This window comes from Suncus etruscus, chromosome 6, assembly GCF_024139225.1.
Source record: "Suncus etruscus isolate mSunEtr1 chromosome 6, mSunEtr1.pri.cur, whole genome shotgun sequence".
NCBI lineage: Eukaryota > Metazoa > Chordata > Mammalia > Eulipotyphla > Soricidae > Suncus > Suncus etruscus.
Window position 1 is genome coordinate 126,995,907 of NC_064853.1, and position 72,089 is coordinate 127,067,995.

Genomic DNA, 72,089 nt, shown 5'->3' on the forward strand with positions numbered 1-72,089 from the left:
GGCCTGGAAAGGAAAGACAGGATGAATGCACTGGCCTTGATCCCTGACACCACTGCAATTGAACACTGGCAAAGTGACTCTGAGTATGAAATTGTGTGTCCCAGCTCTCCCCAAGACAATATTTACCATCAATCTTAAAACTTCAATTCTAAAAAATCTTCATCAGCAAGACAATTTGTAAGTAGCAGGATACAAAGAAAGCTCTTTCTACTGAAGCCAGAAAAGGGGTCCAAAGCTCCCCCAAAGGACTGTGTAACCTCATACTTGACCAGTTTCACCACATTATTTTACTAAACTGATAAAGTAAGACAGATCACACTTTTTGCATGCCTGGTAGAGACATGGCAAATGAAGAGAATGAGATAGAAAATAATGGGTGAGTGGTCTGTGAGATGAGAGTGGATTGAAGGTTGTACTAAGTATCCAATTTTTTTTACTATTATCTGAGAAAATGTAGATGTAGCTACTGGGAGAAATCTTTTTGTTTCATTAGTGTCAATTTTTATTTTTTTTGAGGTAGGACCTGGCTTTTGTTTTGGAATGATGTACTCAGATACTCTTCTAAGTGAATGAATCTCAGAATTTTTTGACGTAACATTATCACAGGTAGTACTTGCCTTGCAAATACTCTACCCAAGTTTGGTCCCCACCACCAATTTGGTTCCCTGAGCACTGCCAGGAGTAATTCCTGAGTGCTGAGTCAGGAGCATTGCTTAAGAACAAAGCCTGAGCATCACCATCACTGGGTGTGACCCAAGAACTAAAATGAAAAAAAGAGAAAAATTGGAATGAAAGGTCCCAGTGACCTCAATTTTCTTGGTGGCTAAAAGAATGAATGAATATGTACTTCAGTAAAAATGGAAATTGGCTGACAGTGCTGCTTCTTTGTTTTGAAAGATTCGTGTTAGTTTTATCTATAGAATCAGGAGGAAAAGGCACAAATGAGTTTATCAGTGTATGCACATACAGAAAGATTCTGTTATAGTCTGCTCAGAATGTCTGACTCGTCAGTGTCAAGAAATTCAGCAATAGTGTGAAGAAATACTTTATTAAAGAAAAACAGGAAAATAAAATTCTAGGGACAGAAATCTTTTCAGAAAAATTAATATAAAGCCCAAAGGAGTTTATTTACTCCCCGCTAATGTCTGAATTAAGTTGTAAAGTTTATTTAACTGTTTAACCATAAGACAAAGCCCTTTCAACAATAGTGATTCATATATAAAAGCCATTTCAAAAGTTAACTCCAATTCTTCCATTAAAAGGATTTCCTCCTTGTCTTTGTATTCAAAGGCTTTTTTTTTTTTTTTTGCTTGCAGACAAAAAGCTGTTGGCCATTCATTTTGCCCCCAACCTGTTAGTTCAACCTTTTGTCCCAACTATGACTATAGACCTTAAATTAATTAAACACAATCTATCAATTCAATCGCAAAACTCTCAAGCATCAGAAATCACAAAGCCTCCTTTGTTTTCCTAAATGAAAGAAAAGAAGAAATTATTGACTTCACTTACTAATTTACTCAAAAAGAATAAGTTGTCTAGATTTTAATTACAAGTTAGTGTGTTACTTAACTATGGAAGATACTGATCTACCAGATTTTGAAAATACACCCATAAGGAATTTTTTAATGAGTAAAAAGCTAATGAGTAAATTTATGAGTGAAAAGTTAATGTAGTTAACTCTGAACTATTAACCAGCAGAGGCTATTTTGTCCTGAAAATGCTTGTTTACCTTTGCTTAATTCTATTATTTGATTTTTTTTATTTTCTTCTCCTGTAACCATTTTACAAGAGTTGCAATTAGCAATGACTTTGAAAATTTTAAATCTATTTTTTTTAAATCCACCCCTTCTCATTTCAGCTGACTTTAAAGATGAACTGCAATTGCTGTTAATTTTTCCTTATTTTCAGGATATTTTCTCAGGCATATATGAAGGTCCATTTTGTCTGATTCTCAGAAGAGACAATTGAGTAGTTCTAGTCCAGTCACTCAGAAGCAACTTTTGTAAAACATAGATGGTCCTGAAGTATTAGGAAAACAGATTGAAAATATATTAAATGAGTTAAATGGTGATGATTTAAAGTATTCTAGAGAGAGATGACCTTGAATTGGAATTGTATTAACATGAAACCTTTTCTAGCTTCAGGAACTTCCTCATAGTATAATTGTGAACACTACATAAAAGGCACTTTGCAAAGAATTGAGCATGAAGTGAACATGAAATAAATGACACAGATTCTTATCATTGTAGTTCTGGGTTCCATGTGGCTCAGAATTATACAGAGGCATTTCATTTCTCAGCAGGTATTTGCAGAAATTTTCATAATCATCTCTTTTTTATAATTTATTTTCTCCTCTTACATACTAACAGAAATCACATAGAAAATGAGATTTTTCTCTTTTTTAAAAATAAGAAAACTGAGGCTCGGAAAGATTTATTTATTTTTTTATTTTAAGTGTCCAAACAAGAAATCCTGAACTAAAATTGCAATTGTATTTCTCATAAGGTACTCAACTTAATAAATCATGTTATGTTAATGTCAATGTCAAAAGAATAAAAAAAATGAAGTCATACCTTCTTCTCTAATTGTTAATTTGTGTTCAAGGTTCAGAAGAAAACAATTTTTAGGATTTTATATTTTTAATAAATAGAAATACTACTAAAATCTTACTAAGTAACTAAAGTGTTATTTTAAAAAGGTGATACAGAAGAAGTATAGGGCACAAGTTTAAGCTTTGGTTTTAGATGTATAATACATTTTAATGTGTTTCCCAACTATCATTTTTCTCCACTTTTTCATCATTACAGGAAACAACTGAGTGGAAAAACTTAGCCCTGAACCTTACTCCACAAGCTTTGCCATCTCCCACTCACTAAAGGAAGAGGTAAAGTCAATAAAACTGTGGCTAGAAGTCACAGCAAGGGGCCAGAAAGATAGCATAGAGGTAGGGCCTTTGCCTTGCATGCAGAAGGATGATGTTCTAATCCAGCATCCCATATGGTTTCGTGAGCCTGCCAGGAGTGATTTCTGAGCATAAAGCCAGGAGTAATCCCGGAGTGCTGCTGGGTGTGACCCAAATACCAAAACCAAAACCAAAATAAAACGAACAAACAAAAAGAAATCACAGCAAACTACACTCTACTCTGCTACTCTGCTCTGTCTTCAACTTTTTTGAATGCTATTCTTAACTCTGGTGTTACTAAACTAATAACAATATTATTATTTGAAAAATGTAGGTAATTCCTGCAAAGGGAGGATGAATGCAGAGAATTTAATTTTACAAATGTCGACAATTTGTTTACCACAGTGATGAGGAGTCTCTTGTGTAGCAAAAGTTCTTTATTATTAGATTTATCATTTTTTATATTTAATCTAGAACATGTCCATTTAACCTGTTAACTTGTGACCGGTTGCCTTCTACCTTAAAAAATATTTTTTCTCTTCTTGAATACTGAGAATCATAAGTATTACTTTCATTTTATCAAAAAATATTTAATTTATCAAACCACAATGTCCATTAATCAAAACTAAATATTGCATTGAAATCTAAAATTTTATAAAAATAAAAATTGGGAAAATGCATATAAAATCCAGTTCAGACAATTTCATTTGATTTACAAGGAGCCTCTTTTATTAATGCTTAAATATAGCCATTGACCTAAAAGGCATTTGCCAGACTGAAAGAATTTCCAGGTAATCAAAATGTCACAGAGTTAGTGTTTTTAATTTTTATTTCATCCTCAGTAAGCATGAACTCTGATTGTAATTATGGCTTCAACAGCTCTTAAAAGATTTTATCAGGCAAATCTAGACCACACTGATAAAAAATAAGGAAGCTGCTGAATATACTAAAGACAACAAGAATGCCCCCTTTTGGGATGTAGAAAACAACTGGATTTTATAAATTGCAGAACATGCATCATGATATCTTAATTTATAGGTCAAGACTTAATTTTCAACTTTCACCTCTGTACTATAGTTACAAATCTGTTCTGGCCAAAGTACTTAATTAGTGGAAAAGAAAGAAGGAAAGAAATAATGAAAGAAGAGAGAAAGAGAGATTGGAGGGAGGAAAGGAAAGAGGGAAGGAGGAATACTTGCTGAAGATACCTAATTCAATAAGACTGATTGATTCAGGCAATTATTATTTAACAAGATAAAGGAACCGTAGACACAACCTTCCCCATTTTTTTTTTCTACTATGATTTTTGCCAATTAGACGAAAACATGTCACCCTTCCCCTACATGCATTTTGATCAGAAGACTTAAGGAAGAATGTTTAAGTTTTATTCTACTACAGCTAGAGCTGGGCCTTTCTAAAAAGACTTACAAGAGAATATGGTTTTATTCAATATTTAACAGGCTGAGCTACATGATGTTTAACAAGCCTCCAGAAAGCATACTTGAATTGGTCCTCTATTAAAAAGTAAAACCTGTTATTATATATAACAAAGCTGTGAAATTTATCTTTTTAAGTAAGTTGAAGTGTCATGAAAATAAGTAGAGTAATTCTAGAATGTTTTAAATAATAGCTCACCTGTATATTGGGTTTTTTTTTTTTTTATAAACTTGATAGGAAGGACAAACAGAAGATGTACAAGTCTAAAAAACAATGAATTGAAGATCTAGGCCTGTGTATGTGGATGGGCATTGTAGAGTCCATGCTGGAATTTCTTTTCTTTCTTTTATTTTTTTTTGCCTATTAGCATATTTCTGCATTTATTTTTTTTAATTTTGTTGCATTTATTTTTTTATATTTTATTTAAACACCTTGATTACACACATGATTGTGTTTGGGTTTCAGTCATGTAAAGAACACCACCCATCACCAGTGCAACGTTCCTATCACCAATGTCCCAAATATCCCTCCTCCCCACCCGACCCCCGCCTGTACTCTAGACAGGCTCTCCATTTCCCTCATATCCTCATTATTAGGACAGTTCAAAATGTAGTTATTTCTCTAACTAAACTCATCACTCTTTGTGGTGAGCTTCCTGAGGTGAGCTGTAACTTCGAGCTCTTTTCTCTTTTGTGTCTGAAAATTATTATTACAAGAATGTCTTTCATTTTTCTTAAAACCCATAGATGAGTGAGACCATTCTGCGTTTTTCTCTCTCTCTCTCTGACTTATTTCACTCAGCATAATAGATTCCGTGTACATCAATGTATGGCAAAATTTCATGACTTCACCTCTCCTGACAGCTGCATAATATTCCATTGTGTATATGTACCACATTTTCTTTAACCATTCGTCTGTTGAAGGGCATCTTGGTTGTTTCCAGAGTCTTGCTATGGTAAATAGTGCTGCAATGAATATAGGTGTAAGGAATGGGTTTTTGTATTGTATTTTTGTGTTTCTAGGGTATAACCCTAGAAGTGGTATAGCTGGATCATATGGGAGCTCGATTTCCAGTTTTTGGAGGAATCTCCGTATCGCATTCCATAAAGGTTGAACTAGACAGCATTCCCACCAGCAGTGGATAAGAGTTCCTTTCTCTCCACATCCCCGCCAACACTGTTTATTTTCATTCTTTGTGATGTGTACCATTCTCTGTGGTGTGAGGTGGTACCACATAGTCTTTTTGATTTGCATCTCCCTGATGATTAGTGATGTGGAGCATTTTTTCATGTGTCTTTTGGCCATTTGTATTTCTTCTTTGTCAAAGTGTCTGTCCATTTCTTCTCCCTATTTTTTGATGGGATTAGATGTTTTTTTCTTGTAAATTTCTGTCAGTGCCATGTATATTTTGGAGATTATCCCCTTATCTGATGGGTATTGGGTGAATAGTTTCTCCCACTCAATGGGTGGCTCTTGTATCCTGGGTGCTATTTCCTTTGAGGTGCAGAGACTTTTCAGCTTAATATATTCCCATATGTTAATCTTTGCTTTCACTTGCTTGGAGAGTGCAGTTTCCTCCTTGAAGATGCCTGTAGTCTCAATGTCCTGGAGTGTTTTTCCTATGTGTTGTTCTATATATCTTATGGTTTTCGGTCTCATATCAAGGTCTTTAATCCATTTGGATTTTACCTTCATACATGATGTTAGCTGGGGGTCTAAGTTCAATTTTTTGCAAGTGGTTATCCAGTTGTGCCACCACCACTTGTTGAAGAGGCTTTCTTTGCTCCATTTAGGATTTCTTGCTCCTTTATCAAAAATTAGGTGATTGTATGTCTGGGAAACATTTTCTGAGTATTCAAGCCTATTCCACTGATCTGAGGGCCTGTCCTTATTCCAATACCATGCTGTTTTGATAACTATTGCTTTGTAGTAAAGTTTAAAGTTGGGGAAAGTAATTCCTCCCATATTCTTTTTCCCAATGAGTGCTTTAGCTATTCTAGGGTGTTTATTGTTCCAAACAAATTTCAAAAGTGCCTGATCCACTTCTTTGAAGAATGTCATGGGTATCTTTAGAGGAATCGCATTAAATCTATATAATGCCTTGGGGAGTATTGCCATTTTGATGATGTTATTCCTGCCAATCCATGAGCAGGGTATGTGTTTCCATTTCTGCGTGCCTCTCTTATTTCTTGCAGCAGATTTTTATAGTTTTCTTTGTATAGGTCCTTCACATTTTTAGTCAAGTTGATTCCCAGATATTAAAGTGTGTGTGGCACTATTGTGAATGGGGTTGTTTTCCTAATGTCCATTTCTTCCTTTTTATTATTGGTGTATAGAAAGGCCATTGATTTTTGTGTGTTAATTTTGTAGCCTACCACCTTGCTATATGATTCTATTGTTTCTAGAAGCTTTTTGGTAGAGTCTTTAGGGTTTTCTAAGTAGAGTATCATGTCATCTGCAAACAGTGAGAGCTTGACCTCTTCCTTTGCTTTCTGGATTACCTTGATATCTTTTTCTTGTGTAATCACTATAGCGAGTACTTCCAGTGCTATTGTTGAATAGGAGTGGTGAGAGAGGACACCCTTGTCTTGTGCCAGAATTTAGAGGAATGGCTCTTAATTTTTCTCCATTGAGGATAATATTTGCCAGTGACTTGTGGTAGATGGCCTTAACTATATTGAGAAAGGTTCCTTCCATTCCCATCTTGCTGGGAGTTTTGATCAAGAATGGGTGTTGGACCTTATCAAATGCTTTCTCTGCATCTATTGATATGATCATGTGATTTTTATTTTTCTTGTTGTTGATGTTGTGTATGATGTTGATAGATTTACGAATGTTAAATCATCCTTGTATTCCTGGGATGAAACCTACTTGATCGTAGTGGATAATCTTCTTAATGAGGCATTGAATCCTATTTGCCAGGATTTTATTGAGAATCTTTGCATCTGCATTCATCAGCAATATTGGTCTGTAATTTTCTTTTTTTATAGCATCTCTGTCGGGTTTAGGTATCAAGGTGATGTTGGCTTCATAAAAGCTATTTGGAAGTGTTTCCGTTTGTTCAATTTCATGAAAAAGTCTTGCCAGGATTGGTAGTAGTTCCTCTTGGAAAGTTTGAATGAATTCATTAGTGAATCCATCTGGGCTTGGGCTTTTGTTTTTGGGCAGACATTTGATTACCATTTTAATTTCATCAATAGTGATGGGGGTGTTTAGATATGCTACATCCTCTTCATTCAACCGTGGAAGATTATAAGATTCCAAGAATTTATCCATTTCTTCCAGGTTCTCATTTTTAGTGGCGTAGAGTTTCTCAACTCTACCTGATTACCCTTTGAATCTCTGCCATATCAGTATTGATCTCTCCTTTTTCATTCCTAATATGAGTTATCAAGTTTCTCTCTCTTTCTTTGTTAGTTTTGCCAGTGGTCTATGAATCTTGTTTATATTTTCAAAGAACCAACTTCTTCTTCCGTCAAACAGGAAAGTGAGTTTTGCTGGGTACAGTATTCTAGGTGAAGCATTCCTTTTATTCAGTCTTGTCACAATATCCCACCACTACTTTCTGGCATTGAGTGTTTCTGGTGACATGTCTGCTGTAAACCTCAAGAATGCTCCCTTGAATGTAATTTTCTTTTTTGATCTTGCTGTTTTCAGAATTCTGTCTCTATCTGTGGGATTCATCATTGTGACTAGGATGTGCCTTGGGGTATTTTTTCTGGGGTCTCTTTTGGTTGGTACTCTTCGAGCATGCAGGATTTGATCACATATATTCTTTAGTTCTGGAAGTTTCTCTTTAATGATGTTCTTGACCGTTGATTCTTCCTGGAAATTCTCTTCCTGGGTCTCTGGGACACCAGTGATTCTTAAGTTGTTTCTGTTGATCTTATAATAGACTTCTATTTTCATCTGTTCCCATTCTTTGACTAATTTTTCTATTGTTTGTTCGTTTGATTTAAGTTTTTTTCCAATATCTCCCGCTGTATGGAATTGTTATTTACCTCATCTTCCACAGCACCTTGTCTATTCTCAGCTTCTGATACCCTGTCCTAGAGCTTATCCATTTTGTCATTCACTTCGTTTACTGAGTTTTTTAGGCCTGTTAGTTGACATGTTATTTCCGTTTGGAGTTTTGAGATTTCTGTCTTCATATTTTCTTGGTTCTTATTAGTGTTCTGTTCAACTCGATCAATGGTTTCTTTGAGTTCATTGAGCATCTTCCATATTGCTAGTCTAAAGTCCTTATCTGAGAGGTTGATTAGTTGGTTGGTCATTTGGTCATTATCTGGTCATCAGAATTTTCATCTTCATTCTCTATGTCTGATGCTGGCTTGCGTTGTTTGCCCATTGTCACACTTGTATTGTGGATTTTTCTATGTGTTGTGGTGGTATTCATTGGCTAAATGATGCAGTCAGAACACTCCTCTGGCTACGCCCTTTCTGGATGGGTTGACTTGCCTCCAAGGGAGGGGAGTTCTCCATGGATGAAGCCTCACACGGGATCAAATCTTAGGCCCGAGCATGCAGCAGAGAAGACAGTACGAAGAAAAATGCTGGGCTTCAGTGATCCAGCACAGTTCTTAGTGTGATTTTTTTTCTTCTTGTTGTGATGGTGTTCTTTTCTTAGAAAGAGCGCAGGGCTGCATAGTGAAGCTGAGCGGTTGTGCTTTCTGGAGCCTCTTTTCAGCCCACTCCCAAGAGGTTCACGCAACAGGACAGTAGACAGACACACACAGGCAGCACTCAGAATCGTTCACAGTCGGGCCCCACTAGGATTTTCCCAGGCTGACGTCACAAACAGGGGGCCAATGCTAGAATTTCAATGTTGCTGAAATTTCTAACATTTCCCCACTTGAAAACATCTTCTGTGGAAAATGGAGGCTCAAGAAGTAAAGAAAAGTCAAAGTTAAGAAATTTCCACAGAGTTTTCCAAAGGAATTTATTCAGGCAACATTTCCACCCAGGAAACAAAGACATTTATTCAAAAGGACTTGTGCACACTGTTATTTATCACAACACTTAACGTACTTACTAGGATATAGATTCAACCTAGATATCCAACCATCAGTGGGTGAGTAATGATATGATATGATAATATGATAGATATACAAAATGGAATACTATGTATCTGAAAAGAAAGAAGAAATCATGCAATTTGCTGCAACTTTTATGGAACTAAATAATGCCATGCCAAAGTGGAGTAAGTCAGAAGAACAAAAATTGCCTGGTGATTACACTTATTTGTGGTATAAAGAAGAATAACAAGAAGAGGGAATAATGCTATAAACATTATTCTTGAGCTTGGAGCATAAAAATATGGAAGTTACAAAAACTCAGGGAGGTAATAAGAAAACATGATGGGAGGTAATCAAGGTAACACAGGGGAAGCGAATTCTGGCATATAGATTCTGGTATAGATTTGTGGTATATCTACATCTCTAAACCACTGAGCCAAAAATACTGTATGCAAGAGATTCAAACTACAACCACCAACGTGAAAAGTATGCATATCAAGGAAGCAAGTCTGGGGTCTGTAAAGAAACTGGGGACAGGGGGAGGGAAATAGACCCTGGTTGAGAATTAATGCTGAAATATTGTATGTCTGAAACTCACCTATGTGCAATGATATAAAAGAAGGTGCCTTATTTTAATAAAATAACATTGATATAATTTTAAAAATTAAATGTTTTAAAATGAATTAGCAGCACTCATACAAAATTAACTTTAAGAAGCAAATTTTACAAAGACGGTAAAAGCTAATTCTCACCAACTGATGAAAAACACAATTTATACCACCATCTCTAGAGTCTAAGCTCACTGTCCTTTTTTATGTAAATATATATTATATTGTTTTGTTTTCAATTCGCAAATGCCACAGAGGACCAAGTCTATTTTTGGTGTCATTTGTGTATCCCATAAGAGCATATTTTCAAAGAAGCTTAGGGAAGGGGCTGCTCTCCATCACCTGAATTCAAATAATTAATTCATACATTTTCACTCTCCTCGGTCAATGATGATTCCCTATTGCTACCTCTAGGGAAAGAGGGGTGATATTTTACAGCTAATGGCATCAGCATTGGAAATAAAAATATTGTCTCTTTATGCACGTATACGCATGTTGAAAATTTTGAACTGTGGCATTCAAACCAATCAAAAACTGTTCATGGTCCTCAGAGTTAAATCCCAGGTGTCACTCCAGGCTCCAAGGCCTATACCACAAAAACCTACAGGTGTAGACATAAACATTGTACCTAATACAATGTACCTGGTACAATATGTAAACATTGTACCTGATATAATGACCATCCCTCCCTCCAGAGTTTATTTGTCTAGAACCTTTTCCACTTCCAAAAATGATTATGACCTCATCCTTTGCATTCTTTCTTCAAGTCTTTCTTTAAATGTCTGTGCATTGGAAATATGCTGTTCATCACCCTATCAAAATCTGAAAAATCTTTTCCCCAATTTCATCCCCTTATGCTACTTTGATTGACATTTATTTTATGTTTTAATGTCTGTTTCCCTCTATCTTCATGTAAACTCTTTCAAAGCAGACCTTCACTTTATTCTATGTTTTATTTATTCTCAGCACCTAGAACTGAGTCTGGCACATAAAAGAAAAAAACACATTCTTAGAAAAATAATTTAAAAATTTTAAGAATATATTTTAAGCTATAAATTTTCCTCTCAGTACTGCTTTTGCTGTGTCCCATAAGTTCTGATAGTTTGTGTCTTTATTGTCATTTGTTTCCAGGAACCTTTTTATTTCCTCCTTGATTTCATCTCGGACCCACTGGTTATTGAGCATGAGGCTGTTTAACTTCCAGGTGTTAAAGTGTTTCTTCTGAGTCCCTTTGGAGTTCACAAATAATTTCAGAGCCTTGTGGTCAGCGAAGGTAGTCTGCAAAATTTCTATCCTCTTGATCTTATGGAGGTATGTTTTATGTGCCAGCATGTAGTCTATCCAGGACATTGAGACTACAGGCATATTCAAGGAGGAAACTGCACTCTCCAAGCAAGTGAAAGCAGAGATTAACAGAAGCTGAGAAGCTTCTGTACCTCAAAGGAAATAGTGCCCAGGATACAAGAGCCACCCACTGAGTGGGAGAAACTATTCACCCAATACCCATCAGATAAGGGGCTAATCTCCAAAATATACAAGGCACTGACAGAACTTTACAAGAAAAAAACATCTAACCCCATCAAAAAATGGGGAGAAGAAATGAACAGACACTTTGACAAAGAAGAAATACGCATGGCCAAAAGACACATGAAAAAATGTTCCACATCACTAATCATCAGGGAGATGCAAATCAAAACAACGATGAGATACCACCTCACACCCCAGAGAATGGCACACATCACAAAGAATGAGAATAAACAGTGTTGGCGGGGATGTGGAGAGAAAGGAACTCTTATCCACTGCTGGTGGGAATGCTGTCTAGTTCAACCTTTATGGAAAGCGATATGGAGATTCCTCCAAAAACTGGAAATCGAGCTCCCATACGATCCAGCTATACCACTCCTAGGAATATACCCTAGGAACACAAAAATACAATACAAAAACCCATTCCTTACACCTATATTCATTGCAGCTCTATTTACCATAGCAAGACTCTGGAAACAACCAAGATGCCCTTCAACAGACGAATGGCTAAAGAAACTGTGGTACATATACACAATGGAATATTATGCAGCTGTCAGGAGAGATGAAGTCATGAAATTTTCCTATACATGGATGTACATGGAATCTATTATGCTGAGTGAAATAAGTCAGAGAGAGAGAGAAAAATGCAGAATGGTCTCACTCATCTATGGGTTTTAAGAAAAATGAAAGACACCCTTGTAATAATAATTTTCAGACACAAAAGAGAAAAGAGCTGGAAGTTCCAGCTCACCTCAGGAAGCTCACCACAAAGAGTGATGAGTTTAGTTAGAGAAATAACTACATTTTGAACTGTCCTAATATTGAGAATGTATGAGGGAAATGTAGAGCCTGTTTAGGGTACAGGCGGGGGTTGGGTGGGGAGGAGGGAGATTTGGGACTTGGGTGATGGGAATGTTGCACTGGTGATGGGTGGTGTTCCTTCTATGACTGAAACCCAAACACAATCATGTATGTAATCAAGGTGTTTAAATAAAAAAAAATTATGCATTAAAAAAAAAAGAATATATTTTAACAACCTTAGTTTGCTTTCATGAACTCATCTAGGAAACTTACTATTAGAATGGATCAGTTAACTGCCAGATCTTTTTAAGGGAATGAATTCACATCCCTAAGTATCTCATTCATTTTGTGCTGTACAATTATTTACCTGTGTTATTTGGAAACCTTAATCATCAACATGGCATTATTCACCGATATTGCCTATTTGTGGAACATCTCAATGCAGTGAGAAATATTCAATCAATTAAAGATGTTTCAAAATGACCAGATGTTTGCTGATTTGTGAAAAACTATCCAAGATTGACTAAATGAATAGCATTATAGCTGGCATCTTATGCATATGTAATGGGCCTCTATTTTTGTGATTTATGGATTTGAAACATTTCCTTATGACACGGAGTGGTTGGCAGGGATCCCAAAGTAAGGTTCTGCTGACAAGGGTGGTGATGAAGAATCAGCAATTTATATAGCAGTGTTACATGATGGAAAAAAAAAGAGGAGTAAGAAGGTGAAAGGAAAAGATGCCTTAAGAAGTCAAAAACACATTTCTTTATTTGAGTATAGGCTGAGAATAAGGAGAATTGGCAAACAGAAAAACTCCAAAGACATTAATAACAACAACAAAAAAACATATTCAAGATGTGGAAAATAGAATAGACCAATAAACAGAGAGGAAATTGAAAAAAGAACGCTTTGCAAAATAGCCTTAGGTCTAGATAGTTTTATAGCCTAGTTGTTGAGAGCTTTCAAAACACAAATAATGTCAGTCCTCCAGAACACATAAACAAAATCAAAATACTTCCCAGAGTGTTTTATATGCTGAGCTTAATGCTGGGAAAAAAATCAGAGAGAACAAAAATGAAGACCTTGAACCAGTAATAGTTAATAATATGCAAATAAAGGGCAGACCCTGAGCTGGTTCCCTTCCCATCTGTTAGAGAAGCATGACAATAGTCCACATTCATTCAGATGAGGACTAAGAAGACATGCCAGTCAACTCAGAAACAATTTCTCTGGAGTAGGGGTAAGAGAACCCAAAGGCCTGGAAAAAATCCACAGCAAAACTGATAAGAATGTACTAACTCTACACAATGCCCCTGAGTTGAAATTTATTTTGTTCCTTATCAACGTTAGAACAGAATGATGTTGAATATTGAACTAACTGGCCTTATTTAAGAACCCACTGCAGTAGAACAACTTTCCCATTTCAATCACATTAAGTGTTAAGCACAGATACTTGTTCTTCTATTATTTTGTAATTTCCCCTTTTCATAACTATAAACATATTTCCATATGTCCATAACCACAAAGTTCTACCATGCGGTTTAAAATGACTGAATTAGGAATGCAAATTATTATCAGTGCAACAAAAACATGCTATGGCCAATGGAATTCATACTCCACTCTTTTCCTTTTCAACTTCAACAAGTGGCTTTGATGTTTATATTCTTATTTCAGCAAGTACCTCAGCAACTTGCATCACCTCCAAAGAATATGTAGGTGAACAGAGATTATTGTGTACTTAAGCGATCCAAAAATTTAAATGTTGTGCTCTTCAGGAATTCAGTGCATCCTGCATTTTAATTTGTGTGTGTGTGTTATAAGTCCAAAGGGAAAACATTTTTCTTTTGTCAGGAGAGTCAGTTAATTTTGAAAGAAAAGTTTAATTAAGACTAAACAAACTTAGATTGTTTGTTAGCCTCCAGGCATACAGCTCTAAAAGCAAATTAGTTGTAGGATAATTGCTGTTGTGATAAATAATTCCAAATAAACCATCCCACTACTATATATTTTAAATTTCCGATACTTCCATGTTTACACAGGATAGATAACAAAGTACAAAGCTTCCAAATATTTATTAGTCATGGTGACCATTTTCTAATGGAAAAACTCATAAGATTTAGACAATTAATTAAAAGTGAACACTAACTAGTAGCAAGTAGAAGTAAAAGTATCAATATAGGGATGAGTGGTAGGCACACAGGTCTTAAGTTGTAAATAACAACATGAAAATGATGTAAGAAACTAAAGCTGGACCAGAGAGATAATAACTGAAGTAGGGAACTTGTCTTGCATATAACCAACCCAGGTTTGATCCTCAGCATATGGTCAGCACACTGCAACAACTGATTCCTAAATGCAGAGCCAAGAGTAACTCTTGTTACTTTATGTACACTTTATTTTTAACTAGTGTGTAACTGTAATTATACCAATTAGTAAGATATTACTAGCAAAAACATGTAAAGGAAACCTTGTAAATAAAAAACTAAAAGAATATTTTAGGACAAAGCCCCTTTAGAACAAAGCATGCTAACTTTTTCTTTTCATCTTTTAAGAAATTTATTTTCTATATCAACTTTGTTAATTGACCTGGAAAGCAACAAATTGTACCTAAGCATCTTACTGTTATATGAATAAAATACAGTTTAGAGACTGACCAACATGTCCTCTTGAAGTTACCTATAATAGTATCTTAAATATCTTTTATCTTAAATATTTAGTATAATGAATACCTTCACCAATTCACTTTACTCCCACTCACTCCACCTTCCTTTTATATATTTTTCATTAAATAATTTATTTATTTAAATACCGTCATTACAAACATAATTGTAGTTGGGTAAGAACACCCCCATTCACCAGTGCAACCTTCCCATCACCAATGCCCCATTTTAACCAAAACAAAATGCCCTGTGTTTTTCCTGTAGATACAACAGTATATTAAATTGTGAAAATATCAATATATTGATGGTTTTCTTTTTTTAATTTTTAATTTTAATTATGATATCAAGTTGCAAAGAAAGAGGACAAAGTAAAGTTACAGTGGAAGGACAATAACCCTTTCTGATACCTTAATTTTGAACTTTGAGCCAAAGAACATTAAGAAAAATAAACAGAACCCATGTACAATTACTTTGTCCTTCAAGTCCCCAGGTTGTAGTACATTATATTTCTTAGCAGTACACAAAGCAATCTAAAGCCAGAAAACTTATGTAACTCCTTAAACATTGAAGGCATAGTATTATTTTACATTTCCATGCACATGAATATTAGTTTAAGTTAACTGCAAAAGTTTAAGTGTGTATTTTTTTTTTAAGGATTAGAGTCAAAGTAGCACAGTAGAAACGGTGTTAGAGTGGCAATTATTGTTTGCATAGACCCACCAAAATATGAGGGACATGGAAAGGAAAAGCCTTGGCCTAAATACAAGCAGACCCTACCCCTAAAGTTTCCTGGAATAAGACCAACTCTAGGCTCCAGGCAAACTAGTTTGTCCAATCCAGGTCATTGTCTGTAGTGCCAATACAGTTTTATTTTTCACACAGTCTCTGTTGTTGGTATTATGTTTCTGTATTAAAGATCCTGGAATCTGCTTATTCTATATTGCTGTCAGGATGGTGCAGAGCGTCCTCTTGTTTCACTTCACAATTAAAGGGCAATGCAGAGAACCGTGTCCTGTAAGCAGGTCGTTGTTGTTGTCAAGTCTTCTTAGTGTTAAGAGAAGTCTCTTTTGAGCAGGTCGATGTCAGGGGCGTGGTAGGGTCTTCCCTGGTAGAGGTGTTGTTATAAAAAACATTGGATGTTTCGTAGATAGCTTTCCTGGTTCAGGGGTGAATGGAGGATGCCCATTCTTCTGAGGCCTGTGCCAGGTCAATGTTCAGGGTGTAAGGCCCCATTGCCCTACGAGATTTGTGTGTTCCAATCTCTATTAGATAAGAACTTATTTGTATGTATAGTATTTTCCCATTTTAATGTGCCTATACAAACAAGGAACAATGCCACGTGGTGTTATCGGCGCATATGGGGGCCTCAAGAACAAGTCCAACAATCCTCATGTCATGGTTCAAACATAAGCATTAAACTGAGGGACTCTTTAACCAAATTTTTTTTATTGAACAGCTCACAAAGTGAAGAAAGGACAAAAAGTGCGGAAAACAGTCACTGTGTAAGAGAATATTTAGTAAGAGTTATAGCTGTCAAAGAAAATACACATAAAATATTCAAAAGACATACGTGTCCATTTTATGTCTTTTGAAATAGTTGTGGGTTGTTAAATTCAGTGCATCATTTTGGTCTGTGATTAGGACTGCACTACTGAAGTTAAAAAGGGTAAATGTGGGGTACTGATGGTTGGGGGTAAGAGATTTAAGGATTAAAAATGAGTTTTTGTAGCGGTTTGTGAAAGGGCAGAACACAAAATGGACATTCTGCATACACAAAACATAACTTAATGATAGGGAATACTATGTATGTATATGTTTTGAACATGTAGACTGGTAAGAAATTGTCAGTGGTAGTCAACCAGTTGCTTAGTGCAACCAAGCAAATCTCAGCATGCCCCAAGTTTCTGGACGCCTGGGCTGGCACCCAGGGAAGACCTGGAGGCCAGGGGCAGAAGAGGGGACGGCTGGGGGCCTATCAAGGCTCCCAGCACCCCCAAGCTAGGGAAAGGGCCTTCGACATGGGGTCTCCCCAAATTCCATGCTGGCTAGAGCTAGCCTCCAGATCAAGAAAGGATTCTGTAGAGAACCAGAGCCAGGATCTGCCCGCCCTCATCCCTGTGCCCTTCTCAGCCTAGTGCTGGGAGAAGGGTGGGAAAGCCCCTCCAGGAAGGACCACCCGACACCCACCTTTTCTGGCTGTCTGGGCTGGCATCCAGGGAAGGCCTGGAAGCCGGAGGAAGAAGAGGGAATGGCTGGGGGCCTTTCAAGGCCTATCAAGCTAGGGAGAAGGCCTTCGACATGGAGTCTCCCCAAACCCCAAAGCATGCTAACTTTAATATATCGTAGCCCAACTGACAGGGGATACAGACTCCTTTATTAAAAAATCTCAAGAGATGTTGATCTAACACTGAATCTGCTCTCAGTAACTAAATATTTTGAGCCTTGTTTTCTCTTACATCAGTAAAATCATTTACATTTATAATTGAGTACAACTTTCAGATATGGTTTCAGCCTGAACAAGCTATTCATACATTTTCTTATATCTTATAATAACCTATTTAGAAAAACTCATTCTAGTAAATTGTATTCCTGCAAAGGATCAAAAAGAGGTTAAATTATACTTGTTGATAATCTAATCATTGATAAAATAATAAAGGACAAAAGTAGATATTAGCAATGAACACAATTGTAAATAATTTGTGGTACCTATAATTTCTGAAAATAAAGAGAAATTAATGGAAATAACATGTCCCCATCTCAAGGACATAAAGCCCGTTTATACAGGACCTTTTGTTTCCCTTGGCTGATCTTTATAATGTCTATAATATTTAAGGATATGTCATAGCAATATTTTCTAGAATATTGGAAGACATTCTGAGACATCTCAAATTTATATATGTACATATGCATATAATTTTATGGGGATGTCAATAATTTTACAATGTAATTCTGAGAACAAAATAGCCAAGTTTTCCTTCTTCTGTTTCTAGTCATTTCTCCTGGGAAGCCAGTGTAAAAGTTAATATATTTATTGAATGGGAATCTATCATTTCCCCAATTATAAAATGTCTTACCCAGGCAATATAGTATTAGCAGAGCCAGATAAGGCAGCTCTCAGTCATATCAAAGATTTTAATGTACTGAGGTATAATAGAAGCTCACTTTAAAAAAATTAACAACTGATATCAATATTAAACTCTATTTTCCATCTTAGATTTACTTTGACAGATTAAGATCTAGGGCAGAAAATATAGCCAAGAAAGCTGAAAGCAAAAATAGAAATCTTTGGGTTAGAATTCAGGTTAGTTATGCTCTGGTTTCTTTTCACCCTTAGGGAAAAGTTAATAGGAATCTTGACATCACCTGGAATTGCATAAATGCCAATAGTTCCAAGTAGCAACCCTGAAGAGGCCAGAATATGAATATATTAAAGTACATTAGAGCTACCCTCAGCAGCTTGCAATGATTCACATTTAAGAACATACCATAAGTTTCCACTCCAAACAAATGATTAATAATAATGTGTGAGACCCCAATGATTTTCAAACTTGGTTGGATTCACATTTTTTAAGCTGAGAAACTTTTTTTTATATATTTTTGTTTATTCGTTTGTATGTTTTATTTTTGTGGCCACAATCAATGATCTGCAAGAGTTACTCCTGGTTCTGCACTCAGTGATTACTACTGGTAGTGCTTGGAGGACCAAATGGGATGCTGGAGATCAAACCTAAATTGACTTTTTGTGAGGCAAGGGCCTAACTGCTGAAATATCTCCCTGACCCCTAAACTGAAAAATTCTTTACTGGAAGAGGAACATCAATGTTTTTATTTTTCTTTTTTTAATATATCACAGATTTTTTTATTATCTTAGAAAGTTATAAAACAAGGACTGGATCGATAGTACAGTGTACTATCATGGGGAAATTGTCATACATGTGGCAAAGCTGACTTTTATGATCTCCAGGATCCTCTAGGGTCCTGATGAGCCAGCCAAGTGTGATTCCTTGAATACAGAGCCAGAAGTAACTCAGGAAAACTGCAAGGTGTGGTCCACAAACAAAACAACAGAAAGTTATAAAGCATCTAAGAAAAGCAATGTATTTCTTTTGCATAGAAATTTAAAATGTTTCCAGTATGTTTCCAAGCCCAGTGGTGGACCATGTTACGAAAGGCAAGAAAAAGTGAAGAGAATTTCAAGCCATTAACTTCAGTGAAATTTTAAGAATTTTAGAACCTGTTATCCTTTATTACAAATACGAATTTATTTTTAGCTTTAATTGATTTTTATTTTAAAAATATCATATTTTAAAATCCACTTTATATATTTATTTATTTTTTATGAGGCCACACCTGTTGATGCTCAAATGCCTTACCTCTAGCACCACCTCTCCGGCTCCTATAAAATCAACTTTTCTAAAAAAAAAAAAAAGGCTGTGATTATCTTTTAGATTTTTATTTGTGTACAAAGACTCAATTTGACGTAAGTTTTATATAATTTCTATAAATCCAGGGTATATAAAATTATAATTTGATTTCTGTCCTAAACTGTAAAGGGAATTTTAGCTAACTTATTTCAATAAATATCTCAAATATCTTACTTAGGATTTATTTAAAGTCGTGAACTGCAATTACATGAAAGCATGCAGTATTCAAATTTTTAGTTAAGATTGTAATATTGAATACAACAAAGATGATTAACCAATTATACTCATTGATATTTTCTTCTACTTGTTATATTTTTTAAATATATATTTATGTTTGGGCCAGAGTGGTGGCACAGGAGGTAGGGGGTTTGCCTTGCACGTGCTAATGATCCCCCAGAGTCCCATATGGTTCCCTAAGCCAGGAACGATTTCTGAACAATTTCTGTATATATATTCAGAAATTTATTTTTTGTTTTTGTTTTATGAGGCCACACCTGTTGATGCTCAGATGCTTTACCTCTAGTGCCATGTCTCCGGCTCCTATAAAATCAACTTTTCTAAAAAAAAATAAAGCCTGTGATTATCTTTTAGATTTTTATTTGTGTACAAAGACTCAATTTGACATAAGTTTTATATAATTTCTATAAATCTATATAATATTTATTATATATAAGATATAATATAATGATATAGTATATATTAATTATAAATATAAATGTTTATTAATATATTGTTAAGATAATATATAATTAATATAAATATTGTGTATATATACATACATACATGGTGTGTCCTGTATTCCAGGGAAGTTTTAAGCAAATTTTTTTTGTTTTTTTGTTTTTGTTTTTGTTTTTGGGTTACACTCTGCAGTGCTCAGGGGTTACTCCTGACTCTAGGCTCAGAAATCGCACCTGACAGGCACAGGGGACCATATGAGATGCCGCATTCGAACCACCGACCTTCTGCATGAAAGGCAAACGCTTTACCTCCATGCTATCTCTCCGGCCCCAAGCAAAGTTTTATAAACAACTTTTATATACTTCTGTGCACCTTAAATTTATAATCTGATTATTATATTTTTAGAATAACCTTATAATAAAAACTTGGGGATAATGAAACAAAATCATATAAGAGCATTAAATTTTCTGAGACAAAAGGCAAGAATAACCCAGAATATTGCCTTGACATAATATTTTGTTTTTCTTTAAAAAATCTATTCAAGATTTTAAGACTATTTTATTTCATGAGTTGAACAGATGATTTAAGAATACATTGAAATTATTTTGAGATAATACCTCATCTTTAAATTAACCAGTGTCAACACACTATTGAAATTATTTTAGAAAGTTGCCTGAACTTATTTGCATCTAAAATTCAGATTTCCAAGGAAGAAACATATATTATCTATTCACAATTCTCATATGTAACATTTTTTGGAAAGAATTCAAAACTTAAAATTATTCTTATTGTTCATGGGCCCAGAGGAATAGCACAGTGGTAGGGCATTTGCCTTACATGCGACTGACTCAGGAAGAAACTCGGTTTTATTTCTGAAGTCCCCTATGGTCCCCCAAGCCAGGAGTGATTTCTGAGCTCATATCCAGGAATAACCCCTGAGCATCAATGAGTGTGGCCCAAAAACAAACAAATAAAAAATTATCATTGTTCAAATCATGTAACTCAGAAGTTATCATCTCCAAAGAAGTGACATCACTATTGGGTTGCCAGTTCTAATAGTATATTTTGTTTCCACATACTTATATCTAAAGTTAGTTTCTGATAAGAACTGCATTCATAAGTGCAATGCAGGCAAGCAAACCCTATTGAAATCATTTTCTTGATCCTTTAAACCTTAGATTGGATCTAGTAAAACTGATCTAGTTGGACCCTTCTAAAAATATGGAACTAGGTTATGTTTCCTAAGGTTCAATACTCTAGTTGGGACACCTTTAAGACCTTAGTGATAGCACAGTGGGTAGGGCATTTGTCTTGCACGAGACTAACCCAGTTTTGATTCCCGGCATCTAATATGGTCTACCGAGCCTGCCAGAAGTAGACTGAGTGCTGCGGGGTGTCCCCCCTAAAAAAAAGCCCTCATTCTGAATGTTCTAAGATGCTAACTTTTTTTTGGGGGGGGGGCACACCCGTTTGACGCTCAGGGGTTACTCCTGGCTATGTGCTCAGAAATCGCCCCTGGCTTGTGGGGACCATATGGGACACCGGGGGATCGAACCGTGGTCCATCCTACGCTAGCGCTTGCAAGGTAGACACCTTACCTCTAGCGCCACCTTCCCGGCCCCAAGATGCTAACTTTTACATTTGTAATTTCACTGACATTTCTCAGAGGACTTGAGACTTGAGTATTACTCTTTCTCTTCCTGAAGATGAGGAAATTATTCCTCAATTCAATAAAGTATCAACAAACTGAGTCAGTTTATCTCTTATTAATAGCTACCATAAAAATCCAAATCTTCCACCAAGACACCAATTTGAATAATGTAGAATACAACATATAATAGAAGGAATTGAATTATTTCTTCTCTCTAAGAAAATATGTTCTATCAAGATAAGTACAATATTGCACATAAACACAATTATATATGGGATTAGTTAAAGTAGAAATATGCATGTAAAGATAGAAGAAATTGTATTTATATATACAATTTTATATTAATGAGAATATTCACATAAATACATATTCATATATAACTTTTGTGTATCTTAAGTTTTCTTAAATATCTATATGCAATGATAGCCGGATTGATTTCTAAATCTCTTTCCTAATCTAATCTTGCCAACATGGATACTATGTTTTCCTTTTTGGTTAATAATTTTTTTCCTTTAAAGGCATCTGAAAGACATTATTTCTTCAATAATTTATACTGCACAAAGAATCTGTTTTGTCTTAAAACAGCAATCATTTAAACATGCATTGTATTGATCATGTGTACTTTGTAACATTAGAAAATCTTTAGAATGTTTCTAACACATATAACATAATATCAAATAGAGACAAGAAGTCTTAGCATAATGAGAGTGTTTTGCAAATGAGAAATTACAGATAATTACTGTTTGTTCTTGTTTTGATAGAATGAAGTATAATTATTACTAACAAGAGGATTGTTTTAATAAAACTATTTCTGGTTATCCCAGGTCATAAATGCATTGAAGCAGAAAACAATGCATTTTCATTCAGAGTTTCTGTCTAGGTCATCTCTTAACATTGCCAGAGGTGATGTAAAAAAGCATATGCAGAGCTTGAGGAATTATTAGTAAATGTATATTTTCTGACCTTAATATCAAATCATTATCTTCAACATAAATACACTCTTGACTATTTAAAACTAAGTGATCTAATCAGACACAGTATTGTAGGACTATCATCCAAGATGGGGTAGATTCAAGGTTTATGAACCTAAGTAACAAACAACTAAGGTATTTTGATCTTATCTATTGGTTTTTTATTCTGTATTTGACATGCAAAGTGTACTGGAACTAGTTATGATTTTAATACATAAACCTTAAGGAATTACCAGGACTAAGACAACATGAATTCGGGTATTATCAGTCTTGCAAATAAGTACTCCTTAGAATTTCAGTTCACATTTTACAACCTCTCTGAGTGACAGGCATTTTTTATTGTTGCCCTTTTATCCCCCTCCAATTCTTGCTTGGGATTGACTTTCCCAAGTCCTTTGAAAAGGCTTAGCCATTTTTAACCATGACTCACACTTAACTTATCCATGCTGTTCAGGATCAACCCATAGCCTTCCATTTTATTTATTTACTTATTTTGGGGGACTGATATATCAAGACATGTTTTGTTAAAACTTGTTTAGAAGGATGCAAAGGAAGGAAAGGAAGAAGTACATGCTGAGAAAGAGCACAGCCTCTCCAAAGTGAAAAAAACAACAAGCAAAGAAACATCTAGGCAAGCAAGATATGTGTTCAAGGAAGAAAATGGAATTGAAGAACAAGCCCATAAACTTCCATTTACAAAACTCTCACACCCATCTTATGTTTTCCACCAAAGAGAGACTATGTAGTGTAAATAGGCAATGTCGCTCTTGACAATGACCTTGGTAATCTACCAAATACCAATTCACACCAACTATTCACACCAACTATAATAGTTGACTATAAAGATTTTTGCAAAATTTCTAAATTAGGCAGGTTCAGTTAAACTGGTGAGTATTGTTAAAAAAAAAAGGGTCAACTCCATTAGTTAAGAATATTATTATTCATCTCTTATGGATAAGAAAAATAAAATGCAAATCATATACTAGTTCTCCCAAAGTCATTGCTAGAATGCTCAGGTTTCAAGTGTTCTTCTTGGCTGCCTGTTACTATAGACAAATACTTTCAGTACTCTACAGGATTTTTTTCTCTATTCAAGAACTTACAATACAGACTGGCCAGCTAGGAAAAGCCAATGAAACAGAAACATGTAAAGGTCTGTCCAGTCTTGTGTCAGACCACATGATTTCATCTCCTTATATCCCATAGAAGAGTTATTTCCTACCACTGTAAAATCTATCCAATAAATATAATATTTACCTCCCTTATAAGTTTTACTTCAAGCCCATTTCAAGCGGGAAACACTTTCCAAGGAAGCCTATAGTCTAAATAACACGTAGATAGAAAGGCAGAAAGGAATCTAAATCAGCAGAAGGGATGTCTTGCTCTAGTCAGATAACAGTATCATTTCAGCCACCCAAACACTCAACATCAAAGAAATCAACTCTGTAGAACTATTAACAAAGCTGGGATTATGCTATGTGTGAGACCCATCACAGAGGCTTGCAAAGAAAAATATATGGACAAGGTTTCTAAAGTGTTGGTTTGAGTGATCAGGCATGAAAGACACCACAAAACAGCAAAGACAAACCAGTAGAGTCTTTGTTATCACTACACAAATTTCCCCTAATATAAGTGGTACTATTTTTAATCATAAGATAAATGACACATTACCTGTCAATACAGCTATTAGGGATTGATTTAAATAAAATCCTATGAACCTAGACATTTTTTGACAATACTTTTGGAAGAGCAAATGGTCTTGATATTGCTCAGTACTATAGTAGACTGCCAACTAAAACATTCCTCTATTTCTATTTTGGTGTTAGGGACCACTCCTAACTATATTTGACTATTGGGACAATTGGCTCCATGCAGTGCTATATGATGCTGCCCAGGGGTTCTCAGAGAATGCTATTGTGCTAGGGATCCAATGTGCTGTTGGTTTGGGGGAGGGTTGGGGTTATCTCACCATGTAAGACATGCTTTCTAGCTTTGGGTGGTAACTTTGAGCTCCCAGCACTTATTTCTGAGTTGAGTTTTAAAATCTTCAAGCTTTTAGACTGTGATTTTTTTCCCAATGCCTAGCCAATTGCTGCACTTGATAGCCAGATGAGCAGCATTTATTTGAATATTAGCATACAGGAGTCATCTGCAGAAAGTCTAGAAAAGAAGTTTGGGCCTAGCAAAAACTGAAATGTGAGACAATAAGAGCAAGCTCACAATATGAAGCTTACAACAAAGAATGGTGAGTGCAGTTAGAGAAATAACTACACTAACAACTATCATGACAATGTTAATTAGTGAGAGAAAGAGAACGCCTGTCTTGTATGCAGACAGGGGAGTGGGGGAGGAGGAAGATAATGGGCATTGGTGCTGGGAAGGTTGCACTGGTAAAGGGGGTGTTCTTTTTATGACTGCAACTCAACTACAAACATGTTTGTAATCATAGTGCTTAAATAAAGATATTAATAATAATAAAAAATTCAGCGCAGTATCTCCTAGCTTTCTTCTGCCCTTGTTTTCTGCTCTGTCCCATAGCCTGCCAAATGGTTGGCCTCTTACCCTCTGACCATGATCCCCTATTGCCCTGATATTTAAGAAGGTCTTAAGTACTCAGACACAGCATTACCCACTGTGTGTCCTCTGCAGACCTAATGCTAAGTCAGTGGCTCTGCATGCCAAGGACACACAGGTATGAGCCTATGGGCCACAGGGATGCAAAGCCCTGAGCTAATTGAGTCATGGAGATGAAGAGCTCAGAGCATATGAATGGGAAGGCACAGCTAGTAGCCTGTGGGTCATAGGATATAGTGCACACACTGGAAATTCCCCTCGCCATGACCCTGTGGTCAAGAGGAACAAGTCTTTGGGTTTCTTTGGGGAGTAATAACAGATATTTGTGGGAGTGCGGGGAAGGGGCAGAGAAAAGACTTCCTTTTTATTATTAATGTCTTTTTTTAAACACCTTGATTACAAGTATGATTGTAGTTGGGTTTCAGTCATATAAAGAACACCACCCTTCACCGGTGCAACATTCCTACCACCAATGTCCCAAATCTCCAGGGGTCACCTAAACTCCAAGAGTTTTCCAGCAGACCTGTTCCCCTTGGCAAACTACAGGAGCATCACCTTTTGGTAATGCCTACAATGTCATTTCATAAGAGATAATACATGGTGGAGAAACCCAGAAAGATAGTTATGCAGGTAAGGGACTTAGCAGATAGGGAGTTTTCCTCATGTACTGCTGACCCAGGTGCAATCACTATCATCCAATATGATTCCCCAGAACCATCTGGAATCATCCCTGAGCTTTGAGTTCAACCAAGTGTCCTCTTTGCACTCCCCCTAAAACAAGAAACTAATATTGGAGCCCTCTGCCTTTAGTTCAGAGTTCTTTGTATTTACAGAACAAGATAGATTTTGAATTATCAGATGGGTTAGAAATCTCAGGTTATGAGGTAGAAGTATAAGTGCTCATACAGTGCTTACAAGGTATTTGAAAACAAGGGGAAAAATTGGGCAAAAAAAAGGTGTGCCCCCACACACAAAAGAGATAAATTCAAATTAACAAACTGCCTTGAGTATATATCTATCATTGAGATTCAATTGGGCTCACTATAAAACATGAGCAGAGGCTTCATACTAGGTAGAAGACACAGACTACACGTGTTTCATCCTCAGCTTTGTTTGGATTATTTCATGTACAACCCTGATTTAGACATTCACCTATGTTTGGAGATAAGCAAGTGGGGTGATTTTACAGGATACAGAATTTGGGGAGGGAGAGAGAGAGAGAGAGAGAGAGAGAGAGAGAGAGAGAGAGAGATCTTAAGATATAAATTTGTCACCAACCATAACCTCACTTCTCAGTGTTTTGGGAAGGAGAAATAAATTCCTAATAGAGGAAGTCAATGAAATTGAAGTATGTTTCTGGTATAATCTTAACTGATATTCTATTTTTGTGTTCAAGTCAGAGAAAATTTAGATTTGAAATAGGCTAAACAAGGTGTACCAAGAAAAGCAAACAGATGACTAATGTGTGGATACATCTGGAGGCATCCATTAGGTTCTTTGTTTTTCATGGACAAAAGGTGTTATAGAAATGGTAGGGTAAACAAAAAAATAAAAACATGAGCAGAAAATTTGCACCAATTACTAAGTATTTTGGAATTTAGTAATAATCTCACTCTAGCTTCAGTTGCACCAATCATGCTCTTTTTGAATCAAGTCTGTGAAATGCGAAGGCCTCTACAAAACTATTAATTTTTTCCTTTACCCATATAATCTAATTTCTCAAAGAAGAAGACACTGTTTCATTGGTAAGTTCTTTTATCTGTATGGAGGCAGGGTTGAGTAGGCTAACTACTCACTAAGTTAATTCAAAAGCTCAAGTTTATGGTGCCTATGTGGCAAAAAGAGGCTCTTCTACAAATATGTATTCAGTGTGCTTATTTCTTATTGTAATCACATCAATTAATTACGCATTATGTTTGTGAATCTTAATGACTTATTTATACTCATTATACAAGCATAATTATTTTACGAAAAATATATGCCATCAGTAGAGTGAAAGAAATGCTAGGGGGGGATTCTTGTCTAAATAGATATTTGTGGATAAAATTAGAAATGCAGAGAAAACATCAGGGAAGATGCAGTGACTGCCTGGGGCCCTGCCAAACATTTCAAACAGGGCTTCCTGAAGATCCCCTTAAGCTGCCAAACACTGCTCTTAGATGTTTCTCATGCTAAAAATCAGTGATGATACTCTTGCCTAAAACAATTGGACTCTGAGCCACTTCCACAATTATTTTTAAACCAGTAGTGCACATTTACATCTGGATCACACTTAATTCTACACACCTAGCATTCTCAGATTAACTGTACTTAGAAGGAAAGGGATACTTTTTCTTATGTGTCTCAGCAACCCAAAATAATCTTTTTTCTCTTACTTTTAACTTCTGGGCTGTTTTTCTCCAACAACAGGAGTCACTTCTCATAAACATTCACCAGAAATATCTAAGGAAGACAAATTCCTGATTTTTGAGAATGTAGAGAAGATTTGGATCATCTGCAAAGCAACAGGTTGTTCAGTACTCAACAGCTGTTCTTTTTGCCTTTATATTAACTAGATTGAGAACATCAGGTGCAAATCTGTTGGCCATTTTAGGTTTACTTGTTTTGGGGTCATACCTAATGTTGTTTAGGGGCTATGCTCAGATATGTCCAAGGGTTGCTCCTGGAGGGACTCAGCCCATGAGATGCTGGGGATGGACTGAGATTCCCTCATGTAACACTTGTGTTCATCCTATTGAGCTTTCTTTCTGCTTTAGAAAGAAACATAGAAATTCTATAAGGACCATAGTAAGCCACTAAAAATAAATACAGAAAAATGATGGCATGGTTGCAATGATTTAGAATTATGGGTTAAAAGGATCAAAACTCTGAGCTGGTGGGCAAAGCTTGAATGTGGATGTATCAAAGGACTTAGAGAGATGTTGGCAGTTTGGTAGTAGGTGTGGTTATAGTGACATTACATATAAAAGTGTAAGCATTAATATTATTGCATAACATGTTACCCCAATAAAACAGTGATATGCCTAGTCTGTTTAAGGGGAATGTGGATTCCTTGGAACAGCAGAGATTTCTAATACATGGATACCTGGAAAATTTAATTTGATAAAATCCTATTCTTTCCAAACAAATATCACAAGCCTCTTTGGACATAATGTCATAGAAATGATTTGTTTGTTTCCAGCTGGAGAGCGCCTGCCTAGGAGGAATGTAAAGAGAACTTAACAGCTGAATTAGCTCATGGTAAACCCATTAAAGATTCATAATTCTTTGAGTTTTAATTGGGTGTGATTGATTCCATTTAGAGTATCTGTGGGCAGTAAAGTAGGCTAAGTGGCTTTTCTTCCCTCGTATTAAAAATGGCCTCTGTTTATTAAACTTGATTACCCAGGACAACATGAAATATTATTTTATGAAAACCACTTTGGTAATGACACATTTCATATGTTCACAAAAAGGAGTTTTATTTGCCAGATGTCCTTACAAGAAAAAAAAATCAAAGCCTATTTAGGGCTAGTGAGTTAGTAAGGCAGGTAGGACACTTCCTTTGAATGCATCTTCGAGCCTTCTGGGGGTTTACCCAGAACTGTACTGTCCTATAGTACACTATAGGATCCTCTGAGCCCACCAGAAGAGCTATCTGAGCACACAGAGTAAACTTTTAGTGCTCCCAGATGAGTCCTCCCTCCATCCACCAAAAATAGCCTATTCAAATTCTTTTCTTTTTTGTCTTTGTTGTGGGTTTGTGGATGTGGTTCCAAGTAGCAAAATTTAAGGCTGTGCATTTCTAGTTGGTACATACCTGAAAGCTCAAATATTTATGTAAATATACCATACAGATTCTACTCTGCTTAAAGTAATAAAGCATATCTTAGTTTTGAATATTCATTCATGTGTGCATGTATTATAATGAAAAGTGTGTAATGAAATGACATAAGTCTATTTCCAACAAACAGGACCTCAGAGTCAAGCTTGGTTGATCTATCTTTTTTTTATCAATTTTCCCATTAAAGATCATTTTGAAGAAAATCCAAAATGATTTTTGCCTGCAAATTTAGGAGCTCATCAAAACATGACATACTGTATTAAACCTCAAGTAATATTTAGGGAGCCTAGAGAGAGTGAAGCAGATAAAGTGCTTACCTTGCATGTGACCAAGTTTGATTCTCTTCCCTGCACTTTATAGGATTCCCTGACCCCCTCCAGGAGGGTGAGTACTGAGTATAGAGCCTGAGTACTCCTGTAAGCCCTACTGGGCATAGCCCCCCTCACAAAAAGCAAAATCATAAAAATATTTTTGCTGTTCAGTGCTTCTGTGGTCCTGTGGTGCTCGAGATCCCCAGGAGAACCATGGCAGTGTTTGTGGTGCCCAGGTTTGAATTTGTGTCAGACACACTAACCACTGGACTACTTTCCTGACTCCAACCACAAATATTTTTATATAAAATTTTATTGCATCACCATGATTTACAAATTTATTCATAGTTGAGTTTTATGAATTTAATTTTCCATCACCAATCTCACAATCACAACTAGAATCCATTTTTTCCACCCATGTCCCAGATTCCATTGTATCCCTGAAGCCTGCCTCCATGACAGACACTCGTTTTGTTTGGGGGATATTCCTGGCTCTGTGCTCAGAGATCCATCCTGGCTGTGTATTGGGGTCCATTTGGGATACTGGGGTTTGAATGTAGGTGTCAATCACCTACAAGGCAAATGACCTACCCACTGTAGTATGATGCAGATTCATCACACATGCTTTTAAATTTGGTTGCTGTAGTTTTTCTCATGCTTTCAGTCTTGTTGGCAACATCTATAGCACCAATGTATATTCAATATAGCAGGCCCACCTCAGTTACTTCCTATCTGCCTTTTTTTTAAACTATCCCCCACCCGATTTCTTTTCTTCCTGTTTTTATTTCTATAATCTAGGTTCAAAGGTAAACTCTATTTCCTTCTTTGATACCTTGCATTACCTTGTATGTTAGTCTAAATGCCACGTATATGAGATCTCTAGTTTTTGTTTGTCTTCTTTTTTATTTCAATTACTATGATTTTCTCAAATATTATCCAACTTACATAGTATTCCATTATGTATACATGCCATACCTTAGAAATCTCTGTTCAGTTTTCCTTCCCCCTGTTTCCTTATTGAGTTTTTATTGAATTTGATTGAACAAAAAACATTTCTATACAAGCTTCATTGCAATCCTCTGATGTGTGATTAGCACTTTATAACTTTCTCTTACCAACATTTAAGTAAAACAGAATGCTTATTTGCCTATAATTCTCTTCTTAATTGGACATTATTGCAATTTTTAGCATTTCATTTTGTCCTCTGTATTGTTCTAAGTTAATATTTAAGTTATATTTTCAAAAGTAAGAAAATTCAGGTTTTAATTATGATCGTGACAAAATCACAGGTACTTCTATTCTCTTACATTAAAAAAATCATTTATGGGGCTGGAGAGATAGTACAGCAGGAGGACACTTGCCTTACATGTGGTGGACACAGATTCAATTACCAGCATCCCATATAGACCCCCACACATAATAAAATCCTTTCAGTTCTTATTAATGTATTAGCTGTATTATTTCAGTAAAAGAACTATTTATTTCATTCATTACTTGGAAGTAAAGGGAAGGGAGGAGAAAAAGACAGGTTGCTTTCTTTTATTTTTTATTTTCTTTTAAATAAGAAGTTTGTTTCGTAGTATTTTACAGATAGAAATATGTTTTTCTTTTATCTACTTAGTCACATTGTGTATGTATTTGAATATTCTGCAGCCTTATTTTCACTAATTCAATGCATTGCCAAATGTTTAACAACTATTTGAGTTGAATACTTTGTGCTTTTGTGAAATCCAAATGATCTATGAAAGCTCTTGAAAAGTATATAGTAGGTACTTTTTTAATATTTTCTTTCCTAGAATTGAATTAGCAATTTCTTCAAAGAACTCTACTTTCCATTTGTGTTTACACTGTCATTTGCTTTCAGACTGTCAAAGGAGAGAGAGAGAGAGAGAGAGAGAGAGAGAGAGGAAGGAAGGAGAGAGAGAATAAATGTTTTCTTCAGACTTACATGAATGAACATAAATTCAGTTGGTTCATAATTTCTATCTATTTGAATTTGTGATAGTGTTGAACTATTTTGTTAAACAAGTTAAATACACATGGTATCATATGCAATAAAAATTCATAGGGATCAATGGCAATAGTTCCTAATTCAAATTATATAAAACTAAAATGAATAGTTGTCCAAAATCTTTTGAGGGGGGCACACCAGGTGGTGCTCAGAGGTTACACTGGCTTTTGTGCTCAGAAATCGCTCCTAGCAGGCTTAGGGGGAACCATATGGGCGTGCATATATATCACATCATCATCTTTCTATCTTTAAGCATTTGGATTGTTTTTAATAAGTTACCTATTATAAATAATGTTTCAGGGAACTGTGCTCTTTGGATCAATACTTAGGAGCAAAAATTAGTAGACCATAAGATAGAAACATTTTTGATGGTTTGAGAGTTCTCCATTTGTCCAAAGATTTTTATATGCATGCCTGGATAAATTGCTCATCTATACAATGCCTAACTTGAACCAAAAATTAAAGCAATTAATGTGGTTGATGCTACCTTAGGGGAAATTATTTTCCCACACAGCACATGTGTAAACATAAGGTCAGTGATGGGTATCGGTGCTGTCTCTGGATCCAACAGAAAATTACAAGCTTCAATAGAATAACTATTTCTCAATTTGCCATGAGAGAGTAGTCTTTTGGAAATATCCTTTAAAAATTGTGATGTCCATCTACACTAATTTGCTCTGACATATATTTGTGTTAAGTAAAAATTTGTGGGGGGGTGGCCAAGCAGAAAATCTTATTGTTATGTGAATAAACACATGTGGTAATATTTCAATATGATAGTTTACATTCTTCCCCCCTGTTTTAAGTAAAGTTCATTCAATATATTGAAATTATTGCTTTTCAGCAACATTGAGTTAGTCTATAATTTTTCTTCTCTAACCTGATAGCTCCATTTTACATTGATATCACATCTTCCCTAAAGAAAATTTGAGTCCTTTAAAAATAAAAACAAACATTTCCAGAGTTGTAGAACTGTAAATATGGGATTGTAAAATTTAACCTTTCACAACATTGTTCTTTACCCCTTTCACTACTTTAGTTCAGCTATACAAAGTTCCTTATCTCCATTTTATAAAAATGAGATTTGTGGAGACAGATTATTTGTCTAGAAACTAGCAAATGACAGACATAATCCAAATCTCTTATTACTAAGCAATAATAACATAGGCTTATTGGTCTGCTTATTTGTTTTGAATAGGAGCAAATAAATGAGAGGAAGAGTGAACAAAAGAAATAATAATAGCTATCTAAGTTCAGTATAAATGATAAATATTTACCCTATAAATTTTGAAATAATACCTATTATTTTAAAATAAATAAGAACAAGTATATTTTAGATCTCAAAAGTTATATCTACTTGATTTAGTTATAGTTTAATTTGATATAATAAAGTATACCAATGCCAGTATGTAGGAAAATCTTTTACTGGAGACTTTGATTTGCTTTTCCAGCCCTGAATAAAGACATTGGTAGTGAACTCAGGTAGCCAGTAATAAAATTCTACATAAGATAATCCTACACTAATAAAAAGAGCATTAAAATCTATAAATTCTACTAAGAATGAAAAGTGTATAAGACCATGTAATTTTGCTAATTTTAATAAGGATTATAATAGGCATTTTAGCCTTAAGATGTATATAAATTTAAAGTGGAATCAACCATATTAATATTTGAATGTTACTTTTCTTTAAATTCTCACTTGAATGATTTTTGTCATTCAATCTAATTTATTTTGTACTCAATTTCTTCTTTAGTGGATTAGAATCTTAATCTTAAGAATCATATTTACTAAGAACTAATATGGAACTTTCAACATATGGAGCTTTTCAGACTGACAGGTTCATGTTATTTCATGGTACTTTTTTTTTATATCTATTTCAGGTCATTTGTTACCTGTAGGAACTAAATATACCACCTAATATTTGAAAGCCTCTCTACATATCTTAGTATTAATTATAGAGAAAATATTGCCAAAATTAATCTTATATAAAGTCAATAAATAGTTGAATTATAGAATATTAAAAATGTGAAAATATTATTATGAATTCTTTTTATGCTAAACTCATTTATCTGATTCTCTATTTGGAGACATTTTATCTAATTTGGTTATAAATATTTCTATCTCTCTGTCTCCCACTTTTCTCTCTCTCTTTCCTTTCTCTCTAAACCTAGACAAAACTAGGGGATAATGTTCTTTGTAGGAAGAAGACTTTACACATTGTCCACATCAAAATGCTTTTGAGAATGAATGGGGCAAAAGGAGGGAACCATTGCAGTCCCCCCTTAAGCAAATTTTAATGGCTTGAGGCAAATGGAAATGTGCTCACATATCAAGTGAAACAAAATGTTCATTTGTCTATTTTACCTATTTCCCTATTCCTCTATGTATCTCTTTTTAAAAGCTGTGACTTTATGGACATTTTCACATTTTATTTATTCTTGGTTTGAACAAAAGTTTCTTTTTGGAAGGGCATACTTCATGCCTTGATAAAAAGTTTCCAATCTGCTTTAGTGAATTCTGTGCCTTTCTATAACACGGTTATGAGACGTCTGAGGTTTTGAAGAAGCTTCATTATCCAAACTCATTTAGACTGATGGGAGGCTGTTGTATATAATATGCTGAGTAGACAGATTGCCAATGCTGAATAATGTGGAAAATTTCAATACTATGAATCATGCAAATGAGCAAATTTGTGCAGGGAGATATCCTGGATTAATAGGATAGTCTGTCACTTTATAAGAGAGGAGTTCAAATCTTGATGCCCAGAATGGGAAAATTGAACTAATAATTGGCCCTTTATATATATTTTTTCCATAACGAAGGGCAAGTCTCAAAAGAATGTTGAAAAAGCAGAAGTTTCTTAGGCTTAGGAGAAAAAAGAAAGTAAGTAATAGATTGATGACTTTCTTTTATCTTGCCAAAGTATAACCTATTCATTGTAGGCCAATTAAAATAGTGATAATGATAGAAGCAGTTCTTATAGGCTTCTGAATTATGGATCATTTTAGACTAGGAATGGAATAAAAGATCTAAACACAAAAGGGAAATTTCCCCACAACTAGCATTATTATTTTACTTTTTTTTGTTTGTTTGTTTTTTTGGGCCACACCCGTTAGATGCTCAGGGGTTACTCCTGGCTACGCGCTCAGAAATTGCCCCTGGCTTGGGGGGACCATATGGGACACCGGGGGATCAAACCGTGGTCCTTTCCTTGGCTAGCGCTTGTAAGGCAGACACCTTACCTCTAGCGCCACCTCGCCGGCCCCGTATTATTTTACTTTTTAGTACTACTTAAACCCCTTAGTAATTAGCATTTAGAGTTAAAAATCTCTTGAGATTTTTTTTATTCAAATTGCAGACAGAATAAAGTATCTTTCTAATTATTTATCCATTAAAAATGTATTCACTTCTAGACTGGGAGATAACTCAAAGAAGCCAAGATGCTTTGCATGCTCAAAACCCTGAGTTCAATTCAAGAACTTCATGGTCCCTTTGAGCACAGCTGGGTAGAGCCAGCACTTCTAGGAGGCCCTCAAAAATGTATTAGTCTGAAGAAGAGGTATGAGTATGGAATTGACAATTCTTGGCCATTTTTGTTTGTTTATTTTTTATTCATTTTTTGAAGATAGATAATTTAAGTGGAAGTTACTTAAATGGACAGAAAGAAAGTATGTAAATATGGATTCCTCCAGAGTGAAAAAAAATCTAGTAAGGATACAAAAGACAAGCAAGCAAAATGCATATTCAAGGAAGAATATGAGCATCGTGTGTATGCCTCTTGGATATTTTTGAGCGTTTTTGTGTCATACCTGGCAATGCCAAGAAGTTGTTTCTGGCTCTGCACTCAAAATTTATGTCCGATGGGTGCTTAAAACCATATCTGATATCAGGATTAACCTGGTTTGGACACCTGCAAGACAAGGGCCCTACCTGCTGTACTTTTTAACTACAAATGTGGCTCTTTCATATAGTTTCATTTAAAAACTGCACATACAAAGGCAAAAGAAAAATTGGCACAGCAATATGTTACTTTACTTAACCTTTGATGCAAAACTTTATAGCAGAGTACATTGCACTTCAGGACATTTTCCTGAGTCATATAGCTAGAAGGGAAATGAATGCATCATCTACTTGGTTGACCTTTCAGCATGGCTCTCTGGTGTGACTTGGGCAGTTGATGTCACAAGAGAAAAAGCCAAGGAAGACAAGGAGGTTTACAAACAAGGAACCTTAGGGTGTCTGATGTTATTTTCCAGTCACAAGCCATAACAAGTGGCATCTATTTTCTCTTTTCCTACCCAAGTGAGGCAGAAAGTTATAATTGCCTTCAAAAATAACATGAAGCAGAAAGTTACATGTGGTCTGAGGTCCCAGAAAAAGTCAGTCTTTCCTGAATGGCTCTTGACTGACTGGAAAGGCAATCTTTTCCTGAATGCTCTTGAAGTAACAACTTCGGAGTTATTTTGCATTACCAAAGCAAATGGCAATTCCACCTTTGATTTCTGAAGGGTATCAGGGTGGTGATAGTCAATATGGTGGATAGTAAGAGTAATATTTTTGAGATCATCTTTGTGGTGCCTAGGGGTCTGGGGCCTTTCCCAAAGTTTCTTGGCCAATCAGACTAGCAGATACTTGCAAGAAAATGAGGATCTGTTGCTCCTGAGGTATTGTAGAGCTGAAGAGGACTTCAACTTTCCCAGCAATGTTTTGGGATTTTCAGGGTTTTACCAAGAAAGGCTTTAGGACTGTTATGCCAGGCAGCAAGCCAGACTTGGCAGTATGAAAGGCATGTGTATCTCTTCACTCCTATGCTCTTAAAAAGTAATATTTTTCAGGGATGCTTCAATATGAAAAGAATAAACCCAGTTTTAAGCTTGCTGAGGTAAAGAAGAACAAACTATAGTCCAGGTTCAGTGATTAAAGCTATTTTAATCACTAGAAAATACTCATATTCTATAAAATATTGATGTATCAACCTTCCTCCTTTCTTAAATGATAACACTGATAAAAGTCCCAGTGAACTTGAAAATGTGTCTTTGGCAAATGCAGTCAATAATCCCCAAAGGGTTCTGCATAAATTAAACATGCAGGCTAGCCAAGCATAAGGTAAAACATGTGGAGATTCCATCCATCATCCACACCATGACTTATTTTTAGCTCTAGGTACAATGACCAGTCAAGAATATTTTCTTGACTTTTATAGATCTGAGAGAGTATTTAAGATCCAAAGTTATACTCTATTCTTCCAGAAAAAATAAGACTTTTAACTCCATTACTGTGTCAAGTCAAGGCTTTATATTTTTATAATGCATTAGATCATTGTGCTACAAGAGTAGCTACTTTTTATTTAAAGAAAGAACTGTACATTTTCCCATTACTTTGGCTCTTTTACATTGCAAGCATTTAAACACCCGTTCTATCTCTTTTATTGGCCCACATTTAACCACCTTGCTAATCTGATTTTCACTTGAGAGGGTTCAGTGCTTTCTCCGAGCCTTTCTCTGTGCAGATGATGTGCAAATCCTATTAATTTGCTCCAGTTACAGATTTGGAGATAAGATAGTTGCCTCTGGGCTTCAGAGGGGAAAAAAGTGCCTCTAATGTTTACATTTTTTCTTTCTGGCTTGGCAGTCTGTGTCCACGGAATGTCTCTTGGCAGATGAGATTGCGAAGGCAAGGATCTCCTCAGGAGGCAGGAAAAACCAGCAAAGACATTTTGGGAAATCAGAGAAAATAAGATTTGAGCCAAAGGCTTCTATTAGAACACAAGGGACTTAGATTAGCCATTCAGGTGTACTTGAAAAGAGACCTACAAGGGATGAAAAGTCTTGCTTGTGGGTTTTTCTTTTCCTTTTTTTTAATTTCTTTTTTTTATGTAGATGTCTGTAATAACAGAAGTGTGATGTAAAGCAGAGACATCTATACAAGTTGACTGAATCAAGTTACCATGGTTGTTTTCCCCTGAATTGGCTTTTTTTTTTTAATCTTTATGGGGCACTTTGCATGGGAATGCTGGGTGGCCCTTGTGGTATGAGTAACTTCATTGTATGGGTATCAGTCTCACCTCCCACATGCAACTTTCTCAGTATGATGCTGCTTTAAAAGCTGATGTTCTTTGATAGTGTCTAAAACTCTTTCTATCCCAGAGCTGGAGAAGGAATAGGGTTTGGACCTACTAGAAAGCATTGAGTATCTTGTCCATTATTTTCCTTCCCAGGGTAATTTCCAAAAGTAGTCAGAGCTGATACTACCTGCAGTGTGTGCTGTGTGATAGTTGAAGATAAAATTTATAAAAGAAGTCAATGAAGTAGTAAAAGAATGGGATAATAGGAGTTCTGAAGAAATCATATGTTACACATTATTGCAAGCACTTTGTGTCCATGCCTCGTGATGTCACTCATCTTGGAGATTAGGCAGGAATATGGTCCCCTTTAGCTATGAGAAAACTACATATCCACAATGGAATACTATGAAGCTGTCAGGTAAAATGAAATCATGAAATTTTTCTATATATGGATGGACAAGGGAACTATTATGCTGAGTGAAATAAGTCAGAGGAAGATATACAGACACAGAATAGTCTAACTCATCTATGGGTTTTAAGAAAAATAACAGACATTATTGTAATACACAGAAACAATAAAGATGAGGGCTGAAGGTCCAGCCCAAGGTATGAAGCTTGCCACAAAAAGTGGTGAATTCAATTAGAGAAATAAGTATACTGACAACTATCATGACAATGATAGTGAGTAAGAGAAGTAGGATGCCTGTCTTGAATACAGGCAGGGGGTGAGGAGGAGGGAAATGGGGGCATTGGTGGTGGGAATGTTGCACTGGTGAAGGGGTTTTGTTTTTTTTAACTGAAACCCAACAAAACCCAACTAAAACATGTTGGTAATCATAGTGCTTAAATAAAGATATTCATTAAAAAAGAAAATAATAATAAATAAAAATAAATGAAAAAATGAGAAAAAACTTCAAATCAGAGAAATCAAAAGAATATTATAGTGGTTAATCAGAATCATGTAATCTGGCTGAAAGGACTTCACTCTTTAGCCATACAGAGCTCTTATTCCTCTTTTATAGCTTTTATAATCTTGACCCCCTGGATAGTATCTGTATTCTATTCATTTTACTTGTTTTACTTAGCAGATTTTCACATTATTGTGATAGATTTATTTTGACTCATCACAATAGCCTGGAAGATGAACCTTTGCTCACAACTCTTATTTTATAATTGCTTTTAAAATAAGAGATTCTGACATAAAAATAAATGAAAATCCAAATCTTTCAAAATATGGACAGACAGAAAAATGTTCGTGAAGTGTTGATGTGAGACTTTTTATTGCAAACCACTGTTTTTTTGTTTGTTTTATTTTGTGTTGAAGTCAGAAACAAACATCAATATATTTATGTTGTTTTCATACATGTGTGTTGTGTGAGATGAGTTTGAGAGGTGCCATGTTAGCCTTTCCACAACTGCAGTGCTCAGTGAGCTGAGGGATGCAGTTTCATTGCCAGCAGCAGGCTAGAAGGGAACTTTGTCTAAACTTAAGAACCTTTATACCAATGACAACTAAATACATTGCAAGGTTCCATGACTTCATACATAAATGCTACCCTTTGGTTTGACCTCTGATTGGGTCTTATAATTCTTTTTGGCTCTTTAGCTTTTAGGAGAGTGAGAGCTACTATGTCTAGGAAAAATACTCTTGACCTGGCAGAATATATATAGGATGGCATTCTGTGGGTAGAACTGAAACTGAAGCACAGACCTTTTACTCTCCATCTTCCCAAACTGTAATTTTACTACGACATCTCAGTTGTTCCCTTGATGGGCATCACTCTTGCCTTGAAATAAAACACCTTTTATCTTAATTACCATTTTACATTATATTATTTTCTTCTCACTCTCCCACAGCTCAAGTGGATGAACTTCCTTGGCTGTATTGATTTCTGCTTCTATTGATTTCACTATGGCAAGTATTTATTGCCTATTTACCCTTTAACCTGCTGTGCTTTGCCTTTTTGCCTCCACCCTTGGCAGAAACTGTCCTTTAGAAAGTCATCGAAGGGATTGGAGCCATAGAACAGTGGGCAAAGTATTTGCTTTACTGTCTGACCTTGCCTGGCTGACCTATGTTCAATCTCCAGCATTGCATACAGTTCCCCAGCCTGCCAGAGATAACTCAAAACATCATAGTGTTCAAAACAAACAAATAAACCAAAAAATGAAGATATAAAAACTTTAAAATGACAGACCACAGGAAGGCCATTTTTCTCAGGACTTCTTCCCCACTTCTTAAGGGCTTTTTCTATTCTTATTGTGCATTGTTTCTTCTTATCAATACCTTGTAGACACAGGAAGCTGAATAGCCACTTCATATCCAATTACAGATGAAAATTGAAGTGTATACAGATCAAATAATACATACCACAATATTTCTTTTCTTTTATTGGAAAAGGGTAGGTGGGGGTGGTCTGGAAACCAAGCAGTGACTGGAATTGAACAGCATGGAATCATTTACTAAAGTCTGTTGAACCATCTCCCAGACCCTTGTGGTTGCAATGTGATTATAAGATCTTCATACCTAGGCTTTATTTTTAATTAACCATATATAGATTCTTTTTAAAATTATTTTTATTTAAATATTTTTTATTTTGAACAAAGTAAATTACAAACCTTTCACAGTAATATTTTAGGTACATAGTGATATTGAATCAGGGGCATTCCCACCACCAGAGACTTTTTGTGTTTTATTTTGTCAGGCCAGAGACTGATAGACCTCTTACATAAGACGTAAATGCTTTACAAATAAAACACACCCCTGGTTCCTTCCTTCCTTCCTTCCTTCCTTCCTTCCTTCCTTCCTTCCTTCCTTCCTTCCTTCCTTCCTTCCTTCCTTCCTTCCTTCCTTCCTTCCTTCCTTCCTTCTTTCTCCTTTTTTTTTTTTTTTTTTTTTTTTTTTTTTTTTTTTTTTTTTTTTTTTTTTTTTTTTTTTTTTTTTTTTTTTTTAATATATATAATTTTTATTTTGATCATAGTGTCTTACATATTGTTGACAATAACATTTTAGGTACATATTTACATAAAATCAGGGGGGATTCCCATCACCAATTTGTCCTCCCTACACCTCCGTTTTTGTCCTACCTCCCATTTCCTCTTCCCTCACCCCCAGGGCGGCTAGAATATGTGGTCCCCTCTGTATCCAACCCACTACTTAGTAGTCTTGCCCATGTTTGGTCTTAATGCCTCCCTTATCTCCCCCTCTAATTGTAGGCAGGACTAGCTAATTCAAGTTGCATGATTTTGCCTGAAAAAGAGAAGATAAATAAACTGGGGTAAGAGTCTAATACTCCAAAAATGGATGGAATCCTTCTAGAGGCTCTCATCATCGATTTGGGAGATGAAGGAGAAAAAGAAGTTGAAACACTCCACCAGTACCAAAAAAAAAAGAGTCAATTATCCAGTGGGGACTCCATCTATATCGGTAAGCACCAAAAAAAAAAAAAAAAACAAAAACAAAAACAAAAACAAAAAAAAACAGATGAAAAACAAAGCAAAACAAACAACCAAAAACCAAACAAACAAACCAAAAACACGCCATGGTCTTGAAATAAGAAACATGGCATAGCACATAACGAAAGAAGAGAAAAGAAGAGAGAAAAAAAAATAAGTATAATTGGGGACCACGATTTCAGTAGTCACACCCAAACAGAGAAATCGACCAAAATAGATAGGTATATAAAAATAATAATAACAATAATAAATGAAGGGAAAAATATATGTATATATGAAATAACCAAGGTTTTGTGGTTTTTGTATTTTTGTTTTTTTTTTCCCTCCTGCCCTGGCACAGTAAATATTGGGGTCATTCTAAAAGGAATTCACTTGGCCTAAGAAATATGGGGTTTCTCCGTCCTTGGAGTATACTGTCATGGGATCAGCTCTAGACTTTGCTCAGGATCATTTATTCTCCCGGTGGTGTTTTTTTTTGTGTGTGTGTGTGTGGAAGACTTCTGCTCTGTCCAGGGTGATACAATCAGAGCTCTGTGTGTAGAGGTCTCCGTATCTGCACAGATCCTGAGGTGGGACTTATGATGAAGTCAGTCTTTGTGGTTCTAGAGGTTCTGTTGCCTCAGTGTCGTTTTAATCCATCTTCTGTGGTTGGTGATCTTGGTCTTTGCATTGAACCTAGGATGGCTCCTAGGATAGCATCTTTCTTTGTGCTTCCAGAAGCCCCATTCTGTTGCAGTTGTCTCTGTCAGACCTTTGGGACTAGGGATCATGATTATTGTGCAAGTCATAGTGCAAACCCTGAACTAGGGCTTTTATATTGGGCCCAAGGTGTATACTGTCTGGTCGTGGTTCTAGTAGCCAGTCATCTGTAAGTCACGATCTTGGCTTTTGGGCCTACCAAATGGTGCCGCGTCTTCTGGTTTTGTCTTGTCATTATCTGGTAAGGTATGCTAATCTGCTCTCAGGACAAGTTGTTCGCATTTTCCTCATTGTCAGGATATCATGTTAGAGCTGGCCCTTGTTGTTGACCCCGCAGTATTAAGGCTGGCTCAGATGGAGTTTGTTTCCTGTAGCTGTTGTGAAGAGCTGTGCCAATCCTTTGTCTGGGATCAAGATTTTAAGGCTGGATGAATGGTATCTAATCACCTGAGGTCTAAGCTGATTCCACATGACATATTTTCAAGGTAGGAGATATCCCTGTATTGTAAACAACTATGAGTTCCTATCTCTAGTAGATAAGAGCTCTTTTTGTTTTTTATATATATATATGTAAGATTTCCCCTTTATTTAGTGTGTCTTTGCAGGGGGAAGTGGTGCTACATTATATTGTCGGTGTAGCTGGGGGTGGAGAGAGGGTATAACAGACACAGGTCACATACCCAAAAATGATAAAAATAAAAATTAAAATTAAAATTAAAAAAAAAAAAAAAAGAAAGAAGAAATAAATAAAAATGTATGTGCTCGCAAATGTATATGTAGGACCAACATTTAAAAAAAAAATAAATAAATTTAAGAAAAGAAGAAAAATGAGTTCGCGAAGGTTTTAAAGGGCCAAAGTGGTGCAAAAGACTACCTTACATTTGGGGGAGAGCAGGTAACGAGGTGGTGTATTACAGGTCCTATGCCTATGTTGGAAGTACAGTTTTTCCCATTGTCTTTTGGGTTTTTGTTGTAATGTGTGGGTTCTCAGGCATCTTCCTATCCCACCCCCTGACCTTCTTCAGGTTGGTAAAAATTTGCGGCAGGGAGGTCTTGGAAGAGTTCTTGCATTGGGGATACTTTTGGACCTAGGTCCAGTTTCAAGTAACAGTCCACATTAGGGGGAATAGGTAGGGAGGGCCTCGCAGCATGAGTCCGCAGGGGAGTTGGCTGTCTTTTCTTGTCCGGGACGAGGTGTGGGTTTGACTGGGTGTCCCTTCTCTTGGGTGCTGGGTACTGGTTCGTTGGGGTAGGAGGTCGATCTTGTTGCCTAATAGATTAGGAACTGAGGGTGAAGTGTTTTAATATAGAGGGAGGTCTGGATGGGATTGAGGGGTGGAGGGATAGTTGGGTTTCCAGAGGGGGGAAAGGGTAAGGTGTATGGAAGGGGTAGGGAGGGAGAAAAGAGAAAAATACATTAGAAAGAAAGGGAGAAAAGAAAAGATAGAAAGTAAAGAAAAGAATAGAAGAGAAAAAAATCAAAAAGCAAGTGGTGAGAAGAGAGGAGAGAATAACAAGGGAATGCTAGTTTGCTTGAATGTGTTCAGTGAATAGAGTATGTAGTTTGAGTCTGTTCGTTGCTGTTACTGCTTTGGTGGTTTGACTGGTCTCGTGCTTGAAACCCTAAAAGAAGGTAAACCTAGAGATAAAGTGTATGTTAAAGAGATTTCTCAAAAAAAAAAAAAATAAATAAAAAAAATAAAGAGTTTTCTCGGGGTCATCTCGTAGTGCAAACTAGGTATGGTATCTCGTGTGGTATCCCGAGCTGCCATCTTAGCTTGTCCGCCCTTTGTATCCAAGAACGCCTGTGGACAGAGAAGCTGGCTGATTCCGCGCCGCCCCTTTTTCTTTCTTTTTATCTTTCTTTTTTGAGGGGCTACACCCAGTGACACTCAGGGGTTATTTCTAGATATGTGCTCAGAAATTGCTTCTGGCAAGGGGGACCATATGGGAAGTAGGGATCAAATTAAGCCTGCCCTGGAGCTGCGGTGTGCAAGGCAAATGCCCTACCACTGTGCTATCACTTTGCCCTCCTCTTTCTTTTTCTTTTTTTCTCTTTCTCTTTCTTTCTTGTTTGCTTTCTATTCTTTATTTACTTACTTTCTCTCCTTTTTCTTTCTTATTTACTTCTTTTTCTTTCTCTTTCTTCCTTTTAACTTTCTCTTTTTCTCTCTTTTATTTTATTTTCTTTTTTTTTTATTTTGGAGTTACATCTAGTAGTGCTCAGGACTTCTTGGCTTTGTGCTTACGGGTCACTTTCAGTGGGCCCTGAGATGCTAGGAATCAAACCTGAGCCAGTCACATTCAAAGCAAGCACCTTACCCACTGTATTACCACTTCTGTCCCTCTTTTCAGCTTTTCTATGCTGTCATTACCATGCATACGTTGAGCTCTGTTTTACTCATAATCTGCCATGTCCTGGTATATTTGACCCTTGAACAAAATGAGTTAAAAAAAATCAAACATTTTAAAAGTCACCAATATGATCAAACTCCAGGTATACGAATATTTGGGCTGTTATCACAAGCTCTTTTTTGGAGTGAGTGTAGGCACTATCCCTGATTTCCACATACATTCTCATACTTCTAGAAGACCTGGAGATCAAAAACATGCTTCACAAAAGCTGCTTAGAATTTCTAGATTAGGCATCTGCAACTTTTTTTTTTTGTTTACTACAATCACCCACTTAGGAACAAACATATTTACATGACAAAATATAGCTAAAGTCACTTAATGTTCAGAAACAAATGAAAGAATAGAGTGGTCAGCAAGCAATAAGATTATACTAAACATTCTAACAATGACATAAGGACCTAATCGTAGATATAATAATTTTCACAAATTTGCTTGTAGCTGCAATTCTTTTAATTTTCTTCTCTTCTTGTCCTTCTCTTTTTCTATTTTTAAAAATAATTTTGCTTTCACTTATTTGAAAACAAATGTATCAAGATCTACTATGTCGATTATGTGATATTACCTTTTGAAATAAAGTAAATTAAATAAAAAACATTTTTTTTCAAATTTTGAAAGAAGTAAACTAGATAAATGAAAATGTTACTAGGAAATCTCAAGGAAGAGAAATTTTCATTGCAATTATGGTCTCTTGGTATTGTGACTTCATATCATGTCTATAAAAAAATGCAAGTGTAGGGGACAGAGTAGTAGTACTAAAGAACATGCCTTTCAATACTGTCAAGACCAGTTTAATCCCTAGCACCACATGGGCCCTAAAGCATTTCAGATTTCATCCCTGGAGACTTTTGAGCACCAAGTCTTTAATGGTGTAGGGAACCTTTCTCCTAGCTAGATACATTTGATATCGGAAGCATCATTTATGTTCCATGCTATACAAACAAATAAGCTATGGGTGATCACAAAAAATATACATGTCTGTCCCTTCATAGACTGGGACCAAATTCAGGACTATTTGGGCCTTTAAGATTCTTTGGTCCAGATATACTACATTCTTACTTTACTTAAAAAGTGTATATATTTATGGTTGGGGGCCATACACACCAGTGTTTATGGGTTACTATGGCTCTGCACTCAGAGATATAATTACTATGGCTTTAAACTCACTTCTAGTGATATTCAGGGAACCATAGGGTGTCAGATATTAAGCCCAGCTCAGCCAATATAAGGCAAGCATCCTACTTGCTCTATATTGTTCTATCCAACTCCTGCACCTCCTGCTTCAGAGCAAATGTGGACTTCTCAAGCAGAGGCAATCATCTTTCTGGTGGAAACTGTTTTCCTAATATGATCCCTCTCTACCTTTCCCTCTTGAACTTCATAGCAGCTCTGGAGCATAAAAGAAACCTAGCATTTTGGAACTATTGGTTGACAATTGGTTGGCTCTCTGTTTATTTATTTATTTATTTTTGGCTTGTCCATCTAGGAAGTTCTTTGGGGACAAATCCGTCCTTCTGCCCTGCTCAATACTGCTCTATCTCAGCACCAGTTGGGAGATGACTGTTTTCAAAGGGAATCCAACCTTCTATGTTTCCTGGCCTCTCTACATCTGCTTAGTGTTTGCAGACACAGCAGCTATTTAACTCTATCTAAAATATCTCATTGGTTCTTTTTCCCTTTGCACCTATCTCCTTAAAGACAATGATATCTATATTTTTCTCCATAATATCAGGGCATATTTAAAAAATAAAGGATGATAATAGTTTGAAGAAAAAAAAGTAAGCATTTTAGTGATCACTCATGAATCCTCAAAGAGAGACACTGTTTTAGAAATTCACTGAGGTGCCCAAGAAGTGACATTTAAATTGAGCCAGAAAATAATTTCTTTTCTTGAGCATAAAAGGGAGGAAGCTAGTAGCACTTGATTTCTGAGGAGGAAGAATATGGAACTCTGGACATTCACAAAAGGCCAGGTGCAAGGCTCTTGACTTGGGGAGATGAACTTAGAACTGATTAGAGTGATCAGCAAAATTTGCAAGTTAGGATGTGTCTGAGAATACTAGCTTGGGCTGTATCACAGAATATATGGTCTTTGGCAAGGAGGAGTGGAAGGAAGAGACTCATACATTGGCCCCTTTTCCATTTCTTTCATTTTGACAGGGTTTTTTGGGTGTTTACAAATTGCTAAGAGAGATTTTCTGTGAATGTTCATGGAGGTGATTTCTCTTAGAACTTTCATTATTGAGTTCTGTGCTGGGGTTCCCAGAGCCTCTTCTAGGAATACTGAAAATGACATTCCATACTGCTGAGATTTACAATATTTTTAGTAGGTACAGTCTATAAAAATACTTCATATTGATATATCTTATTTTAGTTATTTTTCTTGCTTTTCAGCGATACCTAGTGGTTCTCCTGGCTTTATGCTAAGGCTCATTCCTGACTGTTCTGGAAGCCATATGAGGTTCAGAGTATGAAACTGTATAAATTATGTATAAGGCGATCATCCTACTACTGTATTATTATTGCTCCAATACCTATTTCTCTTTGTAAATAAAATACTTCATGCTGGCTCATTTATTTTCCTAGACAAGATTTGGACCATTCCAGGTGATATTGGGAACCATTTTTGAAGCCTGAGATCAAAAACAACTGTTTTAATTCCCATACTATCTCTTCAACACTTGGGCTCAGTTTTTCAAAAGCAGATACTTTGTCTTCAACATGAAACAATTAAAGAAACTGAGCTCCCATATGATCCAGCAATACCACTAATAGGATTATAGCCTAGGACCACAAAAACACTGTACAATAGTGCCCTCTTCACTCCCATATACATACAGTACTGTTTACAACAAACAAAATCTGGAAACAACTCAGATGTGTGACAATAGATGAGTGGCTAAAGAAATTATGGTACATCTACACAACGAAATACTATGCAGCTGTTAGAAAAAGTGGTCTATACATGGATGGATATGGAGACTACTATGTTGAGTGAAATAAATCAGAGGGAGAGAGATAAACACAGAACATTCTCACTCATTTGTGGGATTTAAGAAAAATAAAAAAAAGTATAGTAATAAATCCAGAAACAATAGAGATAAGGGCTGGAAAGACTAGCCCATGATATAAATCTTACCACAAAGAGTGATAAGTGCAGTTAGAGAAATAACTACACTAACAACTACAATGACAATGATAGAGAGAAGTACAATGCCTGTCTCAATGACAGATGGGATGAGGGGGAAGGAAAACGAAGACATAGGTAGTAGGAAAGTTGTACAGGTGAACAGATGTATTATTTTATGGCTGAAAATTAATTACAAACATGGTTGTAACCATGGTACTTAAATAAATAAATTACTATTTTTGATGTTGTTTTTTGTTTGTTTGTTTGTTTTCGGCTACATCCGTTTGATGCTCAGGGGTTACTCCTGGCTAAGTGCTCAGAAATTGCCCCTGGCTTGAGGGGACCATATGGGATGCCGAGGGATCGAACCGCGGTCCTTCCTTGGCTAGCGCTTGCAAGGCAGACACCTTACCTCTAGCGCCACCTCACTGGCCCCAGAAATTACTTTTTTTTTTAAAAAAAAAAAAAGAAATTTCCACCTGGAAATCCCTCTGCCCTTCCATCCCAGGAACTATGATGTAAGAAACCTCTTTGTCTTTCAAAGAATTTGGAAAGCCTGGTAAACTGCCAGATCAATTACTGACATTTTGTCATTGGCCCTCTCATGACTGACAAAACACAGTTCTCATTTGCTCAGTGCCATCATAATACACAAGGTATGTGGGACTTTGCTTTCTCTTCCAGGGTTTGTACTTACTTGCATTGTTTTTAAAGGGGGCAAAAAATTCAAACTTGCCATTATTCATCAGATAATGAATGAAATGAAATTATCAAATAAAAGGAGATGGATGAGGTCCCCCCGCCCTTCAGTTCTGCTCAGGCTAGTGATTGGAATACTATCACCACAGACAGGAAACATCCGGTGTCACTGATGAGCACTAACTGCATGAATGCAGCTCATAGCCAGGCCAACGAGTTAAATTAGATGTTTTTACTCTGTCTAAGTCACTATCTTCCTTTGTTTCTGAGCCAAGTACTCAGAAATAATGTACCTTAATAAGAAAAGTAGAGATGATTTTAGTCTTTTAAACCATTATTCTTTCTGGGTTTAACCTAGCAGTGGTCCTCAAATTACAGCCCACGAACCACACACTGTATTTGTTCCCATTTTATTTGTTCACTTCAAACTAAGATATATGCACTGTGCATAAGAATTTGTTGATGGGCCCAGAGAGATAGCACAGCAGCGTTTGCCTTGCAAGCAGCCGATCCAGGACCAAAGGTGGCTGGTTCAAATCCCGGTGTCCCATATGGTCCCCCGTGCCTGCCAGGAGCTATTTCTGAGCAGACAGCCAGGAGTAACCCCTGAACACTGCCAGGTGTGACCCCAAAACCAAAAAAAAAGAAAAAGAAAAAAAGAATTTGTTGATAATTTTTGTTTTTACTATAGTCCAATCCTCCAATGATTTGAGGAACAGCTAACTGGCCCCCTGTTTAAAAAGTTTGAGGACCTCTGAATAGTATTGCATGAAGGTGCATCTGAGGCCTTGTTCTTGTCCAGCCACATTCTTGCTCCTTCTGGTTTATCTTTGGATAATTTTTGTCCTCAGCTGGGGATGCCAAGTGGATTTTGATCAAACTTTTTAACTTTGAGAACTTTGAGAAGTTTCAGTAACTTGATTGACAAGTATTTGGAGACAGCATGTAGAACTCTGTGAGAGGGATTACTCCTGGCTCTACACTCAGAAGTCATTCCTGGCAGGCTCAGGGAACCATATGGGATGCCAGGATTTGAACCACTGTCCTTCTGCATGCAAGGCAAATGCCCTATTTCCATGCTATCTCTCCGGCCCTGACATGCCTATCTTAATAATAGAATTTCTCCCCAATACCAGTGCCTAGAAGGGTTGCCCCAAACAGTACTTCCCACTGAAGGTTTTAAAATATTATGTTGACAAGAAGATGATTTCTCAGGCAGGTCTGACACGTTTTTTTAATTGTTTCCTTAATTATGATTCTACATGCTTGTACATCAGAGGTCTGAGGGGTCAAAGTGCTGGCTGTGAAGTTCTTATATGTAGCATGGGCAAAAGAAGAAAAGACTGTATATCCAAAAACACACAAAGTACTGCTCTAGCTGCCCGCTGAACCTTCTATGTGCTAGTGTATTATCCATGGGACACCTTCCCATGAATCCCAGTGTCAACTGTATTCCACTGCAATGGAAGTAACTGAACACACACTAATATACCAGTTATTACTTGATCACAGTGCAAATCTGACTGCCTCCTAGAGGCTATTGATAAAGGATTTCTTGGAGTTCCTTTAGGTTCTGACAACAGGACCAGCCAGGCATTCTTACAGAGCAAATGTCCTAGTGGAAAGTCATCCCTTTTGAGAGACGTGAGAGAAATCATGTCCGTTTTGTCACTTCTTGCTTAGGGATGACCACAGAGAGCCGCTCTCTGACCGAATAGCCTCTTAGCTGAGGGACATTTGTGTGTGTTTCTTCAATTGCAAAGCAAAAGGTGGCCAACTTCAACTTTACAGTCACAAGATTGCACTGGGCTCTTTGTGTCTGCCTTTATTATTATCTTAGTGGTAGAAAATGCCCCTTTGTTACATGCCCTTGCAGGATGAGAGGGATAATGCAGGCTTTAATTTCCCCTCTTGCTTTAAGTCCTTCCTGTTGGGATTCTTTTTCTTGTGAAAAAAGACCATTTGACAATTTGGGGCATTGCCTAACCACTACAGTGCTGCAGCTTCAGTGTTTTGATGTTAAAAAAAGAGCGCTCCCTTGCCACTCTTCCTTCAGGTCTCAAAAACAGAGTCTATCTTTGTCTTGTTTTTAATAGTTTATGACATCCAGGAGAAAAAGGCCTTGCTTAGTGGATACTAGTAACTTAAAAAATAAATAACCAATCTTAAAAATTGAACAATTTTTTTGTGGAAGTATGTGTCTTTGTGTGTAAGACAGTGGAGAAAAAAAAGGAGAGGATATATAGAGAAAAAGAAACATTTTTACAGAAATTTGACCTGCGTTTATGTAAATGAGTCAGATATTTTTAGAAACGTTTTTATAAAGTTTGTATTGTCCTGTGTCTTTTTCGATTCAAATTATGTAATGAAAGATAAAGAGGTTGAATTCATTGATTTGTTTTTAGGGCTTGGGACAGAACTACACAAATCCATAGCTCATGCTCACCTTTAAGTTTACCTTCCAGGTAGAATTTGTGAGTAAGTCACATCAAACTATCAATGGTCTAGACAGGCTTTCCAGTTCCCTCATTCATTCACATGATTATGGTAGTTCTCAGTGTAGTTATTTCTATAACTGCACTCACCACTCTTTGTGGTGAGCTTCATGAAGTGAGCTGGAAGTTCCAGCCCTCCTCTCATTGTCTCTGAGGATTGTTGCAAAGATGACTTTTATTTTTCTTAAAACCCCATAGATGAGTGAGACTACAGGTGGGAGTGGGGTGGGATGGAGGGAGATTTGGGACATTGGTGGTGGGAATGTTGCACTGGTGAAGGGGGTGTTCTTTACATGACTGAAACCTAATCATAATCATATTTGTAATCAAGATGTTTAAATAAAGTTAAAAGGAATAAAGGTGCCCAGAGGCTAGGATTAAAAAAAAATATCACTTGTCCCATGAAGTTGTTTCTGTGCCTAGAGTGTGAATTTCCTTGTTTTCACTCAAAATCAGAGAATGAAAAACTAGCATTCTCTGCTTCATCTGTAACATGAAGTTCTGAAAAAAATTATTTTCCCATTTAATTACTTCTTTACATGCATTTACAGTAATTAGACATCAGATGCAGTAGCTAAAGCAATTACTGTATGTCATTTCATAGAATTACAGTATAAACATACAGTAAATACTCAATAATCCATGACAAGCTACTTAAAAAGTAATAAGGAAATTTAATTTAAAATGTGGAAGCTGAGATGCATGATTTGCTTTTGAATAAAATACTCACAATTACAAAAAAGAGATTCCGGCCCTGGAAATCCACCACTGTTAATGTAGAACCTTCCACTGTGTGGGTCATTGGCCATCTCCTTTCAAAATGAACATCAACAATACATGATAAATAGCCTCTAATCAAAGGATTCCTGTTTAAAATCTGACATTACCTTCCTCTCTTCCCTTAGTTCCTCTCTCCTCCCTCCCGTTCCTTTCATTAGACACCTGCAATGGCCTCTCCTGACCTACATACATGCAATGAAAAAACAAGTAAGGCCTAACACCTGCTAACCAGCAAGCACACAAGCTTATTTTGCAATAGCCACACAGTGACACTGCTTGAAAATTTCACTTTGGCAGGTTTTTTTTTTCATATCACAATATATTGCAATATGAAGCATGGAGTTCAGATCTCAGTTCTCTTACTGCATGTTGCATAAATTTGGTGTTTCAGCCTATCCATCGAGCAGATGACTCTTTCTTAGCATGTAGGCAGACATCCCAAGAGTGTGGGAAGAACCTCTCATGGCTGGAGAGGACACTGGATGTGAGCTGCTGTTCTTTTGGCATTCATATATTAAATTGGGAACATTCACTTTTCTCTATTTAGGCCATCACAGCTTCTTTGAATAATCACTTTGGTAGGTACAACCAATTGCTATGTAGTAGAAAATTCTCCTGTAGTCACTGAACAATTCGAAATTTGCTCTCTCCTCAGCTATCAATGTTCTTCACTATCTGAAAGTAAAGCTTACAATAAAAACTTAAACAAGCTGAAATTCAGGAAACAATTTTATTTTAAAAACCTTTCTGAAGACTTACTTTGATTGAGAAATATAGTTTTCAGGACGATACTGTTTTAGTAATACAAATTCGCACCTCGGCAAATACAAGTTTCTATGCCATGTCCCTGACCAAAGTACTAGTATGTACTAGTATATACTTGGTTACCTCACTTTTGTGTCAGAATCCAATAATTGTGAGTTTGGCTTTTTCTGTCCTTCTGTTTTCATTCTGTATATCACATATATGTGAAATTATCTACTATTTATCTTTCGTTCTGACTTAACAAGCATTATCAACAAGAAAAAAGGCATTATCATCTCCTGTTCTAATAGGTGATTGTGAAACACAGTGCTTCATCTTTTTTAATAGATGACCAGTATTCCATGACCTATAGAGGCCACATCTTTATAATGGAATGATCAGTTGTTAGGCACTTTGTTTGACTGTTGTAAAAAGTACTGCAAGAAATATAGGAGTGGGGCTGAAGCCAGAGTACAGAAGGTAAGGTGTTTTTATTGTACAGTGACTTCTTGAGTTTAATACCTGTCACTTTATATGGTCCCCTAAGTACCTCCAGGAGTGATTCCTGAGCACAGAGAAAGGAATAAACACTGAGTACTGCCAGGTGGCCAAAAATGAAAAAGAAAATAAAAATAGGTCTTAATATAATGGGTCTTAATATCCTATCCAGTATAACTCTTTTTGTTCTTGCTTGGCAATTATTGGATGGAAGTACCTCTGAATTGAAGCATCCTTTGGATTTTTCTCTTGACCTACTTGTTCTCTACCCCAGAATGTTGCTTTGGCTTCCCAATAAAAATTTCGAATGGCATGGAAAAAACATTTGCAATTTCAGTTTTTCACCACTGAGCTATCGCTCCTTAGGAGCAGAACATTTGAGTATGTTATATTCCAGTAGGGAGAGAAAAGATCTTATGGGATTTTTGCATGCTTGTAGGAATATTGGAATATATAGTTTTCTCTCCTCACATGCTGCTGCCACCCTTCATCAATTTACACTATTCAAATGCAAACTCTGGGGAACCAGAATGGATACAATTATCCAGTTAGTGGACATGGTGAACTTCACCTAAAGAGACTAACTGGGCTTTTGAGGTGTGTCAAAAGATTCCATTTGGGGTCCAGAGATATAGCATGAAGTTAGGGTGTTTACCTTGCATGCAGAAGAACGATGGTTCAAGTCTTAGCATCCCATATGGTCCCCCAAGCCTGCCAGTGCTGGAGGTGGCTTCTGTCCTACAGCCATCAGTGGGATTTCAATGAATTCACTTTAGGGAGAGTGGGTTGCACGGGAGGCGAAATATAAAATATGAAATAATGAGACCACACAAAATAAATTGTATGGGGACCTGCATCTTCAATAGACGTGAGACAAATTTACTCTCTCCATGTTGGAAAATATATAGTCTGGTATGCAAGGTATTTTTACACACTAACTAAAAGTGGAGAACCTTAGGAGAAACAACACAATGGTACATATCAAAAAAACTAGCAGTTACAGATGAAAAGAATCCTGAGCTAACAAGGTAGGAAGTAACATGATTCTTATGACAAAGGAAGAAAACTGATTTGCATTTTCACTGACCACTATGCTTTTAGAAATGCATATTTATCTGGCCAGGGGGCAAAACTAGCAGAGCTTTGGTGCTGAGAATTTCACTGACTCATAGACTGAGGGCTGTAATTTTGGCCTGTATTTTTGCAAGGGAGAGAATGTGCCAGATAGTAAGAAAGAAATTGTAATGTTGCTATCATGTCATGAATATCAGAAATTTTGCCAGTAATCCTCTTAGGGGGTATAATTGACATCCACCAATGGGTCTACTGACTAAAATATTTCTTAGGGGAATATCAGCTTACTGCATCAGGAAAGTCAATAGACACATCTGGTGGGCTTGCTTCCCCTATATGGAGACAACTATGCTGCATGCCGTGACATGCCAGGAGCAATTTCTGAGCATAGAGCCAGGAGTAACCCCTGAGTGCTGCCGGTGTGACCCCTCAAAATAAAAACAAAACAAAACAAAAGACTCCATTGGGCTAGAGATTGTTTCTCATCTCATTCTCATATATCCAGCAACCACGGAAGGGGTCCAAAATCAGTTCCATGAGTTTAGGTCAGATGCTTTAACTTTGGCAAAATGGGAGATTTATGTAGAGATTGCAGGTCACCATCCTTTTCTGTTTAGGCTTCTGAACCCACACCCTCAAGGCCAACTAAGACTTAATCATTCTGTCTCAGAAAACTGGGTCAGGGACCATAATATCAGAAAATTTTTCTTTGTCCAGAATTCAGCTGTTTATTATTAAACATCTTAATAGTAAGATGTTTCTTATTATTGCCCAGCTGCTTCCAGCCTACCAGCTAAGAGGTTTTACCTTTTTTATTGAGGGCACTGTGTTAAAGTTCCCAGCACCCATTCCAAAAGAATGGAAATTGAGTGTTTAGATCTGGATTCCCCAGGAGCCCATGAACAGCATAAAACTATAGGTGCTGAAAACTTAGTTGACACACAGCTAAGTTTGGGACACATCGAAACCTCCTTTCTAAATGGAATTTCCTATCTTTGTTATTCCAAAAAGGTCAGGTAGTGGATACTTTATCTGATTTAAGACATTTTTGGTTCACTATACGATAATATTTTTATGATCTTCTTTATGGACCGAGAATTATAATTTTGTATGAATATGTCATCAGTTGCTTGGAAGTTTCTAATTTAACAATAGCCACAGAGAAATTGAGAGTTAGCCTCCATTTCAAGACTTTGTATTGGAGGGTACTTTAGTGTATCCCCCAAAATATTTTTATTAAAAAATCTAAGGACTTTAATGATTTTCAAAAAATCTTAGGTGATGTAAATGCAATCCATTTTTCTCTTTGGATTCAAACTCTGAACTCAGCATCATATTTAGCACACTGGAGAGAAATCCAGATTAAATAGCACCAGGTATATAAATGTAAAGGACCAAAGAATTGCAAATTTTCATGGACAAGCTCCCAAAGTCCTATCATTCTGGGTTCTTATATGGAGAGAAGGTATTGCTTTTAATTTTTGCAACTCCTCATACTCCTATGGCTGCTATTGATCAGTTGTATGGGCCTATACAATGGGTTTATTTACACAAAAGAAACCTCGCAAATTTGTGCTCTATTCAAAATTGATTGCTGCTCTTATAATCAAACAAGACTAAGTGGTTTATTTATTAGGTTTTAATCATGAAATAATAGTCCTGCCCTTTTTTTTTCCAAAAAAAAAAAAGGAATTAGAATGCATATTACCTCTCAATGAGCCCCTTCAATGAGCCCTACTAGATTTTTTAGGAGGAGTTTTCGCCCATTCTCCTGCTATAAAAGTCTGGGATTTTTGTAATCTCCTCTATTATATGTTCTGCCCCTTTAACTGATTCCCTCGTGTTACACATTGATGGGCAGTCATCAGTAAAAGACACTATCACTGACCCTTCATTGACCACAATGCCTACAAATTACAAGTCTGCTCAACATGTGAAACTTGGTACTTTAAATTACTTACTAAACATGTTTTAGAGCAATGCAACATAGTAAGTGACTCAACTTAAGTTGTAATATTGTTCCCAGGCATATTAACTATGTATTTAAGTGCTCATAATCAGGTTGTTCATAATTTACTTCAGAAATTACAAGTCCTTATGCAAAAAACATTCTGAGCCAATCTTCATCATTATATAAAAGCCCATTCTGGCCTCCCAGGGCCAATGGCTGAAGGAAATAAAACTGCTGTTTAGCCATGCCAATATTTAATTTAGTTGCCACAGAACATGTAATACTTCATACAAATGACTGACACCTGCATGTGAACTGTCATATTCCATGGAGGCAAGCCATACAGGTTGTCAATAGATGTACCACTTATACTCCTTTGAATAATAGAATACACATAGGTGGGGCCAACCCCCGAGGTTTACAGACAAATGAATTATGGCAAATGGACATTACATATGTTGACTTCTTTCCAAAGAAACAATCTTCATGTGGTAGTTGAAACTTATTCATATTTTATCTGTCAGGCACCAGTAACTTTTGAAAGATCTAAAGCTGTTTCCACTTTTAAGCTACAATGTTTTTCTGTCATGAGTGTCCCCAAATCGTAAAAATAGATAATGACCTCACATATACCAGTAAAACTTTTCAATCATTTTGCAAAGAATGGCAAATCAGACATATCACTGGAATCCCTGTAATCCACAGGAATAAGCCATAGTTAAAAGAGCTCACAGAACTCTCAAAACTCAATTATTAAAATATAGGAAAGGGGTCATGACACTGACAGTCATTTTTTCCTTAATACTATTTTCACTAAGCTTCCTGAATTTACCCCAAAGAGAGCCCTACACAGCCGCAGAAAAACACTCAGGTACAAAAAACAATACACATATTTGGGTAAAAATTTATAAGGAATGGATTACTGGTAATCTCATTTGAGGAAAAAAAAATATGCTATGTTTCCACAGATGGCAAGCCTGCCAAGTAACTCTGAGTCCCACTATGCCATATAAGAAGCAGGATTATCACAAATGAAAAATTCAGACACTGGTGCATGATAAGACTAAGCCTCCCCTCAAACTCAACACAGACTACTTAAAAGAGCAGGTGCAGGAAACAAAAGGCAACTTCAATAAGTAACCAGTACAATAAGCTGCCACAAAATACTGAGGCAGAGATATTGGGATAGAAATGACCAGTTCCATCAGGCTGAGAAAATCCATGAAACTACGCCTGCCCAGTGGGGCCCGACTGTGAAAAACTGTGAGTGCTGCCTCTGTGTGTCTGTCTACTGTCCCCTTGCATGAATCTCTTGGGAGTGGGCCGAAAAGAGGCTCCAGAAAACTAGCTCTCCCAGAGGCCATTTCCAGGGCGGGACTCTAGAACATAAAAACCTGCTAAGCTTTGCAGAAGCCGGGTCCCCTGTTTGTGACATCAGGCTGGAAAAATTTACGAAAATACGCCTGCCCAGTGGGGCCCAACTGTGAAAAACTGTGAGTGCTGCCTCTGTGTGTCTGTCTACTGTCCTGTTGCGTGAAACTCTTGGGAGTGGGGCGAAAAGAGGCTCCAGCAGAGCACTTAGCTTTGCTTCACTACGGAGCCAAGCGCTCTTTCTAAGAAAAGAACACCATCGCAACAAGAAGAAAAAATTGCACTAAGAACAGTGCTGGATCACAGAAGCAAGCATTTCTCTCTGGACTGTCTTCTCTGTTGCATGCTCGGGCCTAAGATTTGATCCAGTGCGAGGCTTCATCCACAGAGGACTCCCCTCCCTTAGAGGCAAGTCAGCCCATCCAGAAAGGGCAGAGCCACAGAAGTGTGCTGCCTGCATCATATAGCCAAGGAATACCACCACAACATGTAGAAAAACCCACAACACAAGTGTGACAATGGGGAAACAACGCAGGCCAGCATCAGACATAGAGAATGAAGATGACAATTCTAATGACCAGATAAGGACCAACCAACTAATCAACCACTCAGATAAGGACTTTAGACTAGCAATATGAAAGATGCTCAACGAACTCAAAGAAACCATGGATCGAGTTGAACAGAACACTAATAAGAACCAAGAAAATATGAAGACAGAAATCACAAAACTCCAAACTGAAATAACATGTCAACTAACAGGACTGAAAAAGTCAGTAAACGAAGTGAATGACAAAATGGATAAGCTCTGGGAGAGGGCATCAGAAGCTGAGAATAGACTTGGTGCTGTGGAAGATGAGATACATAACAATTCCATATAGAAGGAGAGATTGGGGAAAAAACGTAAAGCAAATGAACAGACAATGGAAAAATTAGTCAAAGAATGGGAACAGATGAAAATAGAAGTCTATGATAAGATTACAGAAAAAACTTAAGAATCATTGGAGTCCCAGAGACCCAGGAAGAAAATTTCCAGGAAGAATAAACAGTCAAGAACATCATTAAAGAGAAACTTCCAGAGCTAAAGAATATATGTGATCAAATCCTGCATGCTCGAAGAGTACCAACCAAAAGAGACCCCAAAAAAACCACCCCAAGGCACATCCTAGTCACAATGACAAATTCCACAGATAGAGACAGAATTCTGAAAACAGCAAGATCAAAAGGGGAAATTACGTTCAAGCAAGCATCCTTGATATTTAGAGCAGACCTGTCACCAGAAACACTCAATGCCAGAAAGCAGTGGTGGGATATTGTGACAAGACTGAATAAAATGAATGCTTCACCTAGAATACTATACCCAGCAAAACTCACTTTCTGGTTTGACGGAAGAATACATGGTTTCACAGACAAAAAGCATCTCAGAAACTTTACAGACTCAAAACCAGTCTTAAGAGAAAAACTGAAAGACCTGATTTAAGACAAGACTAACCAAAAGACACACCAAATTTCGATATAAAGATGGCATTAAATATCAGGACAATTATTTCTCTTAACGTCAATGGACTAAATGCACCAGTGAAGAGACACAGAGTGGCTAAATGGAACAAAAAACTCAATCCAACCTTATGCTGCCTACAAGAAACATACCTTAATAGTCAGAACAAACATAGACTCAAAATAAAAGGCTGGAGAAAAATTATCCAAGCAAACAACACCCATAAAAAAGCTGGAGTGGCCATAATAATATGAGATAATGCAAACTTTATACTCAGGAAGGTTGTAAGGGACAAAGATGGACATTTTATATTAATCAAGGGGTATGTAGAGCAGGAAGAAATAACTTTCCTAAAAATATATGCACTGAATGAGGGGCCAGCAAAATATTTAATACAACTGTTGACAAATATGAAAAATAATATCAATAAAAACACAATAATTCTGGGGGACCTCAACACGGCTTTGTCAACACTGGATAGGTCAACCAGACTGAAACCCAACAAGAATATACTAGACCTGAGGAGAGAAATGGAAGAAAGAGGCCTAGTGGATATATATAGGACATTCTCCAGGATAGACTACATGCTGGCACATAAAACATACCTCCATAATATCAAGAGGATAGAAATTTTGCAGACTACCTTTGCTGACCACAAGGCTCTGAAATTATTTGTGAATTCCAAAGGGACTCAGAAGGAAAACCTTAACACCTGGAAGTTAAACAGCCTCATACTCAATAACCAGTGGGTCCGAGATGAAATAAAGGAGGAAATCAAAGAGTTCCTGGAAACAAATGACAATAAAGACACAAACTATCAGAACTTATGGGACACACCAAAAGCAGTACTGAGAGGAAAATTTATAGCTTTGCAAGCACACATCAGGAAGGAAGAAGGAGCTTACCTGAGTAGCTTAATGACACAGCTAATAGAACTAGAAAGTGCTCAACAAAAGGACCCAAAAATAGGGAGACAGAAGGAAATAACAAAGCTGAGAGCAGAAATCAACAAAGTGGAAACCCAAAAAACAATCCGAAAGATCAACGAAAGCAGAAGTTGGTTATTTGAAAAAATAAACAAGATAGATAGACCACTGGCAAACCTAACAAAAAAAGAGAGAGAAACTTGATAACTCGTATTAGGAATGAAAAAAGAGAGATCACTACTGATATGACAGAGATTCAAAGGGTAATCAGAAACTACTTTGAGAAACTCTATGCCACTAAAAATGAGAACCTGGAAAAAATGGATAAATTCTTGGATTCTTATAATCTTCCACAATTGAAGGAAGAGGATGTAGCATATCTAAACACCCCCATCACCATTGATGAATTTAAAACGTTAATCAAATGTCTGCCCAAAAACAAAAGCCCAGGCCCAGATGGATTAAGTAATGAATTCTTTCAAACTTTCCAAGAGGAACTACTACCAATCCTGGCAAGACTCTTTCATGAAATTGAACAAATGGAAACACTTCCAAATAGTTTTTATGAAGCCAACATCACCTTGATACCTAAACCAGACAGAGATGCTACAAAAAAAGAAAATTACAGACCAATATCGCTGATGAATGCAGATGCAAAGATTCTCAACAAAATCCTGGCAAATAGGATTCAATGCCTCATTAAGAAGATCATCCACTACGATCAAGTAAGTTTCATCCCAGGATGATTTAACATCCGTAAATCTATCAACATAATACACACATCAATAACAAGAAAAATAAAAACCACATGATCATATCAATAGATGCAGAGAAAGCATTTGATAAGGTCCAACACCCATTCTTGATCAAAACTCTCAGCAAGATGGGAATGGAAGGAACCTTTCTCAATATAGTTAAGGCCATCTACCACAAGCCACTGCCAAATATTATCCTCAATGGAGAAAAAATAAAAGCCTTCCCTCTAAATTCTTGTACAAGACAAGGCTGTCCTCTCTCACCACTCCTATTCAACATAGCACTGGAAGTACTCGCTATAGCGATTAGGCAAGAAAAACATATCAAGGGAATCCAGATAGGAAAGGAAGAAGTCAAACTCTCACTGTTTGCAGATGACATGATACTCTACTTAGAAAACTATAAAGACTCTACCAAAAAGCTTCTAGAAACAATAGAATCATACAGCAAGGTGGTAGGCTACAAAATTAACACACAAAAATCAATGGCCTTTCTATACACCAATACTAAAAAGGAAGAAATGAACATTTAGAAAACAACCCCATTCACAATCGTGCCACACACACTCTAATATCTTGGAATCAACTTAACTAAAAATGTGAAGGACCTATACAAAGAAAACTATAAAACTCTGCTGCAAGAAATAAGAGAGGCACGCAGAAATGGAAACACATACCCTGCTCATGGATTGGCAGGAATAACATCATCAAAATGGCAATACTCTCCAAGGCATTATACATATTTAATGCTATCCCTCTAAAGAAACCCATGACATTCTTCAAAGAAGTGGATCAGGCACTTTTGAAATTTATTTGGAACAATAAACACCCTCGAATAGCTAAAGCAATCATTGGGAAAAAGAATATGGGAGGAATTACTTTCCCCAACTTTAACTGTACTACAAAGCAATAGTTATCAAAACAGCATGGTATTGGAATAAGGACAGGCCCTCAGATCAGTGGAATAGGCTTGAATACTCAGAAAATGTTCCCCAGACATACAATCACCTAATTTTTGATAAAGGAGCAGGAATTCCTAAATGGAGCAGGGAAAGCCTCTTCAACAAGTGGTGTTGGCACAACTGGATAGCCACTTGCAACAAATTGAACTTAGACCCCCAGCTAACATCATGTACGAAGGTAAAATCCAAATGGATTAAAGACCTCGGTATCAGACCCAAAACCATAAGATATATAGAGCAACACATAGGCAAAACACTGCAGGACATTACAGGCATATTCAAGGAGGAAACTGCACTCTCCAAGCAAGTGAAAGCAGAGATTAACAGATGGGAATATATTAAGCTGAGATGCTTCTGTACCTCAAAGGAAATAGTGCCCAGGATACAAGAGCCACCCACTGAGTGGGAGAAACTACTCACCCAATACCCACCAGATAAGGAGCTAATCTCCAAAATATACAAGGCACTGACAGAACTTTACAAGAAAAAACATCTAATCCCATAAAAAAATGGCGAGAAGAAATGGACAGACCTTTGACAAAGAACAAAAAATACAAAAATCAAGGCTAAAAGACACATGAAAAAATGCTCCACATCACTAATCATCAGGGAGATGCAAATCAAAACAACGATGAGATACCACCTCACACCACAGAGAATGGCACACATCACCAAGAATGAGAATAAACAGTGTTGGCGGGGATATGGAGAGAAAGGAACCCTTATCCACTTCTGGTGGGAATGCCGTCTAGTTCAACCTTTATGGAAAGCAAGATGGAGATTCCTCCAAAAACTGGAAATCAAGCTCCCATACAATCCAGCTATACCACTCCTAGGATTATACCCTAGGAACACAAAAATACAATACAAAAACCCCTTCCTTACACCTATATTCATTGCAGCACTATTTACCATAGCAAGACTCTGGAAACAGCCAAGATGCCCTTCAACAGACGAATGGCTAAAGAAACTGTGGTACATATACACAATGGAATATTATGCAGCTGTCAGGAGAGATGAAGTCATGAAATTTTCCTATACATGGATGTACACGGAATCTATTATGCTGAGTGAAATAAGTCAGAGAGAGAGATGAAAATGCAGAATGGTCTCACTCATCTATGGGTTTTAAGAAAAATGAAAGACATTCTTGCAATAATAATTTTCAGACACAAAAGAGAAAAGAGCTGGAAGTTCCAGCTCACCTCAGGAAGCTCACCACAAAGAGTGATGAGTTTAGTTAGAGAAATAACTACATTTTGCACTCCCAATAATGAGAATGTATGAGGGAAAATTGAGAGCCTCTTTAGAGTACAGGCGGGGGTCGGGTGGGGAGGAGGGAGACTTGGGACATTGGTGATGGGAATGTTGCACTGGTGATGGGTGGTGTTCTTTACATGACTGAAACCCAAACACAATCATGTATGTAATCAAGGTGTTTAAATAAATAAATTAATAAATAAAAGAAATGACCAGTTCCAGTATTTTAGTTCTGTAGATGAGGGAACTAGTCCTGCTTTCACCAGAGTTCATAATTTAGGAAAAACTTGTTAAATTACATTATTACAACGTTTCTATTATATTACAAGTTTGACTCTTACCAGAACCATTAGAAGGAAGACACTATCAGTTAAATTCCTTGGGACATAAATGCAAAGTGGCAGAAGAGTTTTGTAAAATTATAAAAGCCTGTGGGCAGGAAAACACAGGTATATCAACCCCAAGCCCATTGGAAATCTAACCGACCAGTTTGCACAATCAACAAGATCCACATGAATGACTTCTATTCCTGTCTTCATCAGAAGTTGAACAAAGCTGATAGGCAGAAAAGACATAGAGGAAAGTAATGAACATCTTGTTGACTCAAAAGTTGAAAAACAAACTTGGCAGAGACACATCAGTTTAATGAGTCTATGATTGCTACATATTTCTAATGCCAGTTCAAATCCACAGTTTTGTGCCTCATCTGTTGCAAAGAATCTTGAAAATTTGAGATCTTTGTTCATTTATCCTTGCCTTTGACATCTACAAATAAATGCATGTTGAAAGATTGACTTTAATTATTTTCCAAAGAAGAACAATTAAAAGACAATAATAGGGTTTATTGCAGCCATTGCAACACAGAAGGATTCTCTAAAAAGGATAGAGATTTGAAAATTACCACCTGTGTTCGTAATACATCTAAAATACTTTTTGTATGACAGCAAGTGGATGAAAAAACTACAGACTTACTTGGACTATCCTTTAGAAAACCTTGAATTGTCACAGTATACTATGGATTCTAAAGACAAACATAAAGAACACAATTTATTCTGTTTCCAAACATTTGGTGAAATGGAAAAGGATTTTTGCAATATCTACTGTAAAAATGCAGCAAGATAATGCTGGTTTAATTTGATGATTAAGAAGTTTCACAGCAACAACTTGAGCTAAGGACCTACCTTGTCACCTGATGGTGAGATGAAATCAGAAGAAACTTCATCCTTTGACCTGTGTAAAAATCAAGTTCACTAAATACAGAAGAATGACTACAACAACTGGGAATGAGCAGAACTTCTGGAACCATAAAGAAAGACTATCCTAGACATCTAGTGAGGATCTGTGTGAAAACCAAGATCTCCAATTACAGAGGGTTGACTTAGACAACCACAACTGAGCATAATGTTTCCTGGCATCATTAAAAAAACCTGGGGGTTCGACAATGAACAGCCTGGAGCCTGTAGTAGATCCTATGACAGTATGTATCTCTTAGGCCAAGGGAATTTTCTTTCTAATTTTCCCAATAGTAACAGTGCCTATACCAAACAAACAAACAAACAACACCTCCAGTCCCCTTTTTTTTGTTGTTGTTGTTTTATTTTTTTCTCTTATTTTTTGTTTCATTTTGTGTGGATTTTTCTTTCTTTTTTTTAAAATTCATGTTTATAGCTTCTAGACAGGGCTCCTTTCCTTTTGTTTAAAAACAGAATCATAGTACATGAATCATCTTGTTCTGCTTCATAAATTGAGGAAAAAGAGGGAGGAAGAAAAAAATATGGATGGTACCAGGGGCAAAAAGTCTCATAAACAATGAGGCTCAACTAAAGTCAACGACAATAGAATCAAGAGACCCAAACTACAAGAAGCTAAACACAAAAGAGACTTGTTACACTAGCAGTCTATGGGGCTATGGATGGAGGTAACGGATGTATGTATGCTGGGAACAGGAGCAGAGGGAGGTCAACACCGGTGGTAGGAATTGCCCTGATTAACTGTAACTATGTACCTTAAATATAACTGTGAAAGACTTGTAAAAAAAAAAGAAGTTTCAGAAATCTCCAACTCCTCTGCATCTAATATTCTTTTTAATACTTCAAAGAGACCTGTAGCAAAGAATACAGCTATTTAGATTAAGCAGGTGTGCAACTAAATGCTCTTTATAGTTGTCTATAAAATTTCTAATGTTTTTACTTACAGAAATAGGTGTAGAATACATTTGGAAAACATGGTCTCCCACTATAGTGCTCACTATTAGAATTGTTAGTGTCTTAATTTCTATTCTATTATGTTTATAATAACTATTCAATGTTTTTGTTCACAGTGATCTTTGGATGTATAGTTTGGATGCCCTAGTTTTGCATTACAGTGCATATTGTATTACAGTGCATATTGTATATACAGTGCTCATTATAATAATTTCTTAACAAATATTTTACATTACTTACTTTCAATTTGATTATGTATGCTTATATGATCTAATGTCTTTCTCTACAGATATTTTGGATAATGCGCCTGAATTCCATGAACTCTTGCTACAATGCTCAGTCATTGAGTATGATTTTGCAATTCATTTTTAATTCATGCTAGTTTTCTACTATACATTATGCCTTTATTCTCATTTTGCCTTCAGGAATGTTCGAGATGTTGGATGCTTAAGACCTGTAATACAATGCTCTATGGTGTAGACTCTTTTTACTCATCCTCATATTACTTGGTATTCTAGACTTGAATATTATGATTATTTTAAGAATGTTCTATGTACATTCTAAACCATGAAGCCTTTTTGAGAAAAGTTCTCTTACCTCAACAATGATTACTCTAACAAATTGGAAAACTTTTCCACCTGACATACTGGCTTTATATTTTTAGTGCTTTGACCCTTTCCACCTGGGTCAGTCTTCAATTGCAATGAAGATCTATGAATAGATCTTCATCGTCTGCCTGTGTGTCTGTGAGTGTGTGTGTGGTCACCTATATGTCTGTTTAATGTTCGTCCTTATTGCACATAATGTCTATTTTGTATATAGTCCTTCTTTCTCCCCTCTCCTACTTACCACTTTACAAATCCTTTTCCTATTTTCTTTTTCTTTCTTTCTTTCTTTCTTTCTTTCTTTCTTTCTTTCTTTCTTTCTTTCTTTCTTTCTTTCTTTTTTCTTTCTTTCTTTCTTTCTTTCTTTCTTTCTTTCTTTCTTTTCTTTCTTTCTTTCTCTTTCTCTCTCTTTCTTTCTTTTTTTCTTTCTTTCTTTCTTTCTTTCTTTTTCTTTCTTTTCTTTCTCTTTCTTTCTTTCTTTCTTTCTTTCTTTCTTTCTTTCTTTCTTTCTTTCTTTGTTTATTATATTTATTTCTTTCTTTCTTTCTTTCTTTCTTTCTTTTCTTTCTTTCTTTCTTTCTTTCTTTCTTCTTTCTCTTTTTCTTTCTTTCTTTCTTTCTTTCTTTCTTTCTTTCTTTCTTTCTTTCTTTCTTTCTTTCTTTCTTTCTTTCTTTCTTCTCTCTCTCTTTTTCTTTCTTTCTTCCTTCCTTTCTTTCTTTCTTTCTTTCTTTCTTTCTTTCTTTCTTTCTTTCTTTCTTTCTTTCTTTCTTTCTTTCTTTCTTTCTTTCTTTCTTTCTTTCTTTCTTTCTTTCACTTTCTCTCTCTCTTTCTTTCTTTCTTTCTTTCTTTCTTTCTTTCTTTCTTTCTTTCTTTCTTTCTTTCACTTTCTCTCTTTCTTTCTTTCTTTCACTTTCTTTCTTTCTTTCTTTCACTTTCTCTCTTTCTTTCTCTCTTTCTTTCTTTCTTTCTTTCTTTCTTTCTTTCTTTCTTTCTTTCTTTCTTTCTTTCTTTCTTTCTTTCTTTCTTTCTTTCTTTCTTTCTTTCTTTCTTTCTTTCTTTTTCTTTCTTTCTTTCTTTCTTTCTTTCTTTCTTTCTTTCTTTCTTTCTTTCTTTCTTTCTTTCTTATGGTTTTTGGGTCACACCCGGCAGTGCTCGGGGGTTACTCCTGGCTCCCTGCTCAGAAATTGCTCCTAGCAGGCACTGGGGACCATATGAATCACCGGGATTTGAACCAATGACCTTCTGCATGAAAGGCAAACACCTTATCTCCATGCTATCTCTTAGGCTCCCCTATTTTCTTTCATTCTATCACTCCTCGTTCATTATTTTTCCCTGGTTTACCTTTTTATCCTCAGATCTTAACATCCTTGGAAACCTCACCTCTAGCCCAATTCCTGTCTCGGCCCTGGGAAGAAAATGCCCAACACACTGCTGTTAATTTGCTCTCATGGCCCATTTTCTTCCACATCCCTTCATCATGGACTGTTGCCCATAAATGGTTTCAGCTTTTTTAGAGCCCCTCAGCTCTAGGACATTTCCTGATCCATGCAAACTGTTTTTTCCCTGACTCCACAAGACCATTTTGCCAACAAAAGTTGTGATCCAGAATTTATTTTTTTCTCAAACTATTTCAAACTTAAAAGAAATATGTATACTTTTTATATATTTCTTAGATGTATTTCCTCAATATATAATTCTTTATTGTATATTTCATTATGTAGATGTAATTTTCCCCTCCTCTTTGGATTTGCCATTATACATTTGTAGTAGATAATATAAATAGTATTGCTTGAGTTTTGTGTTTTAGATAAAACTAGGTTATAGGAACAATGGATACCATCTATGGAAACAACCACAATTGTGTTTAACATTACCAGGATCCAAGCCTCTACCAGAGAAGACCTACCACTGCTTTGGCATTGACTTACTCCAAAGAGTGCTCCCAACACCCAGGTGACTCAGCAACAGTCTGCATGCAGGGCAGATCGCTCCGCATTTAACAATATGCTGAAACTAGAGGATGCTCCACATCAGCCTGACATCGATGAAAGAAAAGCACAGAATCCAGAGTCTGTAGTAGAATGCCTGTCTTGAATACAGGCAGGGGATGGGAAGGGGGGGGGGGTAATGTTGCACTGGTGAAGGGGGGTGTTCTGGTTATGACTGTAACCCAAATATGATCATGTTACTTAAATAAAAAAATGTATTAAAAAAAACCTAGGTTATCGGGATTGTTTGGTTTGTTAATATTTCCTCTTAGGCTCCAATAATATCTTGTGTCACTGTTCTTTTTTTTTAATTAATAATTTTTATTTTGACCTAAGTGGATTACAAATCATTCACAGTACTATTTTAGGTACATAGTGACATTGAATGAGGGCACTGTTCTTTTTGCATGGCCAAATTAAAAGGGGGAAATTTTAGCTACAGAGAGGAGCTACTACCCATAAGGGATGGAAATTCCAAATTTTTTTACAGGGAGACTGTCACTTCCTTTCAGTGCAAAATGTTAATTTTATCTGATGGTCAGAGATATCAGCCCATTGCCCATTTTCCTGTGTAACCTTACTTGATGGTAAGACCAGCCCATTTCTGGAAGGGTTCTTTGGAAGGTAACAAATGAGTTGCCTTAGGAGTGTAAAGGGGATTGGGGGAGATTCAGGGAGAAGCAGCAGGAGAGGTTGGAAGAATGGAGATATAGAAAACACGCTGAGATGCTGGGTGGCTGAAATAGGATGCTTAAAAGGTTAGCCTAGGTGGCTAGGTTGTATTATTAATAAAGCTTCATGTCTCCTAAAACCTAACTGCCTGTGGATCAATTCCTCCCTGCTATGTACGCTATACCTTCAGACACACAGGGTGGAAAGGTTTGCGGGCATGTGGCTCGGACCAGCAGAGAAAGGCCTCCCTATTCTTCCATCTCACCATCCAAGACTCAATAATTAATATGTATACATACATATACCCTGAACATTTGCCATGATAATTTGACTCAGGCTTCAGTTGTTTGGATATTGGCTATTCACCCTTAATCCTTGGGTCCTATATTTGAATCTGGCATGGTTTTCTGCACCTACACCATGAATCAACCTTCTACCAAGGACAGGCCCTAGAATTGTCTTAGCACCTACTTGCCCCAGGGTGTATAATAACCTGACGAGGTAAAAATCAGCAATGACTTGCTTTCAAGGCAGATTTTCTTGCCTTGCCACCTAATGATGAGATGATATCAGGAGACACTTCATTACACCTGACTGGCACAGGATCTGTGCAAATGCCAATTATAGAAGCATAGCTGAGACAATCATGTTGAAGGAGAACCTTTTCTGAGATCATGAAGAAAGATTTTAGGGTTAGACAAATCAGTATGCTTGTAGCCTGTAGTTGGTCTTATGGCAAGATTCTTCTTAGATAAGAACACTCTGTTTTTTAGAGCAAAGGTTTCTTTTTTAAAAATTTCCCAACTTTTGCTGCCCCATATGCAAAAAACTATCACTTTTTTTCTCTTTTAGATAAAGGCATCTGCCTTTTTTCCGTAGAACACTGGGACACAAATTATTTTGTTTTACCTCCTATTTCTGTATTTTATATAAAGTTGAAAAGGGAGATATGTCGGTATATATTCAGTATAAGTCTGTTTTGTTGATGTTTGGCAATGATTGGATGAGAGGACTTTTAGATTGAAGCATCCTTTGGATTGGTCTCTTACCCTATCTGTTCTCCACCCCAGGTGTGTGTGGTCTTGGTTTCCCAACATTGACCCCAGATCTCAAGGAAAAACCACTTGCACTTTGATTTTTCCACTTCTGAAATATTTGCTCTTCTTAGGAGTGAGATGGCCTGTGTATGGAAAATCCTGAACCTGTTTTATCCACTTAAACATGTGTGGATTATTTCCTGTGTCTGTATTTGCTTCCAGACCTATATTCTTTCAGTCACCTGGGGTTGGGGCATGAAGCTTTTGCTTCAAATAGGAATGAAAGAATACTTTTTATTTGTGTGTTTGAATATATCCTTAAAAGTGGGCCCGGAGAGATAGCACAGCGGTGTTTGCCTTGCAAGCAGCCGATCCAGGACCAAAGGTGGTTGGTTCAAATCCCGGTGTCCCATATGGTCCCCCGTGCCTGCCAGGAGCTATTTCTGAGCAGACAGCCAGGAGTAACCCCTGAGCACCGCCGGGTGTGACCCAAAAAAAAAAAAAAACACCAAAAAAAAATCACCTGATTCAGCATTAATCTCTTCAAGGCGTGTCTCGCTGGGGCTGTGAGTTTTCTGTTGGAGTTGTGGATTGTGCTGGTTTCTTTGCTTGGCAGACACTTGGGGGCCTCCCCAGGCATCCCCTGACGGCTTGCCTCGGCTGAGGCGTGTCTCGCTGGGGCTGTGAGTTTTCTGTTGGAGTTGTGGATTGTGCTGGTTTCTTTGCTTGGCAGACACTTGGGGGCCTCCCCAGGCATCCCCTGACGGCTTGCCTCGGCTGAGGCGTGTCTCGCTGGGGCTGTGAGTTTTCTGTTGGAGTTGTGGATTGTGCTGGTTTCTTTGCTTGGCAGACACTTGGGGGCCTCCCCAGGCATCCCCTGACGGCTTGCCTCGGCTGAGGCGTGTCTCGCTGGGGCTGTGAGTTTTCTGTTGGAGTTGTGGATTGTGCTGGTTTCTTTGCTTGGCAGACACTTGGGGGCCTCCCCAGGCATCCCCTGACGGCTTGCCTCGGCTGAGGCGTGTCTCGCTGGGGCTGTGAGTTTTCTGTTGGAGTTGTGGATTGTGCTGGTTTCTTTGCTTGGCAGACACTTGGGGGCCTCCCCAGGCATCCCCTGACGGCTTGCCTCGGCTGAGGCGTGTCTCGCTGGGGCTGTGAGTTTTCTGTTGGAGTTGTGGATTGTGCTGGTTTCTTTGCTTGGCAGACACTTGGGGGCCTCCCCAGGCATCCCCTGACGGCTTGCCTCGGCTGAGGCGTGTCTCGCTGGGGCTGTGAGTTTTCTGTTGGAGTTGTGGATTGTGCTGGTTTCTTTGCTTGGCAGACACTTGGGGGCCTCCCCAGGCATCCCCTGACGGCTTGCCTCGGCTGAGGTGAGTGTTTGGGGGCCGGAGTTGCAGATCAGGCTGACTGCTGGACCCCTAGGCCCGGCAGACATTTTGGGACCTCCCCCAGCCTGCATCAACCTGGGAACTTTGACCTGATTCAGCATTAATCTCTTCAAGGCGTGTCTCGCTGGGGCTGTGAGTTTTCTGTTGGAGTTGTGGATTGTGCTGGTTTCTTTGCTTGGCAGACACTTGGGGGCCTCCCCAGGCATCCCCTGACGGCTTGCCTCGGCTGAGGTGAGTGTTTGGGGGCCGGAGTTGCAGATCAGGCTGACTGCTGGACCCCTAGGCCCGGCAGACATTTTGGGACCTCCCCCAGCCTGCATCAACCTGGGAACTTTGACCTGATTCAGCATTAATCTCTTCAAGGCGTGTCTCGCTGGGGCTGTGAGTTTTCTGTTGGAGTTGTGGATTGTGCTGGTTTCTTTGCTTGGCAGACACTTGGGGGCCTCCCCAGGCATCCCCTGACGGCTTGCCTCGGCTGAGGCGTGTCTCGCTGGGGCTGTGAGTTTTCTGTTGGAGTTGTGGATTGTGCTGGTTTCTTTGCTTGGCAGACACTTGGGGGCCTCCCCAGGCATCCCCTGACGGCTTGCCTCGGCTGAGGCGTGTCTCGCTGGGGCTGTGAGTTTTCTGTTGGAGTTGTGGATTGTGCTGGTTTCTTTGCTTGGCAGACACTTGGGGGCCTCCCCAGGCATCCCCTGACGGCTTGCCTCGGCTGAGGTGAGTGTTTGGGGGCCGGAGTTGCAGATCAGGCTGACTGCTGGACCCCTAGGCCCGGCAGACATTTTGGGACCTCCCCCAGCCTGCATCAACCTGGGAACTTTGACCTGATTCAGCATTAATCTCTTCAAGGCGTGTCTCGCTGGGGCTGTGAGTTTTCTGTTGGAGTTGTGGATTGTGCTGGTTTCTTTGCTTGGCAGACACTTGGGGGCCTCCCCAGGCATCCCCTGACGGCTTGCCTCGGCTGAGGTGAGTGTTTGGGGGCCGGAGTTGCAGATCAGGCTGACTGCTGGACCCCTAGGCCCGGCAGACATTTTGGGACCTCCCCCAGCCTGCATCAACCTGGGAACTTTGACCTGATTCAGCATTAATCTCTTCAAGGCGTGTCTCGCTGGGGCTGTGAGTTTTCTGTTGGAGTTGTGGATTGTGCTGGTTTCTTTGCTTGGCAGACACTTGGGGGCCTCCCCAGGCATCCCCTGACGGCTTGCCTCGGCTGAGGTGAGTGTTTGGGGGCCGGAGCGCGGCCGCTCCGCTGCGCTTCGCGGCCGCGCACTCCACCTCGCCAATGAGTACCACCACAACACGTAGAAAAACCCACAGCGTAAGCGAGACAATGGGGAGACTACGCAGACCAACTTCAACCATAGAGAATGAAGATGGAAACTCTGATGACCCAACAACGACCAACTACCTAAGCAGTCTTTCAGAAATGGAGTTTAGAGACGAAATATGGAGGTTGCTATCAGATATCAAAGAAAGTATAAATCAGAGCACTAATAAAAATCAAGAGAATATGAAGACAGAAATCAGAAAACTCCAAACTGAAATATCAGATCAGATAACAGGTCTGAAAAACTCAATAGACGAATTGAAGAACATAATGGATGAGTTTTCCAACAGGTTAACAGCAGCTGAGGATAGAATTAGTGCTTTAGAAGATGAGATGCATAACAACTTTACACAGCAGAAGAGATTAGAAAAAAACCTCAAATCAAATGATCAGACAATGGAAAATTTACTCAAAGAATATGAGAAGATGAAAATAGAAGTCTTTGATAAGCTCAACAGAAACAACTTCAGAATCATTGGAGTTCCAGAGACCCAAGAAGAAAATCTTCAGGAAGAATCAATGGTTAAGAACATCATCACAGAGAAACTACCAGAGCTAAAGAAAACATGTGACCAAATCCTGCATGCCCGAAGAGTACCAGCTAAAAAAGACCCCAGTAGAAACACCCCAAGACACATCCTAGTCACCATGATGAAACCCACCGATAGAGATAGAATACTGCAAGCAGCAAGATCGAAAAGGGAAATTA